At 40.6% G+C, this 59,941-nt stretch overlaps 1 protein-coding gene across 1 annotated transcript; it reads left to right on the top strand.

The window, feature by feature from the left end:
• Positions 1-4,801: 4,801 nt before the first annotated feature.
• LOC128643918 (importin subunit alpha-4-like) lies at positions 4,802-56,065 on the top strand (the record flags this gene model as incomplete). Its single annotated transcript, XM_053696691.1, has 6 exons — positions 4,802-4,848; positions 54,134-54,223; positions 54,664-54,693; positions 54,781-54,833; positions 55,401-55,496; positions 55,980-56,065. Coding segments are annotated over exons 1-6 (397 nt in total), but the record flags the coding sequence as incomplete, so codon positions are not given.
• Positions 56,066-59,941: the final 3,876 nt, after the last annotated feature.

The raw sequence follows: 59,941 nt of genomic DNA, 5'->3' as shown, positions 1-59,941 counted from the left end.
GAAAGGGGGAGGGGCAAAACGCGTAATGTTGTGAACAAGACACAGTGTGGAGGACGCCAGCATGGTGGATTTGCTGTGAATCTGACGATATCAAGTTTGAATATCTGAGCAAGTGAAGAGCTGCATAGGCGGAATACACCGCTGTAAGTCACACCACGGATGAGATCCTGTCAGGTAATACCGTAGAGTGTGTGAAGAGAGCGAAGGTAAGCCATGCAGTAATAAGTCTTGCACTCTGAAAGTTTGAAGTTTGATGTGTCACTTGCACATGGGATTAAGTTTTCAACGGTGTAATTACCACTCTAGTATTCTCATACTATTGTCCCAAATCCGGTACCGGATCAAACACACACCAATGAGATATCAAGGACGGTATTCTGTCTAAACTATAACCGGAGCGTGTTTTTAACACTCAAGTGCCCGGTATTAGAGATGGACTTTCTCATGAGTCGACATTAACCTTGCATATGCTAGCCCAAAGATATCAGTAGTGCACCACACTTGCAACCTGTATTTTGTAATTTGATTATTGCCATTATTCTCAGCATGTACCTTTGTGGCTATGTTTTTATTAAAATGTATATGTTCAGCAAACCTGTTTAGGATGTCATTTCCAACTATACTGTAGGGTTGTTTTGGTGCGGCCAGTAATCCGCTTTAGCTCTTTTAGAATTGTTAGAGCTCTTTTCTAACTGATTTGGTTATATACATTTAGGATTGCCAGCACAATACGCTTTACCCTTACAATATATCTGTGTGCACCCTATCCCCAGTATAACAATATGTATATATATATATATATGTATATGTGTATATATATGTATATGTGTGTGTGTATATATATATATATATATATATATATATGTATATGTGTATATATATATATGTATATGTGTGTGTGTGTGTATATATATATATATATATATATATATGTATCTCCAGCAAACTATCCCCTTTCAGATTAAGTAAAATTGTGTGCTAGATGCCATCAAATTATTTTGATTACATGGCGGTATGTAATTCAATCTGCCAGAGCTCTGTTTTGTGGCCATCTTCCCACTTTAAATTTTATCCCAAATTAGGATTGATCCCCAGCTAAAATTATGTGAGAAAAGTTAAAGGGACACTGAACCCAAATTTTTTCTTTCATGATTCAGATGGAGCATGCAATTTGAAGCAACTTTCTAATTTACTCTTAGCAAATTTTCTTCATTCTCTTTGTATCTTGATTTGAAAAGCAAGAATGCAAGTTTAGATGCCGGCCCATTTTTGGTGAACAACCAGGGTTGTTCTAGCTGATTCCTGGATTAATTTAACTGACCAATAAACAAGTGCTGTCCAGGGTACTGAACCCATAAATAGCTTAGATGCCTTCTTTTTCAAATAAAGATAGCAAGAGAATGAAGACAAAATGATAATAAGAGTAAATTAGAAAGTTGCTTAAAATTGCATGCTCTATCTGAATCACAAAAGAAAAAAAATGGGGTCAGTGTCACTTTAAGAAAAAACATTTAATAAACATCAAATAAACTTCTAAAATACCCCTCAGGCAACCCTACACCTCAATTACTGAGGTGCCTTACCAATTAAGGATTACCCAGAAATGGAGAAAAACAACTTTTCCCCTAAAGATTATGAAGTAAAGCCGGTCATGTGACCGCAACTGCCGAGCTCAAATTACGGCTGCGACAGAGGTGCACCACTTCCTGGTACACTGAGTACCAGAAATAACCGGTTTTTCAAAACTGACAGTTTAAAATGTTGCATCGTTTTATTTAAAATAAAGGGGGAAAAGAATAAACTGCTGAAATAGAAAATTCAGCCTTACTTTCAGTTTAAACATGTATTGTTTTATCAAGTAAATATGTCAGAAAATAAAGCCTAATAAAAACATTTTACCCTTTCTTTTTAGAAGAGTTTAAATGTTAGTCTCACACATGCTTCATTCCCCAGTGTAACCCATACAACAGGATTATCTATATCCCAATAAAAAGCAGTATCTTTTAATTTAAAGGGCCAGTAAACCCACAAAATGTTATATAATTCTGCACATAGTGCAGAATTATATAACATCAGCTTAGTGCAAACTTTGTACCTTTAAAAGATTAAAGTGAAAAATTGCTACTAAATTTACTTTCACAGTACGCCGCTCCTGGCTCTACTGAGTGGGTCTATTTGTTTTCCCTAAGCCATCGGGCACGCTGTCTATTCACAGCCGGCCCGATCGCTCTATTAAACACAATGTAACTCGCTCCTGCTACCAGACCAGAGCGGGAGCGAGTTACATTGAGTTTAATGGCACAATCGGGCTGGCTGTGAATAGACAGCGTGCCCGATGCACTTAGGGGAAACAAACAGACCCGCTCAGTAAAGCCAGGAGCGGCGTACTGTGAAAGTAAATTTCGTAGCATTTTTTCATTTAATCTTTTTAGGTACAAATTTTGCGCTAAGCTGTTATATAATTCTGCACTATGTGCAGAATTATATAAAATTATTTTGTGGGTTTACTGGCCCTTTTAAGTGCATGGCCTCCCCAACTGGAAGAAAAAGCTGCTCCGTTGTCCGGCATGTAGACAGTTACAAGGTATGAGAAGACACAGTTCCTCAGAGACCTTTGAAAAAGAACAGAGTAGCCAACTCTGGCTTTCTTAACTTGGGCAGCAATTGTTAGGAAAACACAGTAAGTACCTCTTTACAAGTTCCTAACTGCTTTAAAGCCACCACTACCCAACTGCAAGGAATAATGTGGAATACGGCTATACCCCAAAACTTGCTTGTAGATTAAATCAAAATTTTTCTTCAGACACCTAAACTTCACTTCCTCCATGCACTGAAGGCAAAGAAAATGGCTGGGGGTTGTGGTGCTCTTCGCCACCTCCTGCTGGCCAGGAGTGATATTCCCAATAGTAATTACTCAAGCCGTGGACTCACTATGTCTTAGGAACGAAAAAGAAGCGTAATTGTAAAGTTTAATGACCTAACGTGCCCATGTTTAAGAGAGTTTATAAATACTGGAGTTTATATGTGCGGTCCCTTGGGCAGCACAAAACCTAAATAAGCCACTGAATGGGATTAAAGGGACAGTAAATCGAAAATTTTAACTTTATGATTCAGGAACAACATGTAATTTTAAACAACTTACAATGTACCTTTTTGATAGCTAATATTTTTTGTTCACTTGAAATCCTTTGTTGAAAATCATACCTAGGTAGGCTGAGTAGCAGCAATGCACTACTGGGAGCTAGCTGCTGATTAGTGGCTGCATATAAATGCCTCTCGTCATTTTCTCACCTAATGTGTTCAGAATGCTCCCAGTTAGTGCATTGCTGCTCCTTCCATAAAGGATACCAAGAGCATGATACTAGAAGTAAATCTTAAAGTTGTTTAAAATTGTATGTTCTATCATAAAATAACCATTTTGGGTTTATCTTATGTTTATCTTCTAACATTTTTGCTGTGAAGAAGACGAGGTTTTATTTTTGCTGATACAAATTCATAGTTTTGAGAACTACTTAGCCAAGATTATGTGATTTCTTCTAGATAGAAAAACATGCATTATATCATTTTACTGAAACCTCTGAGAACATGGCATTGTGAATGGATTAATAGAATTCATTTTACCAAAAAAATTGAACATTGCAGCCATGAATATGCAGCATCTTGCTACAAAAAACTAATCCTGAACAGGATGATTATAACCTTTTGGATTATGATATATTGTAACTGTTCCTCAAAAAAAGTTTTATTTAAAAAAAAAAAAAATCCTATATAAAACAAATTCTTTTGCACTTTTATATCCCTTTTAAAGTGAGGAATTGCAGTGGTGATAGAGCTTGCAGTGGGCTTTTATATGTTCACGTATGATGGGCAGGGCAGATGGTACTAAGAACCAATCTCTTTGGCATCTTGTGGCTTGTCTTCTGCCTGGAATAGCTGTCAAGCTCCAGGGGAACTACAATTCCTGGCATGCCATGTTTAAATGTGCAGAATGCGAAATAAACTATGAAATAAGTAGTACGCTTTACATGTGGATTTTATGAAAGAGTATTACATTTTATCAATGTTTTGTTACACACCAAACACTTATCAAGCTCTAAAAAATGTATAGTTTGACACCGTTTTAACCCCCTTCACAGTTTATTCAGGGTTTGACCAATGTATATCAGACTCAAGAGCTAATGAGAAAACTTAGAAGCCAACTGCACATTGTTGGAGCTAGGCAAAGCATAGGAAACATTCTAGGAGACTGTGGCTTACTCAAAAAAGACAAAAGTCCATAATGCATATTACAAAAAGAAAATTTTACGTTAACTACCATATATTTAAAAAATAAATGGGAAAATGTTTGAGATGGAAAATGTATTATATGGATTGCCCCACTAATATGAACAATGTGTTTAGTGTAAAAAAAAAAAATATTTGCTGGCTATAAGACCAGAGCAAGTGTTTGTGATTTTAATACTATTTTGTTTATGTTGCATCAGTGATATTAAGGACATATCCCTAAATGTCATGAAATAGAACTTAAATCTCAGATCTGTTTTATAGGGAGTGACTGACGCATGCAGATGTTAATTTAGAGGGTTATTGAAAATTAAACAAATCGTGTAACCTTTTTGTGAATTACTCCTGAAACATTTTCTGTAAGATCTATTTTTATGTACATTGGAAGAAAATTATTATACAGAAAATGTTACTGTTAGTCTTTATTTTATGTTCAATGTCATATTCTAAATATACTACAATATAAAAAAAGAGAACTGGGACGTGATGCTAATGTGTGTTTTATTTATTTTTTTGCAGACTATGAGAAGACACAGAAATGAAGTTACAATTGAACTTCGAAAGGTAACCAATAGATTCTGCTTAATTTGTTTTCTTTAGTCTGTCATTCTTATGTCAATTTTAATAAATGGCATTTAATAATTGTATGGTTCATCTTTTAATAACCCCATTTTCTATAATGCACCTTATTAGTAAGAGTAATCTTAAAAAAAAAAAAAAACCAAAAAAACAGGGAGGTTAGTAATTGTTTTAAGTGTATAACATTTGTGTTTTGTAAAACATTATGCACCATTTATAAAATAAATACATGCCAAGTGCAAATAAAAAAAATCTATACAAGCACAAACATTTCTGCAGTCCAAAAGAGATGGCTACTGATGATAAATGCTGCTGTTCCACCACAGGAGGATTTCTTTAAAGGGAATAAAAAAGCATTTCCATTGCATAAAACTGTTTAGATGAGGGAAAAGGTACGCAGCTGAAGCTGGTATACTCGCATGTACCAGAGCATCAACAGCTCTAGGAATTGCACAGGTGTGTACACAATGTGTCCCACTTTATTAAATGATAACAATTTAGGCACAATAATCACTCATACAGGGTATACAGCACCATAGTTTAAACACACATACTGTGTATATAGTTCATTAAAATGTTTTTTTTTTTTAAAAATCATTGCTTACAAAGAGAGAGATAGATATAGAGAGAGAGATAGATAGATATGTGTATGTATATATAATCAATACAAATATTTGCATAGGAAACTAGCACATCTAGGTAAGATTCCCTGCTTACTTTTCCCCAGAAATACTCCATATACAATGTTACCAATGCACAAGAGAATTCTGGGTAAGATATGCAAATTAGATATGCAAATTCTCAGCTTTTTTGCTTCAAATACTGTTTTAACACAGCGATCCTTTTAACAGGATTATTGGAGCAATACAGAAATCACTCACTAGACAGCCTATTTCGTTCTTTTTAGAACTCATCAGTAGGCGATAGATTTCTGTTTGCTGCATTGGTAAAGCTACATTCAGGGTTAAATCAAAATTCATTAAAATTATGGTGGAGATAAAAAACTGAGATTAAAATCCTCCATGTCTCAAAATTAAATCAGTACAAATATTTGCATAGGAAACTAGCACATCTAGGCAAGATTCCCCACTTACTTTTCCCCAGAAATACTCCATATACAATGTTACCAAGAGAATTCTGGGTAAGATATGCAAATTAGATATGTAAATTCTCATTTCTCTTAAGTGTATCCAGTCCACGGATCATCCATTACTTATGGGATATTCTCCTTCCCAACAGGAAGTTGCAAGAGGATCACCCAAGCAAAGCTGCTATATAGCTCCTCCCCTCACATGTCATACCCAGTCATTCTCTTGCAACTCTCAACATAGAAGGAGGTCGTGAGAGGACTGTGGTGTTTTATACTTAGTTTATTTCTTCAATCAAAAGTTTATTTTTAAATGGCACCGGAGTGTGCTGTTTATCTCAGGCAGTATTTGGAAGAAGAATCTGCCTGCGTTTTTCTATGATCTTAGCAGAAGTAACTAAGATCCATTTGCTGTTCTCACACATTCTGAGGAGTGAGGTACTTCAGAGGGGGAATGGCGTGCAGTTTTTGCCTGCAAATAAGATATGTGCAGTAAAATATTTTTCTAAGGAATGGAATTGACTAAGAAAATACTGCTGATACCGAAGTAATGTAAGTAAAGCCTTGAATGCAGTGAAAGCGACTGGTATCAGGCTGATTAATAGAGATACATACTCTTATAAAATGTGTTTTAAAACGTTTGCTGGCATGTTTAATCGTTTTTTGACATATGTTTGGTGATAAAACTTATTGGGACTCTGGGAGGACAAATACCTATATAGTCATGACAACCCGTTTAGGGATCAGATCATCTTTTTTATGCGCTTCATAGATGATCTGATATTTGTCATCAAGGAACCTTTTGATTATGATGGCTTTTTAGCCTATTTAAGCCAAAATGAGTTCAATCTCAATTTCGTTGGTGACACTTTTGGAGAAGTGGCTAATTTTCTTGACTTGACTTTAAAAGGAGATGAGGCACATGGAATGATCATTAGTGACACATATCGTAAAAAAACAGCAGGAAACACTATACTTCATGCTAAATCATGTCATCCTCCTCATTTGGTGTGCTCAATTCCAAGGGGCCAATTATTGAGGTTGCGCAGGAATACTAATTCAGATGCTTTGTTCGATGAACAAGCCATGGCCTTAATTGAGCGACTCAAGTTAAGAGGTTACAATGATTCTTTACTTCACCAGAATTATTTGGAGGTAAAGGAAAAAACACAGGGAGAGTTGGTTCAGGGATCTGTGAGACACAGTAATATAACACAAGAGACAGTAGTCTTTTCAACAGAGTATTCGAGCCAATACAATGAAATTTGCTCTATTCTAAAGAAAAATCTCCATCTACTTAATGAGGATGAGGTGTTGAGACCCCTTATTGGAAATTGTAAATTTGTGTCAAAAAAGCCCCCAACCTTGTCTTCTAAACTATCTCCCAGTCTAATACATTCAGGAGGTAGGGACAAAAGTGATTGGATTAAAAGGAAGGGGACTTATAGATGTGGCCATGGCCCTTGTGTCACTTGCAGCTTTATTGGTATAGGTAATGGCTTTAAAAGCACCCAAACTGGTGAGGAATTCTCTCATAAATTTTATGCAAATTGCAGAAGTACCTATGTTGTGTACTTACTTGAGTGTAAGCAATGTTTTCTGCAATATACCGGACAAACGACCAGAGAATTAAGATCTCGAATTAGGGAACATGTGAGGGACCCTAGGGAGTATGTCAAAGAATCAGCAGTTGCAAGACATTTCAATCTTGTGCATATGACTAGTGTCTTCAATATGAAAGTACAGGTAATTGACCGCATCATGTTCCCACCCAGGGGTGGTGATAGATGCAAACTTTTACAGAAACAAGAACTATACTGGATCTATAAGCTCAGAACTATCACACCCCTGGGTTTGAACAAGGAGTGGGACATGAGCTACTTTGTTGAGTAGTATACTTTTTATACGTCACCCACTGTACTACATGGTACAAATAACACTAGCTACAGGTCAGCATAATATTGGTTATATTGATATTGCTAGATTGATATTCCTTACTTGTCCTTCCTTTTTTGAAACAATAAATAAAGTGGTCCTTGCAATGCTCCATTGAGTAACATTGAGAAATGTATTGCTTTAAATGTGTTTTTTTACATTATGCATATATTTTATCTTATATATATATAATTATACTTATGTATATATTTTTTTGTGTTACTCAGTGGAGTGTTGTCTGTCTTTCTTTCTTTCTTTCGTTTCTTTTGGACTACACTTCAAATATGCATGTTCGAAAATAAAATAAAATAAAGTAATGTTTCATATGGTTAGACATTTAAGGCTTTTTGTAACAATTTAATATCCATGATTTGTATGTACTTGTTCCCCTCCTTTTCTTTAGGGGGATATTTTCAATAATTGTAGAATTCATTCTTACAAAATATCTGTATATATAGGTACTTACACACATGGATATTTATTGTAATTTGTTACCTGCAATTATAAACATTGTTTTTGGTCTCTGATATTATTAGTATTGTTTTTTATAGTATCCGTGCAGCATATTTGCATATACGGATCTTTCTTGCAATATGTTATTTGTTATTTATAACTTTGTATTTTCCTCAGACATTGTGCTTGTGATTTGTAACAGATTTTGTTTGTTTTGTGATTGACTGTTTTTTCAATGTGTATGTGCACTCATAGGTTCCCATACATATATTGAATTTTAATATGCATGTAAATTTAACTAATCACTAACAGGTGTTTCTTTCCCTTTAAAAAGGGAGGGTTCACACCTAGCAACTTACCCTATGATTAAGTGCTCTGGTGAGCACGAAACTAGTCAGGGAAGTTCATTTGTGTACTTATGTAAATCGTTCCAATAAAGGTAAATTTTGTTTTACTTTTTTGGCCTTGGATTTCCTTGCATCAGTGCTGCTGTGTTTCCTTTTTTGTACATAAAACTTATTGGGGCCTAATTTTTCCACCTGGCTGGCTTAAATTCGGCATAGAAACAGTTAACTGAAGTTTCCCACTGTTGTAATATGAGTGGGAGGGACCTAATTTAGCGCTTTTTTGCGCAGTTAAAATTACAAAATGAATCATCCAGATTCCCTCAGCAGTCCCATGATTACTACAGGACATCTCTAAAGGGCTAAAAAGACTTCCAAAATCGTTTATAGGGAAGGTAATCCACAGCTCAGCTGTGGCAGTTTTGTTGTGTCTGTTTAAAAAGTCTGTCGTTTTTTTTATCTGTTTTTTGCATTAAGGGGTTAATCATCCATTTGCAAGTGGGTGCAATGCTCTGTTACCTTATTACATATACTGTAAAAATTTCGTTTGATTTACTGCCTTTTTTCACTGTTTTTCAAATTTTGACAATTTGTTTCTCTTAAAGGCACAGTAACTTTTTTTATATTTGCTTGTTAACCTGATTTAAAGTGTTTTCCAAGCTTACTAGTCTCATTATTAGTCTGTTCTAACATGTCTGACATAGAGGAAGCTCTGTGTTCATTATGTTTAAAGCCATGGTGGAACCCCATCTTAGAATGTGTACCAGATGTACTGATTTCATGTTAAACAATAAAGATCATTTTCTTTCATGTAATTAGCAAGAGTCCATGAGCTAGTGACGTATGGGATATACATTCCTACCAGGAGGGGCAAAGTTTCCCAAACCTCAAAATGCCTACAAATACACCCCTCCCCACACCCACAAATCAGTTTTACAAACTTTGCCTCCTATGGAGGTGGTGAAGTAAGTTTGTGCTAGATTCTACGTTGATATGCGCTCCGCAGCAGGTTGGAGCCAGGTTTTCCTCTCAGCGTGCAGTGAATGTCAGAGGGATGTGAGGAGAGTATTGCCTATTTGAATTCAATGATCTCCTTCTACGGGGTCTATTTCATAGGTTCTCTGTTATCGGTCGTAGAGATTCATCTCTTACCTCCCTTTTCAGATCGACGATATACTCTTATATATATATATATATATATATACCATTACCTCTGCTGATTTTCGTTTCAGTACTGGTTTGGCTTTCTACAACATGTAGATGAGTGTCCTGGGGTAAGTAAGTCTTATTTTCTGTGACACTCTAAGCTATGGTTGGGCACTTTTTTATAAAGTTCTAAATATATGTATTCAAACATTTATTTGCCTTGACTCAGGATGTTCAACATTCCTTATTTTCAGACAGTCAGTTTCATATTTGGGATAATGCATTTGAATAAAACAATTTTTTTCTTACCTTAAAATTTGACTTTTCCCTGTGGGCGGTTAGGCTCGCGGGGGCTGAAAATGCTTAATTTTATTGCGTCATTCTTGGCGCAGACTTTTTTGGCGCAAAATTTTTTTTCTGTTTCCGGCGTCATACGTGTCGCCGGAAGTTGCGTCATTTTTGACGTTCTTTTGCGCCAAAAATGTCGGCGTTCCGGATGTGGCGTCATTTTTGGCGCCAAAAGCATTTAGGCGCCAAATAATGTGGGCGTATTATTTGGCGCTAAAAAAATATGGGCGTCACTTTTGTCTCCACATTATTTAAGTCTCATTTTTTATTGCTTCTGGTTGCTAGAAGCTTGTTCACTGGCATTTTTTCCCATTCCTGAAACTGTCATTTAAGGAATTTGATCAATTTTGCTTTATATGTTGTTTTTTCTATTACATATTGCAAGATGTCCCATGTTGAAGCTGAATCAGAAGATACTTCTGCAAAATCGCTGCCTGGTGCTGGAGCTACCAAAGCTAAGTGTATCTGCTGTAAACTTTTGGTAGTTCCTCCAGCTGTTGTTTGTATTGAATGTCATGACAAACTTGTTAATGCAGATAATATTTCCTTTAGTAAAGTTACATTACCTGTTGCTGTTCCATCAACATCTAATACTCAGAGTGTTCCTGATAACATAAGAGATTTTGTTTCTAAATCCATTAAGACGGCTATGTCTGTTATTCCTCCTTCTAGTAAACGTAAAAAGTCTTTTAAAACTTCTCATTTTTCAGATGAATTTTTAAATGAACATCATCATTCTGATTCTGATAATGGCTCTTCTGGTTCAGAGGATTCTGTCTCAGAGGTTGATGCTGATAAATCTTCATATTTATTTAAAATGGAATTTATTCGTTCTTTACTTAAAGAAGTCTTAATTGCATTAGAAATTGAGGATTCTGGTCCTCTTGATACTAAATCTAAACGTTTAGATAAGGTTTTTAAATCTCCTGTAGTTATTCCAGAAGTTTTTCCTGTTCTTGGTGCTATTTCTGAAGTAATTTCCAGAGAATGGAATAATTTGGGTAATTCATTTACTCCTTCTAAACGTTTTAAGCAATTATATCCTGTGCCATCTGACAGATTAGAATTTTGGGACAAAATCCCTAAGGTTGATGGGGCTGTCTCTACTCTTGCTAAGCGTACTACCATTCCTACGGCAGATGGTACTTCCTTTAAGGATCCTTTAGATAGGAGAATTGAATCCTTTCTAAGAAAAGCTTACTTGTGTTCAGGTAATCTTCTTAGACCTGCTATATCTTTGGCGGATGTTGCTGCAGCTTCAACTTTTTGGTTGGAAGCTTTAGCGCAACAAGTAACAGATCATAATTCTCATAGCATTATTATTCTTCAATATGCTAATAATTTTATTTGTGATGCCATCTTTGATATCATTAGAGTTGATGTCAGGTATATGTCTCTAGCTATTTTAGCTAGAAGAGCTTTATGGCTTAAAACTTGGAATGCTGATATGTCTTCTAAGTCTACTCTGCTTTCCCTTTCTTTCCAGGGTAATAAATTATTTGGTTCTCAGTTGGATTCTATTATCTCAACTGTTACTGGAGGGAAAGGAACTTTTTTACCACAGGATAAAAAATCTAAAGGTAAATTTAGGTCTAATAATCGTTTTCGTTCCTTTCGTCACAATAAGGAACAAAAGCCTGATCCTTCATCCTCAGGAGCGGTATCAGTTTGGAAACCATCTCCAGTCTGGAATAAATCCAAGCCTTTTAGAAAATCAAAGCCAGCTCCTAAGTCCACATGAAGGTGCGGCCCTCATTCCAGCTCAGCTGGTAGGGGGCAGATTACGTTTTTTCAAAGGAATTTGGATCAATTCCGTTCACAATCTTTGGATTCACAATATTCTTTCAGAAGGGTACATAATTGGCTTCAAGATAAGGCCTCCTGCAAAGAGATTTTTTCTTTCCCGTGTTCCAGTAAATCCAGCGAAGGCTCAAGCATTTCTGAAATGTGTTTCAGATCTAGAGTTGGCTGGAGTAATTATGCCAGTTCAGGAACAGGGGATGGGGTTTTATTCAAATCTCTTCATTGTACCAAAGAAGGAGAATTCCTTCAGACCAGTTCTGGATCTAAAAATATTGAATCATTATGTAAGGATACCAACATTCAAAATGGTAACTGTAAGGACTATCCTGCCTTTTGTTCAGCAAGGGCATTATATGTCTACAATAGATTTACAGGATGCATATCTGCATATTCCGATTCATCCAGATCACTATCAGTTTCTGAGATTCTCGTTCCTAGACAAGCATTACCAGTTTGTGGCTCTGCCGTTACCAGTTTGTGGCTCTGCCGTTTAGCCTAGCAACAGCTCCAAGAATTTTTACAAAGGTTCTCGGTGCCCTTCTGTCTGTAATCAGAGAACAGGGTATTGTGGTATTTCCTTATTTGGACGATATCTTGGTACTTGCTCAGTCTTCACATTTAGCAGAATCTCATACGAATCGACTTGTGTTGTTTCTTCAAGATCATGGTTGGAGGATCAATTTACTAAAAAGTTCATTGATTCCTCAGACAAGGGTAACCTTTTTGGGTTTCCAGATAGATTCAGTGTCCATGACTCTGTCTCTGACAGACAAGAGACGTCTAAAATTGATATCAGCTTGTCGAAACCTTCAGTCACAATCATTCCCTTCGTTAGCCTTATGCATGGAAATTCTAGGTCTTATGACTGCTGCATCGGACGCGATCCCCTTTGCTCGTTTTCACATGCGACCTCTTCAGCTCTGTATGCTGAACCAGTGGTGCAGGGATTACACAAAGATATCTCAATTAATATCTTTAAAACCGATTGTACGACACTCTCTGACGTGGTGGACAGATCACCGTCCTTTAGTTCAGGGGGCTTCTTATGTTCTTCCGACCTGGACTGTAATCTCAACAGATGCAAGTCTTACAGGTTGGGGAGCTGTGTGGGGGTCTCTGACGGCACAAGGGGTTTGGGAATCTCAGGAGGGATTATCTCAGTCGCCAAACGTTGCATCCGGGCGAATGGTCTCTTCACCCTGAGGTATTTCTTCAGATTGTCCAAATGTGGGGACTTCCAGAAATAGATCTGATGGCCTCTCATCTAAACAAGAAACTTCCCAGGTATCTGTCCAGATCCAGGGATCCTCAAGCGGAAGCAGTGGATGCATTGTCACTTCCTTGGAAGTATCATCCTGCTTATATCTTTCCGCCTCTAGTTCTTCTTCCAAGAGTGATCTCCAAGATTCTGAAGGAATGCTCGTTTGTTCTGCTGGTAGCACCAGCATGGCCTCACAGGTTTTGGTATGCGGATCTTGTCCGGATGGCCTCTTGCCAACCGTGGACTCTTCCGTTAAGACCAGACCTTCTGTCGCAAGGTCCTTTTTTCCATCAGGATCTCAAATCCTTAAATTTAAAGGTATGGAGATTGAACGCTTGATTCTTAGTCAAAGAGGTTTCTCTGACTCTGTGATTAATACTATGTTACAGGCTCGTAAATCTGTATCTAGGGAGATATATTATAGAGTCTGGAAGACTTATATTTCTTGGTGTCTTTCTCATCATTTTTCCTGGCATTCTTTTAGAATTCCGAGAATTTTACAGTTTCTTCAGGATGTTTTGGATAAAGGTTTGTCTGCAAGTTCTTTGAAAGGACAAATCTCTGCTCTTTCTGTTCTTTTTCACAGAAAGATTGCTAATCTTCCTGATATTCATTGTTTTGTACAAGCTTTGGTTCGTATAAAACCTGTCATTAAGTCAATTTCTCCTCCTTGGAGTTTGAATTTGGTTCTGGGGGCTCTTCAAGCTCCTCCGTTTGAACCTATGCATTCATTGGACATTAAATTACTTTCTTGGAAAGTTTTGTAACTTTTGGCCATCTCTTCTGCCAGAAGAGTTTTCTGAATTATCTGCTCTTTCTTGTGAGTCTCCTTTTCTGATTTTTCATCAGGATAAGGCGGTGTTGCGAACTTCTTTTGAATTTTTACCTAAGGTTGTGAATTCCAACAACATTAGTAGAGAAATTGTGGTTCCTTCATTATGTCCTAATCCTAAGAATTCTAAGGAGAAATCATTGCATTCTTTGGATGTAGTTAGAGCTTTAAAATATTATGTTGAAGCTACTAAGAATTTCCGAAAGACTTCTAGTCTATTTGTTATCTTTTCCGGTTATAGGAAAGGTCAGAAGGCCTCTGCCATTTCTTTGGCATCTTGGTTGAAATCTTTAATTCATCATGCCTATGTCGAGTCGGGTAAAAATCCGCCTCAAAGGATTACAGCTCATTCTACTAGGTCAGTTTCTACTTCCTGGGCGTTTAGGAATGAAGCTTCGGTTGATCAGATTTGCAAAGCAGCAACTTGGTCTTCTTTGCATACTTTTACTAAATTCTACCATTTTGATGTGTTTTCTTCTTCTGAAGCAGTTTTTGGTAGAAAAGTACTTCAGGCAGCTGTTTCAGTTTGATTCTTCTGCTTATAATTTCAGTTTTTTTCATTATAAGATTTAAACTTTATTTTGGGTGTGGATTTTTTTTTCAGCGGAATTGGCTGTTATTATTTTATCCCTCCCTCTCTAGTGACTCTTGCGTGGAAGATCCACATCTTGGGTATTCATTATCCCATACGTCACTAGCTCATGGACTCTTGCTAATTACATGAAAGAAAACATAATTTATGTAAGAACTTACCTGATAAATTCATTTCTTTCATATTAGCAAGAGTCCATGAGGCCCACCCTTTTTGTGGTGGTTATGATTTTTTTTGTATAAAGCACAATTATTCCAATTCCTTATTTTTTATACTTTCGCACTTTTTTCTTATCACCCCACTCCTTGGCTATGCGTTAAACTGATTTGTGGGTGTGGTGAGGGGTGTATTTATAGGCATTTTGAGGTTTGGGAAACTTTGCCCCTCCTGGTAGGAATGTATATCCCATACGTCACTAGCTCATGGACTCTTGCTAATATGAAAGAAATGAATTTATCAGGTAAGTTCTTACATAAATTATGTTTTTACAAGACATGGCAAAGGTTGTGAATAATACACTGGCAGCAGTATTAGTCAGACTACCTGAAATTCAAGGAAAGCAAGATAGCTCTGGGGATAGTTACAGAGCATACAGACGCTTTAAGAACCATGTCTGATACCGCCTCATAATATGCAGAAGCTGGGGAGCTTCGGTCTGTGGGTGATATTTTTGACTCGGCGAAGATGATTTAACCTGATTCTGATATTTCTACATTTAAATTTTATGCTTGAGAACCTCCACTTGTTGCTCAGGGAGGTTTTAGCTGCTCTGATTGACTGTGTACAATCGCAGTGCCAGAGAAATTGTGTAGACTGGATAAATACTATGCAGTGCCGGTGTGTACTGATGTTTTTCCAATACCTAAAGAGGTTTACTAAAATTATTAATTAGGAATGGGATAGACCAGGTGTGCCGTTCTCTTCCCCTCCTATTTTTAGAAAAATGTTTCTAATAGTTGCCACCACACGGGACTTATGGCAGACAGTTCATAAGGTGGAGAGAAGAGTTTCTACTCTAGCTAGCGTACCACTTACCCTGTCGAGGACAGTTGGGCTTTTTTAGATCCAATGGATAAAAAAATTAGAGGGTTACCTTAGGAAAATGTTTATTCAACAAGGTTTTATCCTGCAGCCCCTTGCATGCATTGCTTTTGTCACTGCTGCTGCGGCGTTCTGGTTTGAGTCTCTTGATGAGGCTTTACAGGTAGCGACTCCATTGGATGAATACTTGACAAGCTTAGAGCTCTTATGCTAGCCAATTTCTTTGTTTTCTGATGCCTTGTTTTTTTTGTCTAAACTAACGGCTAAGAATTCTGTTTTTTTACTATGCTGGCGCGCACAGCGCTATGGCTTATATTATGGTCAGCTGTCGTGACTTTACTAAATAAGCTACTTAACTTCCCTTCAAGGGGCAGACTCTATTCGGCCCTGGTTTGAAGGAGATTATTGCTAATATCACTGGAGGAAAAGGTAATGCCCTTCCTCAGGACAGGTCAAAATCAAGGGCCAAAAAAGTCTAATTTTCGTGCCTTTCGAAACTTCAAGGCAGGCGTGGCATCAATTTCCTCTAAGGCAAATCAAGAGGGAACTTTTGCTTAGTCCAAGACGGTCTGGTGACAACCGGGCCTGGAACAAAGATAAGCAGGCCAAGGGGCCTGCTGCTGCCTCTAAGACAGCATGTAGAACGGCTCCCTATCCGGTAACGGATCCTGTAGGGGGCAGACTTTCATTTTTCGCCCAGGCGTGGGCGAGAGAGAGGCCCAGGATCCCTGGGCATTGGATATTATATCCCAGAGATATCTTCTGGATTTCAAAGCTTTTCCCCCCAAAAAAAGGGGAGATTTCCTCTTTCACAATTATATGCAAACCGGATAAAGAAAGAGGCATTCTTACTCTGTGTACGAGACCCATCCAGTTCCAGGGGAGGAACAGGGATAGAATTTTTACTCAAATCTGTTTGTGGTTCCCAAGGAGAGGGAACCTTCAGATCTATTTTGGATCTAAAGATCTAAAACCAATTCCTTAGATTCCATCATTTAAGTTGGAAACTATTCGTACCATTTTAACTATGATCCAGGAGAGTCAATAGAGGACTACAATGGATTTGAAGGATGCTTATCCTCACATTACGATGCATAAAGATCACCATAGTTTTTCATGTTTGCCTTTCTAGACAGGCATTACCAGTTTGTAGCTCTTTCCTTTGGGTTAACTACAGCCCCAAGAATCTTTATGGAGGTTCTGGGGTCGCTTTGGCGGTCCTTAGACCGCGGGGCATAAAAATGGCCCCTTATTTAGACGACATCCCGATACAGGCGTCAAACATCCAAGTTGCCAAGTTTCATACGGACGTAGTAATGGCATTTCTGAGATCGTATGGGTGGAAAGTGAACAAGGAAAGAGTTCTCTATCCCCAATCTCAAGGGTTTCCCTCCTAGGGATTCTGATAGAAAATTTACCTGACGGAGTCGAGGTTGTCAAAGTTTCTAAATTTCTGCCGTGTTCTTCATTCCATCCGCGCCCTTTGGTAGCTCAGTACATGAATGTAATCGGCTTAATGGTAGCGGCAAGGGACATAGTATCGTTTGCACGCCTACTTTTCTGATCGCTGCAACTATGCTTGCTCAGTCAGAGGAACTGGGATTACACAGATTTGTTCTGTTAAATCTGGACCAAGAGATCAGAGATTCTCTTCTCTGGTGACTATCTCGGGTCCATCTGTCCAAGGGTATGACCTTCCGCAGGTCAGATGGGACAATTGTTACAACGGATGCCAGCCTTTTAGGTTGGGATACAGTCTGGAACTCCCTGAAGGCTCAGGGATAGTGGACTCAGGAGGAGACCCTCCTTCTAATGTATATTCTGGAACTGGGAGCGATATTCCATACTCTTCAGACTTGGCCTCAGTTAGCAACTCTGAGGTACATCATATTTCAGTCGGACAATATCACGACTGTGGCTTACATAAACCATCAAGGGGGAACAGAAGTTCCCTAGCGATGTTAGAAGTCTTAAAATAATTCTCTGGACAGAGACTCACTCTTGTCTATCAGCTATACATATCCCAGGTGTTGAGAACTGGGAGACGGATTTTCTAAGTCGTCAGACTTTTCATCCGGGGGAGTGGGAATTCCCTCCGGAGGTGTTTGCACAAAATCAAGCATGAGAGTGCTTTGTCGTTTTTTGACAGCGCCTGCGTGGCCACGCTGGACCTGATATGCAGATCTGGTGGACATGTCATCCTTTCCACCACGGTCTCTGCTTCTGAGACAGGACCCTCTACCTCAGGGTCCTTTCAACCATCTAAATATAACTAATCTGAGTTGGACTGCCTGGAGACTGAACGTTTGATGTTATCAAAGCATGGCTTCTCCGAGTCAGTCATTGATACCTTAATACAGACATGAAAGCCTGTCTCTAAGAAAATTTAACATAGATATGGTGTAAATATCTTGTTGTTATGAATCCAAGGGTTACTCATGGAGTAAAGTCTGGATTCCCAAGATATTATCTTTTCTCCAAGATGATTTTGAGAAAGGATTGTCAGCTAGTTCCTTTAAAGGACAGATTTCTACTGTCTATTCTTTTGCAAAAGCGTCTGGCAGGTATTCTAGACGTTCAGGCTTTTGGTCAGGCTTTGGTTAGAACCAAGCCTCTGTTTAAAACTGTTGCTTCGCCATGGAGCTCTAACCTGGTTCTTAAGGTTCTTCTAGGAGTTCCGTTTGAACTTTTTCATTCCATAGATATCAAACTTTTATCTTGGAAAGTTCTTTCTTGGTAGATATTTCCTCGACTCGTAGAGTCTCAGAGTTATCTGCGTTACAATGTGATTCTCCTTATCTGGTCCTCCGTACGGATAAGGTAGTCCTACGTACCAACCTGGGTTTTTACCTAAGGTGGTATCTAACAAGAATATCACTCAAGAGATTGTTGTTCCGTTCTTGTATCCTATTCCTTCTTTAAAGAAGGAACGTCTATTACACAATTTGGATGTGGCTCGTGCTTTAAAGTTTTTCTTACAAGCTACTACAGATTTTCATCAAACATTCAACTTGTTTGGTGTCTATTCTGGACAGAGGAGAGGTCAAAAGACTTCAGCAACCTCTCTGTCCTTTTGGTTAAAAAGCATAATTTATTTAGCTTATGAGACTGCTAGACAGCAGCCTTCTGAAGGGATTACAGCTCATTCTACTAGAGCTGTGGTTTTCACTTGGGCCTTTTTAGAAGGAGGCTTCTGTTGAACAGATTTACGAGACAGAGTCTTGGTCTGCGCTTCATACTTTTTCAAATTTAACAAATTTGATACTTTGCTTCTTCGGAGGCTATTTTTGGGAGAAAGGGTTTTTTACAGGCAGTGGTCACTTCTGTTTAACTACCTGCCTTGTCCCTCCCATCATCTGTGTACTTTAGCTTTGGTATTGATATCCCATAAGTAATGGATGATCCATGGATTTTCTCTTGTAGTGTATCCAGTCCACGGCCCGCCCTGTCCTTTTAAGGCAGGTCTAAATTTTAATTAAACTACAGTCACCACTGCACCCTATAGTTTCTCCTTTTTTGTCTTGTTTCGGTCGAATGACTTGATATGACATGAGGGGAGGAGCTATATAGCAGCTTTGCTTGGGTGATCCTCTTGCAACTTCCTGTTGGGAAGGAGAATATCCCATAAGTAATGGATGATCCGTGGACTGGATACACTACAAGAGAAATACATTTATCAGGTAAGCATTGTTAAGTGTATCCAGTCCACGGATCATCCATTACTTGTGGGATATTTTCCTTCCCAACAGGAAGTTGCAAGAGGATCACCCACAGCAGAGCTGCTATATAGCTTCTCCCCTCACTGCCATATCCAGTCATTCTCTTGCAACTCTCAACAAAGATGGACGTAGTAAGAGGAGAGTGGTGTATTATAGTTAGTTTTTTAACTTCAATCAAAAGTTTGTTATTTTTAAATGGTACCGGAGTGTACTGTTTCATCTCAGGCAGCATTAGAAGAAGAATCTGCCTGTGATTTCTATGATCTTAGCAGAAGTAACTAAGATCCACTGCCGTTCTCACATATTCTGAGGGGGAATGGCGTGCAGGTTTTCCTGCAATAAGGTATGTGCAGTTAACATATTTCTAGGGATGGAATTTGCTAGAAAAATGCTGCTGATACCGGATTAATTTAAGTTAAGCCTTAAATGCAGTGATAGCGACTGGTATCAGGCTTATTACCAGAGATACATACTCTTATAAAAGTGTAATATAAAACGTTTGCTGGCATGTTTAATCGTTTTTATATATGTTTGGTGACAAAACTTATTGGGGCCTAGTTTTTTTCCACATGGCTGGCTTGATTTTTGCCTAGAAACAGTTTCTGAGGCTTTCCACTGTTGTAATATGAGTGGGAGGGGCCTTTTTTAGTGCTTTTCTGTGCAGCTAAAAATACTGACAGAGACATTCAGCTTCCCTCTGCATGATACAGGACATCTCTGAAGGGCTCAAAAGGCTTCAAAGTCTTGTTTGAGGAGGGTAACAACCACAGTAGCTGTGGCAGTTGTTGTGACTGTGTTTAAAAAACGTTTTTGTCATTTATTATTCTGTTTTTGTTATTAAGGGGGGGTTAATCATCCATTTGCAAGTGGGTGCAATGCTCTGTTGACTTGTTACATACACTGTAAAAATGTTGTTAGTGTAACTGCCTTTTTTCACTGTTATTTCAAATTTTGTCAATTTGTTTCTCTTAAAGGCACAGTAACGTTTTTATATTGCTTGTTAACTTGCTTTAAAGTGTTTTCCAAGCCTGCTAGTCTCATTGCTAGTCTGTACAAACATGTCTGAAACAGAGGATACTTGTTCATTATGTTTAAAAGCCATGGTGGAGCCCCATAGGAGAATGTGTACTAAATGTATTGATTTCACCTTAAACAGTAAAGATCAGTCTTCATCTATAAAAGAATTGTCACCAGAGGGGTCTGTCGAGGGGGAAGTTATGCCGACTAACTCTCCCCACGTGTCGGACCCTTCGCCTCCCGCTCAAGGGACGCACGCTAATATGGCGCCAAGTACATCAGGGATGCCCACAGCGATTACTTTGCAGGACATGGCTGCAATCATGAATAATACCCTGTCAGAGGTGTTATCCAGATTGCCTGAATTGAGAGGCAAGCGCGATAGCTCTGGGGTTAGACGAGATACAGAGCGCGTAGATGCTGTAAGAGCCATGTCTGATACTGCGTCACAATATGCAGAACCCGAGGACGGAGAGCTTTAGTCTGTGGGTGACGTCTCTGAATCGGGGACACCTGATTCAGAGATTTCTAATTTTAAATTTAAGCTTGAGAACCTCCGTGTATTGCTTGGGGAGGTATTAGCTGCTCTGAATGACTGTGACACAATTGCAGTGCCAGAGAAATTGTGTAGGCTGGATAAATACTATGCAGTGCCGGTGAGTACTGATGTTTTTCCAATACCTAAAAGGCTTACAGAAATTATTAGTAAGGAGTGGGATAGGCCCGGTGTGCCCTTTTCCCCACCTCCTATATTTAGAAAAATGTTTCCAATAGATGCCACTACATGGGACTTATGGCAGACTGTCCCTAAGGTGGAGGGAGCAGTTTCTACTTTAGCAAAGCGTACCACTATCCCGGTTGAGGACAGTTGTGCTTTTTCAGATCCAATGGATAAAAAATTAGAGGGTTACCTTAGGAAAATGTTTATTCAACAAGCTTTTATTTTACAGCCCCTTGCATGCATTGCGCCTGTCACTGCTGCGGCGGCATTCTGGTTTGAGGCCCTGGAAGAGGCCATCCATACAGCTCCATTGACTGAAATTGTTGACAAGCTTAGAACTCTTAAGCTAGCTAACTCATTTGTTTCTGATGCCATTGTTCATTTGACTAAACTAACGGCTAAGAATTCCGGATTCGCCATCCAGGCGCATAGGGCGTTATGGCTTAAATCCTGGTCAGCTGACGTGACTTCTAAGTCTAAATTAGTCCACATTCCTTTCAAGGGGCAGACCTTATTCAGGCCTGGCTTGAAAGAAATTATTGCTGACATTACTGGAGGTAACGGTCATACCCTTTCTCAGGACAGGGCCAAATCAAAGGCCAAACAGTCTAATTTTCGTGCCTTTTGAAATTTCAAGGTAGGTGCAGCATCAACTTCCTCTGCTTCAAAACAAGAGGGAACTTTTGCTCAATCCAAGCAGGCCTGGAAACCTAGCCAGTCCTGGAACAAGGGCAAGCAGGCCAGAAAGCCTGCTGCTGCCTCTAAGACAGCATGAAGGAGCGGCCCCCTATCCGACAACGGATCTAGTAGGGGGCAGTTTCTCTCTCTTCGCCCAGGCGTGGGCAAGAGATGTTCAGGATCCCTGGGCGTTGGAGATCATATCTCAGGGATATCTTCTGGACTTCAAAGCTTCTCTTCCACAAGGGAGATTTCACCTTTCAAGATTATCTGCAAACCAGATAAAGAAAGAGGCATTCCTAAGCTGCGTACAAGATCTCCTTGTAATGGGAGTGATCCATCCAGTTCCGCGGACGGAACAAGGACAGGGGTTTTATTCAAATCTGTTTGTGGTTCCCAAAGAAGAGGGAACCTTCAGACCAATTTTGGATTTAAAGATCCTAAACAAATTCCTCAGAGTTCCGTCATTCAAGATGGAAACTATTCGAACCATTTTACCCATGATCCAAGAGGGTCAGTACATGACCACAGTGGACTTAAAGGATGCCTACCTTCACATTCCGATTCACAAGAATCATCATCGGTTCCTGAGGTTTGCCTTTCTAGACAGGCATTACCAATTTGTAGCTCTTCCCTTCGGGTTGGCTACAGCCCCAAGAATTTTTACAAAGGTTCTGGGCTCACTTCTGGCGGTCCTAAGACTGCGAGGCATAGCGGTGGCTCCTTACCTGGACGACATCCTGATACAGGCGTCAAGCTTTCAAATTGCCAAATGTCATACAGAGATAGTTCTGTCATTCCTGAGGTCGCATGGGTGGAAAGTGAACGAAGAAAAGAGTTCTCTATCTCCTCTCACAAGGGTTTCCTTCCTAGGGACTCTTATAGATTCTGTAGAAATGAAAATTTACCTGACGGAGTCCAGGTTATCAAAACTTCTAAATGCTTGCCGTGTTCTTCACTCCATTCCGCGCCCCACGGTGGCTCAGTGCATGGGAGTAATCGGCTTAATGGTAGCGGCGATGGACATATTGCCATTCGCGCGCCTGCATATCAGACCGCTGCAATTATGCATGCTCAGTCAGTGGAATGGGGATTACACAGATTTGTCCCCTCTACTAAATCTGGATCAGGAAACCCGAGATTCTCTTCTCTGGTGGTTATCTCGGGCCCATCTGTCCAAGGGTATGACCTTTCGCAGACCAGATTGGACAATTGTAACAGATGCCAGCCTTCTAGGTTGGGGTGCAGTCTGGAACTCCCTGTAGGCTCAGGGTTCATGGACTCAGGAGGAGAAACTCCTCCCAATAAATATTCTGGAGTTAAGAGCAATATTCAATGCTCTTCTTGCTTGGCCTCAGCTAGCAACACTGAGATTCATCAGATTTCAGTCGGACAACATCACGACTGTACTTACATCAACCATCAAGGGGGAACCAGGAGTTCCCTAGCGATGTCAGAAGTCTCCAAGATAATTCGCTGGGCAGAGACTCACTCTTGCCACCTGTCAGCGATCCAGATCCCAGGTGTAGAGAACTGGAAGGCGGATTTTCCAAGTCGTCAGACTTTTCATCCGGGGGAATGGAGAACTCCATCCGGAGGTGTTTGCTCAAATGGTTCTCCGTTGGGGCAAACCAGAATTGGTTCTCATGGCGTCTCGCCAGAACGCCAAGCTTCCTTGTTAAGGATCCAGGTCCAGGGACCCAGAAGCGGCACTGATAGATGCTCTAGCAGCGCCTTGTTCTTCAACCTGGCTTATGTGTTTCCACCGTTTCCTCTGCTCCCTCGTCTGATTGCCAAAATCAAACAGGAAAGAGCATTGGTGATATTGATAGCGCCTGCGTGGCCACGCAGGACCTGATATGCAGACCTAGTGGACATGTCATCCTTTCCACCATGGACTCTGCCTCTGAGACAAGACCTTCTAATACAAGGTCCTTTCAATCATCCGAATCTACTTTCTCTGAGACTGACTGCATGGAGATTGAACGCTTGATCCTATCAAAGCGTGGCTTCTCCGAGTCAGTAATTGATACCTTAATACAGGCACGAAAGCCTGTCACCAGGAAAATTTACCACAAGATATAGCGTAAATATCTTCATTGGTGTGAATCCAAGAATTACTCATGGAGTTATGGTTAGTATTCCTAGGATATTGTCCTTCCTCCAAGAGGATTTGGACAAAGGATTATCAGCTAGTTCTTTAAAGGGACAGATTTCTGCTCCGTCTATTCTTTTACACAAGCGTCTGGCAGAAGTTCCAGACGTTCAGGCATTTTTTCAGGCTTTAGTTAGAATTAAGCCTGTGTTTAAACCTGTTGCTCCTCCATGGAGCTTAAACTTGGTTCTTAAAGTTCTTCAAGGGGTTCCGTTTGAACCCCTTCATTCTATTGATATCAAACTTCTTTCATGGAAAGTTCTTTTTCTGAGTTATCTGCCTTACATTGTGATTCTCCTTATCTGATCTTTCATTCAGGTAAAGTTGTTCTGCGTACAAAACCTGGGTTTTTACCTAAGGTGGTTTCTAACAAGAATATCAATCAAGAGATTGTTGTTCCATCATTATGTCCTAATCCTTCTTCAAAGAAGGAACGTCTTTTGCATAATCTAGACGTAGTCCGTGCCTTGAAGTTTTACTTACAGGCTACTAAAGATTTTCTCTAAACATCTAACCTGTTTGTTGTTTACTCTGGACAGAGGAGAGGTCAGAAGGCCTCGGCAACCTCTCTTTCTTTTTGGCTTCGGAGTATAATCCGTTTAGCCTATGAGACTGCTGGACAGCAGCCTCCTGAAAGGACTACAGCTCATTCTACTAGAGCTGTGGCTTCCACCTGGACCTTTAAAAATGAGGCCTCTGTTGAACAGATTTGCAAGGCTGCAACTTGGTTTTCGCTTCATACTTTTTCCAAATTTTCCAAATTTGATACTTTTGCTTCTTCGGAGGCTGTTTTTGGGAGAAAGGTTCTACAGGCAGTGGTTCCTGCCTTGTCCCTCCCATCATCCGTGTACTTTAGCTTTGGTATTGGTATCCCACAAGTAATGGATGATCCGTGGACTGGATACACTTAACAAGAGAAAACATAATTTATGCTTACCTGATAAATTTATTTCTCTTGTAGTGTATCCAGTCCACGGCCCGCCCTGTCCTTTTCAGGCAGGTCTAAATTTTAATTAAAGTTCAGTCACCACTGCACCCTATGGTTTCTCCTTTCTCGGCTTGTTTCGGTCGAATGACTGGATATGGCAGTGAGGGGAGGAGCTATATAGCAGCTCTGCTGTGGGTGATCCTCTTGCAACTTCCTGTTGGGAAGGAGAATATCCCACAAGTAATGGATGATCCGTGGACTGGATACACTACAAGAGAAATAAATTTATCAGGTAAGCATAAATTATGTTTTTTTTGCTTCAAATACTGTTTCTCTTGTAAGGTGTATCCAGTCCACGGATTCATCCATTACTTGTGGGATATTCTCCTTCCCAACAGGAAGCTGCAAGAGGACACCCACAGCAGAGCTGTCTATATAGCTCCTCCCCTAACTGCCACTCCCAGTCATTTTCTTGCAGCTCTCGACAAGAAAGGAAGTATCTAGAGATATGTGGTGAATTAGTGTAGTTTATCTTCAATCAAAAGTTTATTTTTAAACGGTACCGGCGTTGTACTGTTTTTACCTCAGGCAGAAATTAGAAGAAGAGTTCTGCCTGAGGTTTTTGATGATCTTAGCAGGTTGTAACTAAGGTCCACTGCTGTAATCACACATAACTGAAGAGTATGGGAAAACTTCAGCTGGGGGAATGGCCGGCAGGATTACCTTCTCTGAAGTATGTTCAGTATATTTTTTTCTAGAGAGATAAGGTCTAGAAAATGCTGACAGTGCCTGATATATTTAAGGTAAGCCTGATTACAGTGATTTAACAAACGACTGGGATCATGCTTGCAGTAAAGGGTAATATTCATGTTACTTGCTCTTATTACTTAGTATGTAAAACGTTTGCATGAGTTATAAAAAACGTTTTTTACTGAAGGTGATAAATCTTTATTTGGGGACTAGTTTTCCACATGGCTGATTAGATTTCTCCTAGGAGTATTTATTTATGGCCCTTTCACTTTGAGTGCATGGTGGGAGGGGCCTATTTTCGCGCTCTAATTGCGCAGTAGTTTTTGCAGTCTGAGACATCCAGCTTCCCTGAAGGAGTCCCCTGACATATAGGACCTCTGTAAAGGGTTTTTGTTGCTACAAAAGTCATTTAAGGGCAGGTAGGAGCCACAGTAGAGCTGTGGCAGTTTGCTTGTGACTGTTTATAACGGTTTTATCGTTTTTCTGATTCATTTTTGAGCCTGAGGGGTTAATCATCCATTTGCAAGTGGGTGCAATGCTATTTTAGTCTATTATACACACTGTAAAAATTTCGTAGAGTTTACTGCTTTTTTTCACTGTTTTGCAGTATATGTGATAGTTTTTTTCCCTTAAAGGCACAGTACCGTGTTTTATATTCTGCTTTTTTAAGTTTATTAAAGTGTTTTTCAAGCTTGCTGGTCTCATTACTAGTCTGTTAAACATGTCTGACATAGAGGAAACTCCTTGTTCATTATGTTTAGAAGCCATTGTGGAACCCCCTCTTAGAATGTGTACCAAATGCACTGATCTTACTATAAGTTTTATAAAGACCATATTCTGGCTTTAAAAGATTTATCACCAGAGGAAATTGACAAGGGGGAAGTTATGCCGACTAACTCTCCCCACGTGTCAGAACCTATAACTCCCGCTCAAGGGACGCCAAGTACATCTAGCGCGCCCATTGCGTATACCTTACAAGACATGGCGGCAGTTATGAATCATACTTTTACAGAGGTATTGTCCAAACTGCCAGGGTTACAAGGAAAGCGAGACGGCTCTGGGGCTAGAAAAAATACAGAGCTCTCTGACGCTTTAGTAGCTATGTCTGATATACCCTCACAATGTGCAGAAGCCGAGGCAGGAGAGCTTCTATCTGTGGGTGATTTTTCTGATTCAGGGAAGACACTTCAACCTGAGTCTGATATGTCTACATTTAAACTTGAACACCTCGGGGAGGGACTTCCGGGCGGCGGCCATCACTGGTTGCACTGAGCTTCAGCTCCTGAGCCTTTCGCCACCTTTCTTCTTATTTTGGGCTAAAAATTTGGCATTACCATATTTAATCAGGTGGAGAGGTTTTATCTGAAGACGCCCTGACCCAAGAAATAGGGTTTTGGATCGTGGTGTGGCTCCCAAGCCCTCAGTACCGGACTTTATGTTTTGAGGCCTTCCCCTATTTTTTGAAGCCTCTCTGGTCCCCACAACTGCTGCACCTATTGTGTAGCCAATGCCCTACATGGCAAATATGTAGATATCAATAAATAAGTTTGAGAGAAAAACTTGTATACTTCTAGAGGAGCATTTCGCAAAACTACACTTACTAATCATGAGGTGCTTTAACGTGAGATCATCTACTCTTACCAGTGGCAATGTTGGCCTAAAGGATGCAGCATGGGAAACAGATTCCCTTGATGGAGATGATGTACACTTCGTGGAAGAACTCGAAGATCATACTATAACTGCTCCCTGTCTTCAGCTGAGAGCCGCACCTGCTGACGGCCAACTTCTACCTACAATGCAGATGTGTTACAAGAATACCGATAGAGGGCTTGTGGATGCAACTGCTAATGGGAACTATGGACATCATAGGGGCTATATTGAAAGGGATATCCCACATGGCAGCGACAAACAAGTATTGCCTGGTGCCCATGCTGCAGAGAGTAAAGTATGCGCTCCGGGAGACGTAACTCTACAGCAGAGCCCTGATCTTATTTACTCTCCACGGCAACGAAGAGAGCTAGACCGCGGCTCACGCTTGGCAGCAGTGAGACTCACAGGAGGTGACTGGCTGAGCATATCTGCTGATAGCCGACATAAGACTCTATCACACCCGGCATCAAAGGACGCCATTCTTAAAAATGTGGCCCCAATTGCGCAAGTGGTATGGCGACTCTGGATAAGCCCTGCCTGGGAGACAACCCCCGAAATAAAGGTCCGGAGCAGCCGTGGAAGCAAGCTGGCGGTATTCAGTGCGCAGACACTGTTCCGGTGTGATCATTGCAGAGGCTTGATCGGTCTCTGGAGATGTTTAAGTCGCTCACCGCATATCGGCCTGTTGATAGCAGCTAAGAACATTCCTGGCTCTGTGGACTCTGGGGCTGCTGTACGCCTTGCACGATCTGGCATAGGCTAGTGGCTGTGAACTTGCGGGGACAGCAGGACATTAAATCTTGGAGTGAGGCCTGGTAATTTTCATTTTTATACCCCCTGAACTTTAGAGTAGGGGTCTCTATTATTGGCCTCTCAGCCTTCACGGCCGGTATATTGAGGCTATTACTCTGACTTTCAGTACAACGAGTGTATATATTTCTCCAACATAGGTGTGTCCGGTCCACGGCGTCATCCTTACTTGTGGGATATTCTCTTCCCCAACAGGAAATGGCAAAGAGCCCAGCAAAGCTGGTCACATGATCCCTCCTAGGCTCCGCCTACCCCAGTCATTCTCTTTGCCGTTGTACAGGCAACATCTCCACGGAGATGGCTTAGAGTTTTTTAGTGTTTAACTGTAGTTTTTATTATTCAATCAAGAGTTTGTTATTTTAAAATAGTGCTGGTATGTACTATTTACTCAGAAACAGAAAAGAGATGAAGATTTCTGTTTGTATGAGGAAAATGATTTTAGCACCGTAACTAAAATCCATGGCTGTTCCACACAGGACTGTTGAGAGCAATTAACTTCAGTTGGGGGAACAGTGTGCAGTCTCTTACTGCTTGAGGTATGACACATTCTAACAAGACGATGTAATGCTGGAAGCTGTCATTTTCCCTATGGGATCCGGTAAGCCATGTTTATTAAGATAGTAAATAAGGGCTTCACAAGGGCTTATTAAGACTGTAGACTTTTTCTGGGCTAAATCGATTCATTATTAACACATATTTAGCCTTGAGGAATCATTTATTCTGGGTATTTTGATATGATTATATCGGCAGGCACTGTTTTAGACACTTTATTCTTTAGGGGCTTTCCCTAATCATAGTCAGAGCCTCATTTTCGCGCCGGTATGGCGCACTTGTTTTTGAGGACAGCATGGCATGCAGCTGCATGTGTGTGGAGCTCTGATACATAGAAAAGTCTTTCTGAAGGCATCATTTGGTTTTGCGTACTAAACCTGGTTTTCTTCCAAAAGTTGTTTCTAACAAAAACATTAACCAGGAGATAGTTGTGCCTTCTTTGTGTCCTAATCCAGTTTCAAAGAAGGAACGTTTGTTGCACAACTTGGATGTAGTTCGTGCTCTCAAATTTTACTTAGCAGCTACTAAGGATTTCAGACAAACTTCGTCTTTGTTTGTTGTTTATTCTGGTAAACGGAGAGGTCAAAAAAGCAACTTCTACCTCTCTCTCCTTCTGGATTAAAAGCATTATCCGATTGGCTTATGAGACTGCCGGACGGCAGCCTCCTGAAAGAATCACAGCTCACTCCACTAGGGCTGTGGCTTCCACATGGGCCTTCAAGAACGAGGCTTCTGTTGATCAGATATGTAAGGCAGCGACTTGGTCTTCACTGCACACTTTTTCTAAATTTTACAAATTTGATACTTTTGCTTCTTCTGAGGCTATTTTTGGGAGAAAGGTTTTGCAAGCCGTGGTGCCTTCCATTTAGGTGACCTGATTTGCTCCCTCCCTTCATCCGTGTCCTAAAGCTTTGGTATTGGTTCCCACAAGTAAGGATGACGCCGTGGACCGGACACACCTATGTTGGAGAAAACAGAATTTATGTTTACCTGATAAATTACTTTCTCCAACGGTGTGTCCGGTCCACGGCCCGCCCTGGTTTTTTTAATCAGGTCTGATAATTTATTTTCTTTAACTACAGTCACCACGGTAACATATGGTTTCTCCTATGCAAATATTCCTCCTTAACGTCGGTCGAATGACTGGGGTAGGCGGAGCCTAGGAGGGATCATGTGACCAGCTTTGCTGGGCTCTTTGCCATTTCCTGTTGGGGAAGAGAATATCCCACAAGTAAGGATGACGCCGTGGACCGGACACACCGTTGGAGAAAGTAATTTATCAGGTAAACATAAATTATGTTTTCTTCATGTAATTAACAAGAGTCCATGAGCTAGTGACGTATGGGATATACATTCCTACCAGGAGGGGCAAAGTTTCCCAAACCTTAAAATGCCTATAAATACACCCCTCACCACACCCACAAATCAGTTTTTACAAACTTTGCCTCCAAGGGAGGTGGTGAAGTAAGTTTGTGCTAGATTCTACGTTGATATGCGCTCCGCAGCAAGTTGGAGCCCGGTTTTCCTCTCAGCGTGCAGTGAATGTCAGAGGGATGTGAGGAGAGTATTGCCTATTGAATGCAGTGATCTCCTTCTACGGGGTCTATTTCATAAGGTTCTCTGTTATCGGTCGTAGAGATTCATCTCTTACCTCCCTTTTCAGATCGACGATATACTCTTATATTTACCATTTCCTCTACTGATTCTCGTTTCAGTACTGGTTTGGCTTTCTACTAACATGTAGATGAGTGTCCTGGGGTAAGTAAGTCTTATTTTCTGTGACACTCTAAGCTATGGTTGGGCACTTTATTTATAAAGTTCTAAATATATGTATTCAAACATTTATTTGCCTTGACTCAGAATGTTCAACTTTCCTTATTTCCAGACAGTCAGTTTCATATTTGGGATTATGCTTTAAATTATCATATTTTTCTTACCTCAAAAATTTGACTTTTTTCCCTGTGGGCTGTTAGGCTCGCGGGGGCTGAAAATGCTTCATTTTATTGCGTCATTCTTGACGCGGACTTTTTTGGCGCAAAAATTCTTTTCCGTTTCCGGCGTCATACGTGTCGCCGGAAGTTGCGTCATTTTTTGACGTTATTTTGCGCCAAAAATGTCGGCGTTCCGGATGTGGCGTCATTTTTGGCGCCAAAAGCATTTGGGCGCCAAATAATGTGGGCGTCTTATTTGGCGCCAAAAAATATGGGCGTCGCTTTTGTCTCCACATTATTTCAGTCTCATTTTTCATTTGCTTCTGGTTGCTAGAAGCTTGATGTTTGGCATTTTTTTCCCATTCCTGAAACTGTCTTATAAGGAATTTGATCTATTTTGCTTTATATGTTGTTTTTTCTCTTACATATTGCAAGATGTCTCACGTTGCATCTGAGCCAGAAGATACTACAGGAAAACCACTGCCTGCTGGATCTACCAAAGCTAAGTGTATCTGCTGTAAACTTTTGGTAGCTATTCCTCCAGCTGTTGTTTGTAATAATTGTCATGACAAACTTGTTAAAGCAGATAATATTTCCTTTAGTGATGTACCATTGCCTGTTGCAGTTCCCTCAACATCTAAGGTGCAGAATGTTCCTGATAACATAAGAGATTTTGTTTCTGAATCCATAAAGAATGCTTTGTCTGTTATTTCTCCTTCTAGTAAACGTAAAAAGTCTTTTAAATCTTCTCTCTCTACAGATGAATTTTTAAATGAACACCATCATTCTGATTCTTTGGACTCTTCTGGTTCAGAGGATTCTATTTCAGAGATTGATGCTGATAAATCTTCATATTTATTTAAGATGGAATTTATTCGCTCTTTACTTAAAGAAGTACTAATTGCTTTAGAAATAGAGGATTCTAGTCCTCTTGATACTAATTCTATACGTTTGGATAAGGTTTTTAAAGCTCCTGCGGTTATTCCAGAAGTCTTTCCTGTTCCTAATGCCATTTCTGCAGTAATTGCTAAGGAATGGGATAAATTGGGTAATTCATTTACTCCTTCTAAACGTTTTAAGCAATTATATCCTGTTCCGCCTGACAGGTTAGAATTTTGGGACAAAATCCCTAAAGTTGATGGGGCTATTTATACCCTTGCTAAACGTACTACCATTCCTACGTCAGATGGTACCTCGTTTAAGGATCCTTTCGATAGAAAAATTGAATCTTTTCTAAGAAAAGCTTATCTATGTTCAGGTAATCTTCTTAGACCTGCTATATCATTGGCTGATGTTGCTGCAGCTTCAACTTTTTGGTTGGAAACTCTAGCGCAACAAGTAACAAATCGTGATTCTCATGATATTATTATTCTTCTCCAGCATGCTAATAATTTCATCTGTGATGCCATTTTTGATATTATTAGAGTTGATGTTAGATTTATGTCTCTGGCTATCTTAGCCAGAAGAGCTTTATGGCTTAAGACCTGGAATGCTGATATGGCTTCTAAATCAACTCTACTTTCCATTTCTTTCCAGGGAAACAAATTATTTGGTTCTCCGTTGGATTCTATTATTTCAACTGTTACTGGTGGGAAAGGAACTTTTTTACCACAGGATAAAAAGTCTAAAGGTAAAAACAGGGCTAACAATCGTTTTCGTTCCTTTCGTTTCAACAAAGAACAAAAGCCTGATCCTTCGTCCTCAGGAGCAGTTTCAGTTTGGAAACCATCTCCAGTCTGGAATAAATCCAAGCCTGCTAGAAAGGCAAAGCCTGCTTCTAAGTTCACATGAAGGTACGGCCCTCATTCCAGTTCAGCTGGTAGGGGGCAGGTTACGTTTTTTCAAAGAAATTTGGATCAATTCTGTTCACAATCTTTGGATTCAGAACATTGTTTCAGAAGGGTACAGAATTGGTTTCAAGATGAGACCTCCTGCAAAGAGATTTTTTCTTTCCCATGTCCCAGTAAATCCAGTGAAAGCTCAAGCATTTCTGAATTGTGTTTCAGATCTAGAGTTGGCTGGAGTAATTATGCCAGTTCCAGTTCCGGAACAGGGGATGGGGTTTTATTCAAATCTCTTCATTGTACCAAAGAAGGAGAATTCCTTCAGACCAGTTCTGGATCTAAAATTATTGAATCGTTATGTAAGGATACCAACGTTCAAGATGGTAACTGTAAGGACTATATTGCCTTTTGTTCAGCAAAGGAATTATATGTCCACAATAGATTTACAGGATGCATATCTGCATATTCCGATTCATCCAGATCATTATCAGTTCCTGAGATTCTCTTTTCTAGACAAGCATTACCAATTTGTGGCTCTACCGTTTGGCCTTGCTACAGCTCCAAGAATTTTCACAAAGATTCTCGGTGCCCTTCTGTCTGTAATCAGAGAACAGGGTATTGTGGTATTTCCTTATTTGGACGATATCTTGGTACTTGCTCCGTCTTTACATTTAGCAGAGTCTCATACGAATCGACTTGTGTTGTTTCTTCAAGATCATGGTTGGAGGATCAATTTACCAAAAAGTTCTTTGATTCCTCAAACAAGGGTAACCTTTCTGGGTTTCCAGATAGATTCAGTGTCCATGACTTTGTCTTTAACAGACAAGAGACGTCTTAAATTGATTACAGTCTGTCGAAACCTTCAGTCTCAATCATTCCCTTCGGTAGCCTTATGCATGGAAATTCTAGGTCTTATGACTGCTGCATCGGACGCGATCCCCTTTGCTCGTTTTCACATGCGACCTCTTCAGCTCTGTATGCTGAACCAATGGTGCAGGGATTACACGAAGATATATCAATTAATATCTTTAAAACCGATTGTTCGGCACTCTCTAACGTGGTGGACAGATCACCTTCGTTTAATTCAGGGAGCTTCTTTTGTTCTTCCAACCTGGACTGTAATTTCAACAGATGCAAGTCTCACAGGTTGGGGAGCTGTGTGGGGATCTCTGACGGCACAAGGAGTTTGGGAATCTCAGGAGGTGAGATTACCGATCAATATCTTGGAACTCCGTGCAGTTTTCAGAGCTCTTCAGTTTTGGCCTCTTCTGAAGAGAGAATCGTTCATTTGTTTTCAGACAGACAATGTCACAACTGTGGCATACATCAATCATCAAGGAGGGACTCACAGTCCTCTGGCTATGAAAGAAGTATCTCGAATTTTGGTTTGGGCGGAATCCAGCTCCTGTCTAATCTCTGCGGTTCATATCCCAGGTGTAGACAATTGGGAAGCGGATTATCTCAGTCGCCAAACGTTGCATCCGGGCGAATGGTCTCTTCACCCAGAGGTATTTCTTCAGATTGTTCAAATGTGGGGGCTCCCAGAGATAGATCTGATGGCCTCTCATCTAAACAAGAAACTTCCCAGGTATCTGTCCAGATTCCGGGATCCTCAGGCGGAGGCAGTGGATGCATTATCACTTCCTTGGAAGTATCATCCTGCCTATATCTTTCCGCCTCTAGTTCTTCTTCCAAGAGTAATCTCCAAGATTCTGAGGGAATGCTCGTTTGTTCTGCTAATAGCTCCAGCATGGCCTCACAGGTTTTGGTATGCGGATCTTGTCCGGATGGCATCTTGCCAACCATGGACTCTTCCGTTAAGACCAGACCTTCTGTCACAAGGTCCTTTTTTCCATCCGGATCTGAAATCCTTAAATTTAAAGGTATGGAGATTGAACGCTTGATTCTTGGTCATAGAGGTTTCTCTGACTCCGTGATTAATACTATGTTACAGGCTCGTAAATCTGTATCTCGAGAGATATATTATAGAGTCTGGAAGACTTATATTTCTTGGTGTCTTTCTCGTCATTTTTCTTGGCATTCTTTTAGAATACCGAGAATTTTACAGTTTCTTCAGGATGGTTTAGATAAGGGTTTGTCCGCAAGTTCTTTGAAAGGACAAATCTCCGCTCTTTCTGTTCTTTTTCACAGAAAGATTGCTATTCTTCCTGATATTCATTGTTTTGTACAAGCTTTGGTTCGTATAAAACCTGTCATTAAGTCAATTTCTCCTCCTTGGAGTTTGAATTTGGTTCTGGGAGCTCTTCAAGCTCCTCCGTTTGAACCTATGCATTCATTGGACATTAAATTACTTTCTTGGAAAGTTTTGTTCCTTTTGGCCATCTCTTCTGCTAGAAGAGTTTCTGAATTATCTGCTCTTTCTTGTGAGTCTCCTTTTCTGATTTTTCATCAGGATAAGGCGGTGTTGCGAACTTCTTTTGAATTTTTACCTAAAGTTGTGAATTCCAACAACATTAGTAGAGAAATTGTGGTTCCTTCATTATGTCCTAATCCTAAGAATTCTAAGGAGAGATCATTGCATTCTTTGGATGTTGTTAGAGCTTTGAAATATTATGTTGAAGCTACGAAATCTTTCCGTAAGACTTCTAGTCTATTTGTTATCTTTTCCGGTTCTAGGAAAGGCCAGAAAGCTTCTGCCATTTCTTTGGCATCTTGGTTGAAATCTTTAATTCATTTTGCCTATGTTGAGTCGGGTAAAATTCCGCCTCAGAGAATTACAGCTCATTCTACTAGGTCAGTATCTACTTCCTGGGCGTTTAGGAATGAAGCTTCGGTTGACCAGATCTGCAAAGCAGCAACTTGGTCCTCTTTGCATACTTTTACTAAATTCTACCATTTTGATGTATTTTCTTCTTCTGAAGCAGTTTTTGGTAGAAAAGTTCTTCAGGCAGCGGTTTCAGTTTGAATCTTCTGCTTATGTTTTTTGTTAAACTTTATTTTGGGTGTGGATTATTTTCAGCAGGAATTGGCTGTCTTTATTTTATCCCTCCCTCTCTAGTGACTCTTGTGTGGAAAGATCCACATCTTGGGTAGTCATTATCCCATACGTCACTAGCTCATGGACTCTTGTTAATTACATGAAAGAAAACATAATTTATGTAAGAACTTACCTGATAAATTCATTTCTTTCATATTAACAAGAGTCCATGAGGCCCACCCTTTTTTGTGGTGGTTATGATTTTTTTGTATAAAGCACAATTATTCCAATTCCTTATTTTATATGCTTCGCACTTTTTTTCTTATCACCCCACTTCTTGGCTATTCGTTAAACTGATTTGTGGGTGTGGTGAGGGGTGTATTTATAGGCATTTTAAGGTTTGGGAAACTTTGCCCCTCCTGGTAGGAATGTATATCCCATACGTCACTAGCTCATGGACTCTTGTTAATATGAAAGAAATGAATTTATCAGGTAAGTTCTTTCATAAATTATGTTTTTGCATGAAGGCACATTATCTTTATTAAGTCTTCCCATACCTTCCTCAGACTGTTTGGCCTCCCAGCCTTAACGGCCAGTATAATGTCAACTTATTGTAGTATTTCCAGTATGTGTTTATTATCTCTTTTCTTTCCTTGGGGTAACAGTACTATTTCGGGGATAGCATGCCCTTGTTTGTCAGCGTGCTAGCATGTGTTATGTCACTAGTGATCTCAGTCTGCATAGCGCTTAACACAGGTCTAAAGCCCCAGATATAAATATATTGTCCTTCTGCCCATGTGTTCTCCCTTTTATCTAGACTGTTCAAATATTCCTCAGCCTGCTAAAGGTGCTGCTGAATGGCTGTCCCTATTAGCAGTCCCCCTGCGGTTGGTTCGCGTATATACGTCAATGAGAGCACACTAACTTATATAATTAAGCTCCATATATTACTCTCCATATTGTACTCTCAGTCACTCACTAATATATATCCAGGTGCTACCCCTTTATAAGAGTAACTCACTTTAAGTAAGTTTTGTCACCTACCTTATCCATTTACATCCTGGGTCCATGAGTGGCCCTTATTGTCTTGTTCTCCTTTCCCCCAAGGCCCCCTGCTGCGACATAGTTATATTTCAGGAGGTCCAAGAGTGGCCTTTATTTGTGTTTCTAGGGGCATGCGTTATGTCTAAGTTAATGTACTCTAATGGGGACACTCTATAATAGAAAAAATGAGGTTGCATATTCTTATCTCTTCTCGCATATTTAGATACTACTTAGATTCCTTGCTTAGCATGCCTATATCTGGTGATAATGAGTATATCAATGTTTTATTTTACTTTATATTCTTTTCCCAGTATTAATGCGATTATTTCTGTACTTACATGCCTTGCGAATTATTGCTTGAATTGTTACATTTTGCATTATTCCTCAATAAAAATAATTAAAAAAATAAAAAAAAAAATAAAAAAAAAAATGTATGTTTTGCAGTTGGGAAAACTTAGCGCCTGATGACATAAGCCTCTCCGGTCAGTTCAAATGATATTAATTGAGATCCTTAGCGAAATTCTAAAAAGGCAGATTTTGCTATACTTCTCCAAGGGGCATTTCAGGTGTTTCTGTATGTGAAGGAGAGACACACCAGTGAAGTATAGCACAGTAAGACATGAGAGTTATGCTACATTTACACTTTGTGCTTTGTATTTTTTTTACTTTATCCTTCAGATTAAGTTTTATTACATTTAAACATTACACTTTCTATTTTGTATTTTATTTTGTATACAGCAGTTTATTTAGGATTGTGATTTCACAAATTCTGATTATGCTTTGACAGTTTTGTGTAACTTTACCAAATTAGGATAATACTTTGTTTATTTATGTGCATCTTTTACAAATTACATTCCACTTTGTATTTCTTGTATTTAAAATAAAACTGAAAAACTGAAAAAAAAAAAAAAATAAATAAAAAAATAAATAAACTTGAACACCTCCGCGTGTTGCTCAGGGAGGTTTTAGCAACTCTGGATGACTGTGACGCCATTGTAGTCCCAGAGAAATTGTGTAAATTGGATAAATACTATGCAGTGCCTGTTTACACTGATGTTTTTCCAATCCCTAAGAGGTTTTCAGAAATTATTACTAAGCAATGGGATAGACCAGGTGTACCGTTCTCTCCCCCTCCTGTTTTTAAAAAGATGTTTCCTATAGATGCCGCTACACGGGTCTTGTGGCAAACGGTCCCTAAGGTGGAGGGAGCAGTCTCTACCCTAGCGAAGCGTACAACTATCCCTGTCGAGGACAGTTGTGCTTTTCTAGATCCAATGGACAAAAAATTAGAGGGTTACCTTAAGAAAATTTTTATTCAACAAGGTTTTATTCTCCAGCCCCTTGCATGCATTGCCCCAGTCACTGCTGCTGCGGCCTTCTGGTTTGATTCTCTAGAAGAGGGTCTACAGGTAGAAACCCCGTTGGATGATATCCTTGACAAGCTTAAAGCTCTTAAGCTAGCCAATTCATTTGTTTCTGACGCCGTTGTTCATTTAACCAAGCTAACGGCTAAAAATGCAGATTTTGCTATTCAGGCGCTTAGGGCGGTATGGCTTAAATCCTGGTCAGCTGACGTTACTTCAAAGTCTAAGCTTCTCAACATTCCCTTCAAGGGGCAGACCCTATTCGGGCCTGGACTGAAGGAGATCATTTCTGATATTACTGGAGGAAAAGGTCACGCCCTTCCTCAGGATAGGTCCAACAAATTAAGGACCAAACAGACTAATTTTCGTTCCTTTCAAAACTTCAAGAGTGGCGCAGCTTCAACTTCCTCTAATACAAAACAAGAGGGAAATTTTGCCCAGTCCAAGCCGGTCTGGAGACCTAACCAGACTTGGAACAAGGGAAAGCAGACCAAAAAAACTTGCTGCTGCCTCTAAGACAGCATGAAGGATCAGCCCCCGATCCGGAAACGGATCTAGTAGGGGGCAGACTTTCTCTCTTCGCCCAGGCTTGGACAAGAGATGTCCAGGATCCCTGGGCGTTGGAAATTGTGTCCCAGGGATATCTTCTGGATTTCAAAGCTTCTTCCCCAAAAGGGAGATTTGATCTCTCACACTTATCTGCAAACCAGATAAAGCGAGAGGCATTCTTACATTGTGTTCAAGACCTCCTAGTTATGGGAGTGATCCACCCAGTTCCAAAGGAGGAACAGGGGCAAGGCTTCTGTTCAAATCTGTTTGTGGTTCCCAAGAAAGAGGGAACATTCAGACCAATCTTAGATCTCAAGATCTTAAACAAATTTCTCAGGGTCCCATCCTTCAAGATGGAGACTATTCGAACCATCCTACCTATGATCCAGGAGGGTCAATATGACTACCGTGGACTTAAAAGGATGCTTATCTTCACATTCCGATACACAGAGATCATCATCAGTTTCTCAGGTTCGCCTTCCTAGACAGGCATTACCAGTTTGTGGCTCTTCCCTTTGGGTTAGCCACGGGACCAAGAATCTTTGCGAAGGTTCTGGGGTCACTCCTAGCGGTCCTAAGGACGCGGGGTATAGCAGTAGCCCCTTACCTAGACGACATTCTGATACAGGCATCTAATTTTCAAATCGCCAGGTCCCATACGGACATTGTTCTGGCATTCCTGAGGTCTCATGGGTGGAAGGTGAATGAAGAAAAGAGTTCTCTATCCCCTCTCACAAGAGTTTCCTTCCTAGGAACTCTGGTAGATTCTGTAGAAATGAAGATTTACCTGACAGAGGCCAGGTTGTCAAAACTTCTAAATTCCTGCCGTGTACTTTATTCCACTTCTCGCCCTTCAGTGGCTCAGTGTATGGAAGTAATCGGCTTAATGGTAGCGGCAATGGACATAGTGCCGTTTGCCCGCCTACATCTCAGACCGCTGCAACTGTGCATGCTCAGTCAGTGGAATGGGGATGACACAGATTTGTACCCTCTACCAAATATGGATCAAGAGACCAGGGATTCTCTTCTCTGGTGGCTATCTCGGGTCCATCTGTCCAAGGGTATGACCTGCCGCAGGCCAGATTGGACAATAGTAACGACAGATGCCAGCCTCCTGGGCTGGGGTGCAGTCTGGAACTCCCTGAAGGCTCAGGGCTCGTGGACTCAGGAGGAGGCACTCCTTCCGATAAACATTCTGGAACTAAGAGCGATATTCAATGCTCTTCAGGCTTGGCCTCAGCTTGCTGCGGTCAGGTTCATCAGATTTCAGTCGGACAATATCACGACTGTAGCCTACATCAACCATCAAGGGGGAACAAGGAGTTCCCTAGCAATGTTGGAGGTTTCAAAAATAATTCTATGGGCAGAGGTTCACTCTTGCCATCTATCAGCCGGGGGAGTGGGAACTCCATCCGGAGGTATTTGCACAGTTGATTCAACTTTGGGGCAAACCAGAACTGGATCTCATGGCGTCTCGTCAGAACGCCAAACTTCCTTGTTACGGATCCAGGTCCAGGGATCCCAAGGCAGCGCTGATAGATGCTCTAGCAGCGCCTTGGTCCTTTAACCTGGCTTATGTGTTTCCACCGTTTCCTCTGCTCCCTCGTCTGATTGCCAAGATCAAGAAGGAGAGAGCTTCGGTGATTTTGATAGCACCTGCATGGCCACGCAGGACTTGGTATGCAGATCTGGTGGACATGTCATCCCTTCCACCATGGACTCTGCCGCTGAGGCAGGACCTTCTACTTCAGGGTCCTTTCAACCATCCAAATCTAATTTCTCTGCGTCTGACTGCTTGGAGATTGAACTCTTGATTTTATCAAAGCGTGGTTTCTCTGAGTCGGTCATTGACACCTTAATTCAGGCTCGAAAGCCGGTCACTAGGAAAATCTATCACAAGATATTGTGTAGATATCTTCATTGGTGTGAATCCAAAGGCTACTCATGGAGTAAGGTCAGGATTCCTAGGATATTATCTTTTCTCCAAGAAGGATTGGAGAAGGGATTGTCGGCTAGTTCCTTAAAGGGACAGATTTCTGCTCTGTCTATTCTTTTGCACAAGAGTCTGGCTGATACTCCAGATGTTCAGGCGTTTTGTCAGGCTTTAGTTAGAATCAAGCCTGTGTTTAAACCTGTTGCTCCACCATGGAGTTTAAATTTAGTTCTTCAGGTTCTACAAGGGGTTCCGTTCGAACTTTTGCATTCCATAGATATTAAACTTTTATCTTGGAAAGTTCTGTTTTTAGTAAGCTATCTCCTCGGCTCGAAGAGTTTTGGAGTTATCTGTTTCTCCAACATAGGTGTGTCCGGTCCACGGCTTCATCCTTACTTGTGGGATATTCTCTTCCCCAACAGGAAATGGCAAAGAGCCCAGCAAAGCTGGTCACATGATCCCTCCTAGGCTCCGCCTACCCCAGTCATTCTCTTTGCCGTTGTACAGGCAACATCTCCACGGAGATGGCTTAGAGTTTTTTAGTGTTTAAATGTAGTTTTATTATTCAATCAAGAGTTTGTTATTTTAAAATAGTGCTGGTATGTACTATTTACTCTGAAACAGAAAAGAGATGAAGATTTCTGTTTGTAAGAGGAAAATGATTTTAGCAACCGTTACTAAAATCCATGGCTGTTCCACACAGGACTGTTGAGAGGAATTAACTTCAGTTGGGGGAACAGTGAGCAGTCTTTTGCTGCTTGAGGTATGACACATTCTAACAAGACGAAGTAATGCTGGAAGCTGTCATTTTCCCTATGGGATCCGGTAAGCCATGTTTATTCAGAAAGTAAATAAGGGCTTCACAAGGGCTTATTATGACTGTAGACTTTTTCTGGGCTAAATCGATTCATATAATTACACATATTTAGCCTTGAGGAATCATTTAATCTGGGTATTTTGGTAAAATAATATCGGCAGGCACTGTTTTAGACACCTTATTCTTTAGGGGCTTTCCCTAATCATAGGCAGAGCCTCATTTTCGCGCCGGTATTGCGCACTTGTTTTTGAGAGGCATGACATGCAGTCGCATGTGTGAGGAACTCTGATACATAGAAAAGACTTTCTGAAGGCGTCATTTGGTATCGTATTCCCCTTTGGGCTTGCTTGGGTCTCAGCAAAGCAGATACCAGGGACTGTAAAGGGGTTAAAGTTAAAAACGGCTCCGGTTCCGTTATTTTAAGGGTTAAAGCTTCCAAATTTGGTGTGCAATACTTTTAAGGCTTTAAGACACTGTGGTGAAATTTTGGTGAATTTTGAACAATTCCTTCATACTTTTTCGCAATTGCAGTAATAAAGTGTGTTCAGTTTAAAATTTAAAGTGACAGTAACGGTTTTATTTTAAAACGTTTTTTGTACTTTGTTATCAAGTTTATGCCTGTTTAACATGTCTGAACTACCAGATAGACTGTGTTCTGAATGTGGGGAAGCCAGGGTTCCTTCTCATTTAAATAAATGTGATTTATGTGACACTGAAAATGATGCCCAAGATGATTCCTCAAGTGAGGGGAGTAAGCATGGTACTGCATCATTCCCTCCTTCGTCTACACGAGTCTTGCCCACTCAGGAGGCCCCTAGTACATCTAGCGCGCCAATACTCCTTACTATGCAACAATTAACGGCTGTAATGGATAATTCTATCAAAAACATTTTAGCCAAAATGCTCACTTATCAGCGTAAGCGCGACTGCTCTGTTTTAGATACTGAAGAGCATGAGGACGCTGATGATAATGGTTCTGAAATGCCCCTACACCAGTCTGAGGGGGCCAGGGAGGTTTTGTCTGAGGGAGAAATTTCAGATTCAGGGAAAATTTCTCAACAAGCTGAACCCGATGTGATTACATTTAAATTTAAGTTGGAACATCTCCGCGCTCTGCTTAAGGAGGTATTATCCACTCTGGATGATTGTGAGAATTTGATCATCCCAGAGAAACTATGTAAAATGGACAAGTTCCTAGAGGTCCCGGGGCTCCCAGAAGCTTTTCCTATACCCAAGCGGGTGGCGGACATTGTAAATAAAGAATGGGAAAGGCCCGGTATACCTTTCGTCCCTCCCCCCATATTTAAAAAATTGTTTCCTATGGTCGACCCCAGAAAGGACTTATGGCAGACAGTCCCCAAGGTCGAGGGAGCGGTTTCTACTTTAAACAAACGCACCACTATACCCATAGAAGATAGTTGTGCTTTCAAAGATCCTATGGATAAAAAATTAGAAGGTTTGCTTAAAAAGATGTTTGTTCAGCAAGGTTACCTTCTACAACCAATTTCATGCATTGTCCCTGTCACTACAGCCGCGTGTTTCTGGTTCGATGAACTAGTTAAGGCGATCGATAGTGATTCTCCTCCTTATGAGGAGATTATGGACAGAATCCGTGCTCTCAAATTGGCTAATTCTTTCACCCTAGACGCCACTTTGCAATTGGCTAGGTTAGCGGCGAAAAATTCTGGGTTTGCTATTGTGGCGCGCAGAGCGCTTAGGTTGAAATCTTGGTCAGCGGATGCGTCTTCCAAGAACAAACTACTTAACATTCCTTTCAAGGGGAAAACGCTGTTTGGCCCTGACTTGAAAGAGATTATCTCTGATATCACTGGGGGTAAGGGCCACGCCCTTCCTCAGGATAGGTCTTTCAAGGCCAAAAATAAACCTAATTTTCGTCCCTTTCGTAGAAACGGACCAGCCCCAAGTGCTACGTCCTCTAAACAAGAGGGTAATACTTCTCAAGCCAAGCCAGCCTGGAGACCAATGCAAGGCTGGAACAAGGGAAAGCAGGCCTAGAAACCTGCCACTGCTACCAAGACAGCATGAAATGTTGGCCCCCGATCCGGGACCGGATCTGGTGGGGGGCAGACACTCTCTCTTCGCTCAGGCTTGGGCAAGAGATGTTCTGGATCCTTGGGCGCTAGAAATAGTCTCCCAAGGTTATCTTCTGGAATTCAAGGGGCTTCCCCCAAGGGGGAGGTTCCACAGGTCTCAATTGTCTTCAGACCACATAAAAAGACAGGCATTCTTACATTGTGTAGAAGACCTGCTAAAAATGGGAGTGATTCATCCTGTTCCATTAGGAGAACAAGGGATGGGGTTCTACTCCAATCTGTTCATAGTTCCCAAAAAAGAGGGAACGTTCAGACCAATCTTAGATCTCAAGATCTTAAACAAGTTTCTCAAGGTTCCATCGTTCAAGATGGAAACCATTCGAACAATTCTTCCTTCCATCCAGGAAGGTCAATTCATGACCACGGTGGATTTAAAGGATGCGTATCTACGTATTCCTATCCACAAGGAACATCATCGGTTCCTAAGGTTCGCATTCCTGGACAAGCATTACCAGTTCGTGGCGCTTCCTTTCGGATTAGCCACTGCTCCAAGGATTTTCACAAAGGTACTAGGGTCCCTTCTAGCGGTGCTAAGACCAAGGGGCATTGCAGTAGTACCTTACTTGGACGACATTCTGATTCAAGCGTCGTCCCTTCCTCAAGCAAAGGCTCACACGGACATAGTCCTGGCCTTTCTCAGATCTCACGGATGGAAAGTGAACGTGGAAAAGAGTTCTCTATCTCCGTCGACAAGGGTTCCCTTCTTGGGAACAATAATAGACTCCTTAGAAATGAGGATTTTTCTGACAGAGGCCAGAAAAACAAAACTTCTAAACTCTTGTCGGACACTTCATTCCGTTCCTCTTCCTTCCATAGCGCAGTGCATGGAAGTAATAGGTTTGATGGTAGCGGCAATGGACATAGTTCCTTTTGCGCGCATTCATCTAAGACCATTACAACTGTGCATGCTCAGTCAGTGGAATGGGGACTATACAGACTTGTCTCCGAAGAATCTCTTCTACCGATAAATATTCTGGAACTGAGAGCGATATTCAATGCTCTCAAGGCTTGGCCTCAGCTAGCGAAGGCCAAGTTCATACGGTTTCAATCAGACAACATGACGACTGTTGCGTACATCAACCATCAGGGGGGAACAAGGAGTTCCCTGGCGATGGAAGAAGTGACCAAAATCATTCAATGGGCGGAGACTCGCTCCTGCCACCTGTCTGCAATCCACATCCCAGGAGTGGAAAATTGGGAAGCGGATTTCTTTCATGTAATTAACAAGAGTCCATGAGCTAGTGACGTATGGGATATACATTCCTACCAGGAGGGGCAAAGTTTCCCAAACCTTAAAATGCCTATAAATACACCCCTCACCACACCCACAAATCAGTTTTACAAACTTTGCCTCCAAGGGAGGTGGTGAAGTAAGTTTGTGCTAGATTCTACGTTGATATGCGCTCCGCAGCAAGTTGGAGCCCGGTTTTCCTCTCAGCGTGCAGTGAATGTCAGAGGGATGTGAGGAGAGTATTGCCTATTGAATGCAGTGATCTCCTTCTACGGGGTCTATTTCATAAGGTTCTCTGTTATCGGTCGTAGAGATTCATCTCTTACCTCCCTTTTCAGATCGACGATATACTCTTATATTTACCATTTCCTCTACTGATTCTCGTTTCAGTACTGGTTTGGCTTTCTACAAACATGTAGATGAGTGTCCTGGGGTAAGTAAGTCTTATTTTCTGTGACACTCTAAGCTATGGTTGGGCACTTTATTTATAAAGTTCTTAATATATGTATTCAAACATTTATTTGCCTTGACTCAGAATGTTCAACTTTCCTTATTTCCAGACAGTCAGTTTCATATTTGGGATTATGCTTTAAATTATCATATTTTGTCTTACCTCAAAAATTTGACTTTTTTCCCTGTGGGCTGTTAGGCTCGCGGGGGCTGAAAATGCTTCATTTTATTGCGTCATTTTTGGCGCGGATTTTTTTGGCGCAAAAATTCATTTCCGTTTCCGGCGTCATACGTGTCGCCGGAAGTTGCGTCATTTTTTGACGTTATTTTGCGCCAAAAATGTCGGCGTTCCGGATGTGGCGTCATTTTTGGCGCCAAAAGCATTTAGGCGCCAAATAATGTGGGCGTCTTATTTGGCGCCAAAAAATATGGGCGTCGCTTTTGTCTCCACATTATTTCAGTCTCATTTTCATTTGCTTCTGGTTGCTAGAAGCTTGATGTTTGGCATTTTTTTTCCCATTCCTGAAACTGTCTTATAAGGAATTTGATTTATTTTGCTTTATATGTTGTTTTTTCTCTTACATATTGCAAGATGTCTCACGTTGCATCTGAGCCAGAAGATACTACAGGAAAACCACTGCCTGCTGGATCTACCAAAGCTAAGTGTATCTGCTGTAAACTTTTGGTAGCTATTTCTCCAGCTGTTGTTTGTATTAATTGTCATGACAAACTTGTTAAAGCAGATAATTTCCTTTAGTGATGTACCATTGCCTGTTGCAGTTCCCTCAACATCTAAGGTGCAGAATGTTCCTGATAACATAAGAGATTTTGTTTCTGAATCCATAAAGAAGGCTTTGTCTGTTATTTCTCCTTCTAGTAAACGTAAAAAGTCTTTTAAATCTTCTCTCTCTACAGATGAATTTTTAAATGAACACCATCATTCTGATTCTTTGGACTCTTCTAGTTCAGAGGATTCTGTCTCAGAGATTGATGCTGATAAATCTTCATATTTATTTAAGATGGAATTTATTCGCTCTTTACTTAAAGAAGTACTAATTGCTTTAGAAATAGAGGATTCTAGTCCTCTTGATACTAATTCTATACGTTTGGATAAGGTTTTTAAAGCTCCTGCGGTTATTCCAGAAGTCTTTCCTGTTCCTAATGCTATTTCTGCAGTAATTGCTAAGGAATGGGATAAATTGGGTAATTCATTTACTCCTTCTAAACGTTTTAAACAATTATATCCTGTTCCGCCTGACAGGTTAGAATTTTGGGACAAAATCCCTAAAGTTGATGGGGCTATTTCTACCCTTGCTAAACGTACTACCATTCCTACGTCAGATGGTACCTCGTTTAAGGATCCTTTAGATAGAAAAATTGAATCTTTTCTAAGAAAAGCTTATCTATGTTCAGGTAATCTTCTTAGACCTGCTATATCATTGGCTGATGTTGCTGCAGCTTCAACTTTTTGGTTGGAAACTCTAGCGCAACAAGTAACAAATCGTGATTCTCATGATATTATTATTCTTCTCCAGCATGCTAATAATTTCATCTGTGATGCCATTTTTGATATTATTAGAGTTGATGTTAGATTTATGTCTCTGGCTATCTTAGCCAGAAGAGCTTTATGGCTTAAGACTTGGAATGCTGATATGGCTTCTAAATCAACTCTACTTTCCATTTCTTTCCAGGGAAACAAATTATTTGGTTCTCAGTTGGATTCTATTATTTCAACTGTTACTGGTGGGAAAGGAACTTTTTTACCACAGGATAAAAAATCTAAAGGTAAAAACAGGGCTAACAATCGTTTTCGTTCCTTTCGTTTCAACAAAGAACAAAAGCCTGATCCTTCGTCCTCAGGAGCAGTTTCAGTTTGGAAACCATCTCCAGTCTGGAATAAATCCAAGCCTGCTAGAAAGGCAAAGCCTGCTTCTAAGTTCACATGAAGGTACGGCCCTCATTCCAGTTCAGCTGGTAGGGGGCAGGTTACGTTTTTTCAAAGAAATTTGGATCAAATCTGTTCACAATCTTTGGATTCAGAACATTGTTTCAGAAGGGTACAGAATTGGTTTCAAGATGAGACCTCCTGCAAAGAGATTTTTTCTTTCCCATGTCCCAGTAAATCCAGTGAAAGCTCAAGCATTTCTGAATTGTGTTTCAGATCTAGAGTTGGCTGGAGTAATTATGCCAGTTCCAGTTCCGGAACAGGGGATGGGGTTTTATTCAAATCTCTTCATTGTACCAAAGAAGGAGAATTCCTTCAGACCAGTTCTGGATCTAAAATTATTGAATCGTTATGTAAGGATACCAACGTTCAAGATGGTAACTGTAAGGACTATATTGCCTTTTGTTCAGCAAGGGAATTATATGTCCACAATAGATTTACAGGATGCATATCTGCATATTCCGATTCATCCAGATCATTATCAGTTCCTGAGATTCTCTTTTCTAGACAAGCATTACCAATTTGTGGCTCTACCGTTTGGCCTTGCTACAGCTCCAAGAATTTTCACAAAGATTCTCGGTGCCCTTCTGTCTGTAATCAGAGAACAGGGTATTGTGGTATTTCCTTATTTGGACGATATCTTGGTACTTGCTCCGTCTTTACATTTAGCAGAGTCTCATACGAATCGACTTGTGTTGTTTCTTCAAGATCATGGTTGGAGGATCAATTTATCAAATCAGTTCTTTGATTCCTCAAACAAGGGTAACCTTTCTGGGTTTCCAGATAGATTCAGTGTCCATGACTCTGTCTTTAACAGACAAGAGACGTCTAAAATTGATTACAGCTTGTCGAAACCTTCAGTCACAATCATTCCCTTCGGTAGCCTTATGCATGGAAATTCTAGGTCTTATGACTGCTGCATCGGACGCGATCCCCTTTGCTCGTTTTCACATGCGACCTCTTCAGCTCTGTATGCTGAACCAATGGTGCAGGGATTACACGAAGATATCTCAATTAATATCTTTAAAACCGATTGTTCGACACTCTCTAACGTGGTGGACAAATCACCATCGTTTAATTCAGGGGGCTTCTTTTGTTCTTCCGACCTGGACTGTAATTTCAACAGATGCAAGTCTCACAGGTTGGGGAGCTGTGTGGGGATCTCTGACGGCACAAGGAGTTTGGGAATCTCAGGAGGTGAGATTACCGATCAATATTTTGGAACTCCGTGCAATTTTCAGAGCTCTTCAGTTTTGGCCTCTTCTGAAGAGAGAATCGTTCATTTGTTTTCAGACAGACAATGTCACAACTGTGGCATACATCAATCATCAAGGAGGGACTCACAGTCCTCTGGCTATGAAAGAAGTATCTCGAATTTTGGTTTGGGCGGAATCCAGCTCCTGTCTAATCTCTGCGGTTCATATCCCAGGTGTAGACAATTGGGAAGCGGATTATCTCAGTCGCCAAACGTTGCATCCGGGCGAATGGTCTCTTCACCCAGAGGTATTTCTTCAGATTGTTCAATTGTGGGGGCTCCCAGAGATAGATCTGATGGCCTCTCATCTAAACAAGAAACTTCCCAGGTATCTGTCCAGATCCCGGGATCCTCAGGCGGAGGCAGTGGATGCATTATCACTTCCTTGGAAGTATCATCCTGCTTATATCTTTCCGCCTCTAGTTCTTCTTCCAAGAGTAATCTCCAAGATTCTGAGGGAATGCTCGTTTGTTCTGCTAATAGCTCCGGCATGGCCTCACAGGTTTTGGTATGCGGATCTTGTCCGGATGGCATCTTGCCAGCCATGGACTCTTCCGTTAAGACCAGACCTTCTGTCACAAGGTCCTTTTTTCCATCCGGATCTGAAATCCTTAAATTTAAAGGTATGGAGATTGAACGCTTGATTCTTGGTCATAGAGGTTTCTCTGACTCCGTGATTAATACTATGTTACAGGCTCATAAATCTGTATCTCGAGAGATATATTATAGAGTCTGGAAGACTTATATTTCATGGTGTCTTTCTCATCATTTTTCTTGGCATTCTTTTAGAATACCGAGAATTTTACAATTTCTTCAGGATGGTTTGGATAAGGGTTTGTCCGCAAGTTCTTTGAAAGGACAAATCTCTGCTCTTTCTGTTCTTTTTCACAGAAAGATTGCTATTCTTCCTGATATTCATTGTTTTGTACAAGCTTTGGTTCGTATAAAACCTGTCATTAAGTCAATTTCTCCTCCTTGGAGTTTGAATTTGGTTCTGGGAGCTCTTCAAGCTCCTCCGTTTGAACCTATGCATTCATTGGACATTAAATTACTTTCTTGGAAAGTTTTGTTCCTTTTGGCCATCTCTTCTGCTAGAAGAGTTTCTGAATTATCTGCTCTTTCGTGTGAGTCTCCTTTTCTGATTTTTCATCAGGATAAGGCGGTGTTGCGAACTTCTTTTGAATTTTTACCTAAAGTTGTGAACTCCAACAACATTAGTAGAGAAATTGTGGTTCCTTCATTATGTCCTAATCCTAAGAATTCTAAGGAGAAATCATTGCATTCTTTGGATGTTGTTAGAGCTTTGAAATATTATGTTGAAGCTACGAAATCTTTCCGTAAGACTTCTAGTCTATTTGTTATCTTTTCCGGTTCTAGGAAAGGCCAGAAAGCTTCTGCCATTTCTTTGGCATCTTGGTTGAAATCTTTAATTCATCTTGCCTATGTTGAGTCGGGTAAAACTCCGCCTCAAAGAATTACAGCTCATTCTACTAGGTCAGTATCTACTTCCTGGGCGTTTAGGAATGAAGCTTCGGTTGACCAGATCTGCAAAGCAGCAACTTGGTCTTCTTTGCATACTTTTACTAAATTCTACCATTTTGATGTATTTTCTTCTTCTGAAGCAGTTTTTGGTAGAAAAGTTCTTCAGGCAGCGGTTTCAGTTTGAATCTTCTGCTTATGTTTTTTGTTAAACTTTATTTTGGGTGTGGATTATTTTCAGCAGGAATTGGCTGTCTTTATTTTATCCCTCCCTCTCTAGTGACTCTTGTGTGGAAAGATCCACATCTTGGGTAGTCATTATCCCATACGTCACTAGCTCATGGACTCTTGTTAATTACATGAAAGAAAACATAATTTATGTAAGAACTTACCTGATAAATTCATTTCTTTCATATTAACAAGAGTCCATGAGGCCCACCCTTTTTTGTGGTGGTTATGATTTTTTTGTATAAAGCACAATTATTCCAATTCCTTATTTTATATGCTTCGCACTTTTTCTTATCACCCCACTTCTTGGCTATTCGTTAAACTGATTTGTGGGTGTGGTGAGGGGTGTATTTATAGGCATTTTAAGGTTTGGGAAACTTTGCCCCTCCTGGTAGGAATGTATATCCCATACGTCACTAGCTCATGGACTCTTGTTAATATGAAAGAAATGAATTTATCAGGTAAGTTCTTACATAAATTATGTTTTTCTGAGTCGTCAGACATTGCATCCGGGGGAGTGGGAACTCCATCCGGAAATCTTTGCCCAAATCACTCAACTGTGGGGCATTCCAGACATGGATCTGATGGCCTCTCGTCAGAACTTCAAGGTTCCTTGCTACGGGTCCAGATCCAGGGATCCCAAGGCGACTCTAGTAGATGCACTAGTAGCACCTTGGACCTTCAAACTAGCTTATGTATTCCCGCCGTTTCCTCTCATCCCCAGGCTGGTAGCCAGGATCCATCAGGAGAGGGCGTCGGTGATCTTGATAGCTCCTGCGTGGCCACGCAGGACTTGGTATGCAGATCTGGTGAATATGTCATCGGCTCCACCATGGAAGCTACCTTTGAGACGAGACCTTCTTGTTCAAGGTCCGTTCGAACATCCGAATCTGGTCTCACTCCAGCTGACTGCTTGGAGATTGAACGCTTGATTTTATCAAAACGAGGGTTCTCAGATTCTGTTATTGATACTCTTGTTCAGGCCAGAAAGCCTGTAACTAGAAAAATTTACCACAAAATATGGAAAAAATATATCTGTTGGTGTGAATCTAAAGGATTCCCCTGGGACAAGGTAAAGATTCCTAAGATTCTATCCTTTCTCCAAGAAGGATTGGAGAAAGGATTATCTGCAAGTTCCTTGAAGGGACAGATTTCTGCCTTGTCTGTGTTACTTCACAAAAAGCTGGCAGCTGTGCCAGATGTTCAAGCCTTTGTTCAGGCTCTGGTTAGAATCAAGCCTGTTTACAAACCTTTGACTCCTCCTTGGAGTCTCAACTTAGTTCTTTCAGTTCTTCAGGGGGTTCCGTTTGAACCCTTACATTCCGTTGATATTAAGTTATTATCTTGGAAAGTTTTGTTTTTGGTTGCAATTTCTTCTGCTAGAAGAGTTTCAGAATTATCTGCTCTGCAGTGTTATCCTCCTTATCTGGTGTTCCATGCAGATAAGGTGGTTTTACGTACTAAACCTGGTTTTCTTCCAAAAGTTGTTTCTAACAAAAACATTAACCAGGAGATAGTCGTGCCTTCTTTGTGTCCGAAACCAGTTTCGAAGAAGGAACGTTTGTTGCACAATTTGGATGTTGTTCGCGCTCTAAAATTCTATTTAGATGCTACAAAGGATTTTAGACAAACATCTTCCTTGTTTGTTGTTTATTCTGGTAAAAGGAGAGGTCAAAAAGCAACTTCTACCTCTCTCTCTTTTTGGATTAAAAGCATCATCAGATTGGCTTACGAGACTGCCGGACGGCAGCCTCCTGAAAGAATCACAGCTCATTCCACTAGGGCTGTGGCTTCCACATGGGCCTTCAAGAACGAGGCTTCTGTTGATCAGATATGTAGGGCAGCGACTTGGTCTTCACTGCACACTTTTACCAAATTTTACAAGTTTGATACTTTTGCTTCTTCTGAGGCTGTTTTTGGGAGAAAGGTTTTGCAAGCCGTGGTGCCTTCCATTTAGGTGACCTGATTTGCTCCCTCCCTTCATCCGTGTCCTAAAGCTTTGGTATTGGTTCCCACAAGTAAGGATGACGCCGTGGACCGGACACACCTATGTTGGAGAAAACAGAATTTATGTTTACCTGATAAATTACTTTCTCCAACGGTGTGTCCGGTCCACGGCCCGCCCTGGTTTTTTAATCAGGTCTGATAATTTATTTTCTTTAACTACAGTCACCACGGTATCATATGGTTTCTCCTATGCAAATATTCCTCCTTAACGTCGGTCGAATGACTGGGGTAGGCGGAGCCTAGGAGGGATCATGTGACCAGCTTTGCTGGGCTCTTTGCCATTTCCTGTTGGGGAAGAGAATATCCCACAAGTAAGGATGACGCCGTGGACCGGACACACCGTTGGAGAAAGTAATTTATCAGGTAAACATAAATTCTGTTTTTACAATGTGATTCCCCTTATCTCATTTTCCATGCAGATAAGGTAGTGTTACGTACCAAACCTGGTTTTCTTCCTAAGGTGGTATCTAATAAAAATATCAATCAGGAGATTGTTGTTCCTTCACTATGTCCTAATCCTTCTTCAAAGAAGGAACGTCTATTACACAGTCTTGATGTGGTTCGTGCTTTAAAATTTTATTTACTAGCTATGAAGGATTTTCGTCAAACATCTGCTTTGTTTGTGGTCTCAATCACAAACAGCTTCTGTCTCCTTACCCTCTCAGCCTTCCTCCTCACCCTCTCAGCCCCCTCTCCCTCATGCACCCCCTGATTATTTCAGGCCCCTCTCCCTCATACACCCCCTCCCTCCTAAACAGTCTCTCCTTTCACTCTCAGCATCCTTTTCTAATCTTATTCTTAAAAACATCCCCTCTCATCCTCACCATCTCAGCCCCCCTATTTCCCACACACACAGACCCCTCCTTAATCTCTTAGCCTCCCTCCCTCAATGACAGTCTCCTTACACACAGCCCCCTCTTAACCCTCTAAGGCTGCCTCTTAACCCATTCAGCCTCCTTTCCTCACACAGTGCCCACAACTCACCCTATTACAGGTAACTACCTCCCCTCAGCCCTCCTCACCCTCTCAGCCCCCTAACTCTCGAACACAGACCCCCTCTTTCCATGACAGGAAAGGTTAGTCTCCTTACCCTCCCTCCCCCCCCCCCCCCCCACACACAGCCCCCTCAGAACCACAGGCTGCCTACAACTCACCCTATTACAGATAACTATGGTACCTCAGCCCTCCTCTCCCTCTCAGCCCCCTATCTCCCTCAGTCACAGACCCCCTCCCTCCATGACAGGTAAGGTAAGCCTCCTTACCCCCCCCCCCCCACACAGCCCCCTCAGAACCACAGGCTGCCCACAACTCACCCTATTACAGATAACTACCTCATCCTTCCCCACCCTCTCAGCCCCCTATCTCCCTCAGTCACAGACCCCCCCCTCCCTCCATGACAGGTAAGGTAAGTCTCCTTAACCACCCCCCACACACACAGGCTGCCAATATCCACTCTGGTAAAAAAAAAAAAAAGAAACTCAAAGTAGAATACAGTATACTGTAAAACTTTTTAAAAATTATTTATTCCATGGTGCTTGAAAAAAACAGGATACAAAAAAGGAAGTCTTTTTTTTTTTAAACCAGTCTTCCTTTTTTATCTTGTTTAACGTACCATGGAATAAAGAATCATTTACTGGTACTTGACTTTACGGTATTTGATTTTATTTTTACTGTATTTTGTTTTACCGGTTTTACCGTATTAATCCTTAATAAGGGCCGTTTCAGTGATCATAAAAATACCGGTATACTGTAACTTCATGAATACCGTAGTTGTACAATCTACCGTAGATTTCATTACAATCTACTGACCCAAGGCTCCCTTTGATGTATCCTGTTCTCCATTCCTTCACCCGTTACCAGCTAGCTGAGACCTTGCCTTCCTAAGGACACGCCCCCCAATGAGATCGTGATTGGACTGTGTAAGACAGCTGTGACATTTATTGGATAAAGCACCAATACCACGATCCTATTGGGGGGGTGTCCTTAGCCAGGCAACTCAGACGCTCCGACTCAGCTAACAGATAACGGGAAAGGAGAAGAGGAGATACCGTATTAAAGGTAGAGAGCCTCCGGTCAGTTGATTCATCATAGCCACCAAATAAAGTCTAGTCCGGCAGGTAACAGGTTTATCTGGGGAATCTGATGTGGATGTAAATGCTAGCAGGCTGTGTTTCTATTGCTGGCTTTTTTAAATATTTTTAAGCATTTTATGGGGTTTCCTTTTAAATCTAATGCTGCTTTAGTATAGTAGGCTTTTTCAATGGTCAGAAGATAAATATATTATTTTGTGGAAAGGGTTAGTATGTCTTCCAGCATTAAAAAGATTGTTTAATATATACGTTCTGTTTAAATATCCCCCCCTTTTTTGTTTTTCTTTAGAACAAACGTGATGAACATCTGTTAAAGAAGAGAAATGTCCCTCAAGAAGAGAGTCTAGAAGACTCTGACATTGATGCAGATTTCAAATCGGTTTGTATTTAATATTTCGAGTTCAAAATAATGGCTGGAGTTGTTAATGATTTTATTATTAACCGCAAACGCTTCACATGTAAACGACTTTAACATCCCTTTTCTTTTTTAAGTTGGTTGTATGCCACTGAATATGCACATTTCATGAGAAAGATTGACCATTAATACTTTTTAAAACCATTGTTATTTACTAAGAAATGAGCCTGTGCATTTGGCAGCTTTGTTAGGCCTTCGGCTCTTTTTGGATGGATTTCTTCTTTTTAAAGTGCAACATACTAAGATCTGTGCAAATCCAGCTAACGAAGCTGCTGAATGCACAGTCCTAAGAATTTAGTCAAAATGTGTATTATCACTTAGTAGATTTGTATGTATGTTTTTTACCACTTTATAACATTTCATGAATATATTGTAGCTAATATATTTTTATTTTGCTCCCCAAGCAAAATGTAACACTAGAAGCAATACTACAGGTATGTATCTTTCATATTATTTTAAGTATAGCTTTCTGGTTTTCACATTTCGATAATGCTAACTGACTTTTTTTTGCATGATTACAGAATGCCACCAGTGATAATCCCTCTACCCAGCTAAGTGCTGTACAGGCAGCAAGGTAACAAATATTTAGTTAATAATTTATTACTCTGTATAAATTAACCCCTTAATGACCACAACGTACCCACTATTAGACCCTTCCTCCCTCCCTGAAGGCTTGCTAAAATAGTACGGTCTTGTTCAGGGTATGTTGCTGGTCGTTAAGGGGTTAAATGGGCATGCAATCCAAAATATGTATTTCATGATTCAGATCATGCATTTGCCTATTTTATTTGTTTTATCAAACTTGCTTCATTCTCTTGATATCATTTGTTGAAGAAACAATGCACTACTTGGAGCTATCTGAACACATCAGGTGAGCCAATGAAGCATATATGTGCAGCCACCTATCTGCATCTAGCGCCCAGTAGTGCATTGTTGGTCCAGAGCCTACCTAGGTATGCTTTCCAACAAACAATACCAAAAACAAATTAGATAATAGAAGTAAATAAGAAAGTTTATTTAAAAGTACAAGCCCTATGTGAATCATGAACAAATATAAATGGAATGCTTAGTTAAAAATGTCAAAGCTAGTCTACAAATAAATTAGTGTTGTGTTTTTTTTTTTTTTCTCGTTTTTTTTCAGGAAACTGCTATCAAGCGATAGAAACCCACCTATAGATGACCTCATAAAATCTGGAATTCTGCCAATCTTGGTGAAATGTTTAGAATCAGATGATAAGTACGTAAATGTGTGTGCTGTCTAAAATGTCGCTGTAGATTGTCATGCCCAGGGAAACAGTCTCTTACCAAAATGGTAAAATCATTACACCAGGGCTCGACAAATCTCTTTAAAATTTAGGAGCCAGACAATGGTATCTGTATATAGATCTATGGTGAATAACCCAAAAAGTTAGGAGCCAGGAGTGTTTGTCAAGCTCTGCATTTACACATTCTAAGAGGTATAGCAGCTAGCATGACAAATGATATTGTATGATCACATTTAGTTTAAAGTCTTTCCTGAGTTTAAGTTAAGTAGAATAAAAGTAGAGTTTAAGTTAAGTAGAATAAAAGTTATGAGGAAATTGTCTTTATTTGTAAACATTATCTGGGTTGTATCTTAAATTATTGTAATAGATTACCAAACTCCATATATCCTTTCAAAACACAAAACTAACCAATTTCATAGAAGTATTTAATTTCACACATTTTCTTTTTTCAACAGCCCTTCTTTACAGTTTGAGGCAGCATGGGCATTAACAAACATTGCATCAGGCACATCTGCACAAACTCAAGCTGTTGTCCAGGCCAGTAAGTACTAAAATTTAGATTTTTCTTCTAATGTTTTAACCTAAATGTTTTTCATGTCCATTTATTTTATTTTTCAATAAAGAATTCAATTTTGGTCTTCTATTTGCTCTAAATTGGTAAGATAGCTGCACTTGCAAGTAAGCGTTAAAGGGACATTTTCTTTCATGATATGAGAGTAGCATTTACACATGTCAAAATATTTCTTTCTAATGACAGTGAGTCCACGGATCATCATCAATTACTGTTGGGAATATCAAACCTGGCCAGCAGGAGGCGGCAAAGAGCACCATAGCAAAGCTGTTAAATATCACCCCCCTACCCACAATCCCCCAGTCATTCTCTTTGCCTGTAGTGCAAGGAGGAGGTGAAGTTTAGGTGTCTGATGAGAAGTTTTCTTCAATCAAGATTTTATTATTTTTTAAGCAGAGTAAGCTTTCTCTGTTCTTTTCTGGGGTCTAGCCTAGTCCACATCAGCCTCTTTAGTAGGGCAGTGGTGGCTTTTGAGCACTTGAGAACTTGTGAGGTACAATCCTCACTGCATTTTCTCAAGAATCTGCTGTCCTAACTAGAAAACCTGAGTAGGTTTACTCAGTTTTTCTCTCTTTACAGGTCCATGTGAGGTGCTGCACCCTCTCAAACCAGGTGAGCTGTCCTGCTGCCGGACAGCACTTTCAGGTAAGTGCCATTTTAATTTTCTTTTGCAAGGAGATTGCTGGCACTTGTTACAGCTAAAAGCTGTCTTATTTAATATGGGACTTTATTAAACCTTCATGTTTGGGGTTTCTTTTAGGCAGTTTGGGCGTGAGACACTAAGGTGATTTATGGTGGCTCAGCGTGTTATAGTAGTTTTTATACTTTACCTTTTGGTCATGGAGATTACTGTTGTAAACCGTTTTTTTTCGGTAGTTAGGGCTCTGTAACCGCTCTGTATTTGAAAATGAGCTGCAGGACAGGCAGGCACCTCAGTAAAGCTACTGAGGCGTATAGGTAGCCTTAGGTCTATTTGGTTTGTTGCGCTAACACACATTTCTATTGAAAGACACAGTACACATTTATTTTCAAATAAATAATTTTTACACTTTATCCTTATTTATTACATTAGATGGATCAAGAGGCTTTTCAAACCATTATCCCAGGCGAATTTGCTGCTTGTCAGTTATGTTTTGATGCTCAGGTGGAACCCCCAGTTCCTTTTTGTTCCTCATGCATTGAGAGAACTTTAAGTTATAGAGATAAAATATTTGACCACGAGCCACCATTATCCCAGGCAAATGCTGTTCAGGTGCCTCCTGTTGCAGATATGCTGCAACTGTGTTCTCAAGCGTCCCAACTTTTTCAGTCTCCACATACAGTGCCCTGTGTTTCCTCTTTCAATCCTGTAGGATTTTCTCTACAAGACATTGCTTCCCAGGTATCGCTTGTGGTATCTGAGGCCTTGTCAACTTTGCCCATGTTGCAGGGAAGGCATAAAAGGAAATTTATGGAAACGGTTAGTAAGGTCAGTGTAATTACTTCTTCTAATGCTGAAGTAGTATCCTTCAGATTTAAGCTAGAACTCATTAGCTTATTACTTAAGGAGGTTTTGGCTACTTTGGACGACTCCGACACAACTATCGTAATCAATCCTAAAAAGTTTAGTAAATTGAACAAATACTTTGATGTTCCCTCCGCGGTGGAGATTTTTCCGGTTCCTGACCGTGCTGCGGAGATTATTGCTCGAGAATGGGAAAGACCTGGTATTCCCTTTTCTCCATCTCCTATTTTTAAGAAGATGTTTCCTATAGAGGATTCTGTTAAGGATTCGTGGCAGGAGGTTCCTTAGATAGTAGTGATCTCCACTTTGGCCAAGAGGACTACTATTCCCATAGAGGATAGCTGTTCTTTTAAAGATCCAATGGATAAAAAATTGGAGGCTTTACTAAAAAAGATGTATGTCCACCAGGGTCTACAATGGCAACCTGCGGTGTGTATCGCCACTGTTGCCAGCGCTGCAGCTTACTGGTTTGATGCGTTGTCTGAATCTCTTCAGACGGATACTCATCTTGATGTGATCCAGGACAGGATTAAGGCTCTCAAGTTAGCCAATTGCTTCCTTACAGGTTATTAAATTGGGAGCCAAAATGTCTGGTCTTGTGGTTGAAGTCCTGGTCTAGATGTTTCATCTAAATCTAAGCTCATGGCTATTCCTTACAAGGGTAAGACCTTGTTTGGACCTGGTTTGGCGGAAATTCTCAGATATTACTAGAGGGAAGGGTTCTTTTCTTCCTAAAGATAAAAAGAATAAGCAGAAGGGACATCGGTAATTTTCGTTCCTTTCGTAACTTTAAAGGAAAGTCTTCCTCCCCTTCCTCCAAGCAAGATCAAGCCAAGCCTTCCTGGTAGCCCAACCAGTCCTGGAATAAGGGAAAGCAATCTAAAAAAACATTCAGCTGATTCCAAGTCAGCATGAAGGGTTGGCACCCGATCCAGGAGCGGATCTTGTATGGGTCAGACTCTTTTTTTTTTTCTTTTTAAAGACACGATGAGTCCACGGATTTCATCCTTGTGGGATTACGCCTCCTGGTCAGCAGGAGGAGGCAAAGAGCACCACAGCAGAGCTATATATATATAGCTCCTCCCTTCCCTCCCACGCCAGTCATTCTCTTTGCCTGTGTTAGTGATAGGAAGAGGTAAAGTGAGATGTTTAGGTTCTTCAATCAATAGTTTGTTTTAAAATGGTACCAGTGAGTGCTATTTTATCAAGGGTGTAGCCGTATTCCTTGTCGGTCTCTAGAGTAGAGCTACAGGTGCATTTAAAGCAATGAAAACTGGTGGGACTTAACTCTCACTGTGCCTCCCATACTGTGTGCTGCCCTTATGATGGTCTTAGCAGATATTAACTAAGGCCCTATCTGTATCCACAGGGCTGGGAGAGGGAGAAGACCTCTGGACCCTGTGAGAACTATCATGCTGTCGCACAGCAGCAAGGTAAGTGCAGTCTTTATTTCTGGGCAATATATATATCTCAGATGCGACTATGCACTTATATTTTTAATGGTGGGGGAGATGGGGTCCTTTTATGAAAGACCTTCCCTTTTGAGCAGCTAGTGGTGTCGCATGTTTCAGGATATCTAACGCGGTTTTCTCAGTTATACCGGAATTTGGAGGTGACATAGATTATTTTCTCTTGTAAGGTGTATCCAGTCCACGGGTTCATCCATTACTTGTGGGATATTCTCCTTCCCAACAGGAAGTTGCAAGAGGACACCCACAGCAGAGCTGTTTATATAGCTCCTCCCCTAACCCCCACCTCCAGTCATTCTCTTGCAACTCTCGACAAGATAGGAAGTCTCAAGAGATATGTGGTGACTTAGTGTAGTTTTACCTTCAATCAAGAGTTTGTTATTTTTAAACAGTACCGGCGTTGTACTGTTTTACTCTCAGGCAGAAATTAGAAGAATTCTGCCTGGAGGTTGATGATCTTAGCGGTTTGTAACTAAGGTCCATTGCTCTTCTCACACATAACTGAAGAGTATGGGAAAACTTCAGTTGGGGGAACGGTCTGCAGATTACCTGCTTTGAGGTATGTTCAGTATTTTTATTTCTAAAGAGATGAATAAGTTCTAGAAAATGCTGACAGAGCCTTATGTATTTGAGGTAAGCTAGATGCAGTGATTTAACAACGACTGGGATCATGCTTACAAAACCGGGTAATACTCATTTTAATAGTCATATTACTTAGTGACAAAACGTTTACATGTTTTCATAAATAGAACGTTTTTTCTCTGAGGGAGATAAGTCTTTATTTGGGGCCTAGTTTCCACATGGCTAGTCAGATACTCCTAGGAGTATTTTCTTAAGGCCCCTCTGACATCCAGTACATGGTGGGAGGGGCCT

The sequence above is a fragment of the Bombina bombina genome, unplaced genomic scaffold (assembly GCF_027579735.1).
Source record: "Bombina bombina isolate aBomBom1 unplaced genomic scaffold, aBomBom1.pri scaffold_1458, whole genome shotgun sequence".
NCBI lineage: Eukaryota > Metazoa > Chordata > Amphibia > Anura > Bombinatoridae > Bombina > Bombina bombina.
This window is presented reverse-complemented; position numbering and strand designations above follow the sequence as displayed.